Below are 72,089 nucleotides of genomic sequence, written 5' to 3' on the forward strand. Positions count from 1 at the left end.
AGTAATCAGCATACAGGACACAGACAGACCGAAGTGTCCACAGGCGTCTATTATTGACAGCTGAACCATTTGTGACTAACGTAATTCAATATGTGAGCTGTTCGTACATCTACATTAAAGTTGTCCCCAAATACTTTAATTAAAGCATGTTGATACATTTATTAAACACTTTCTGAATAGCTTTCCGTGTCATCTGAAATCTAATAATATGTAACATACGAGACACATACAAATCAAAGTATCCGCGGCCGTTTGTTATTGACAGCTGAGCCACTTGTAATTCAGCGTGATTCAGTATCTAGGTTGTCTGTATACATGCATTAAGGTTATCCTTAAGTACTTTTTGACTAAAGCACATTAGTTTATCATGCCGTCTAGGATCTGATACTAATCAGCATACAGGACACAGACAGATCAAAGTGTCCACGGACATCTATTACTAACAGCTGAGCCGCTTATAATTGGCGTGGTTCAATGTATGAGCGGTCCGTGTGCCCACATTATGATTATCCTCAGATACTTTAACTGGGGCACAAGTATATTGATACATACATTAAAAATGTCCTCAGGTACTTATAGCTAAAAGCACATGGATTTATTATGCTATCTAGGGCCTGATAGCAATCAGCATGCAGGACACAGACAGACCGAAGTGTCCGCGGGCGTCTATTACTGACAGCTGAACTATTTGTAGCTAACGTAATTCAATATGTGGGCTGTCCGTACATCCACATTAAAGTTGTCCTCAGATGCTTTAATTAGAGTATGTTGATACATTTATTAAACACTTTCTGAATAGCTTTCCGTGTCATCTAAAATTTAATAGTATGTAGCATACGAGACACACACAGATCAGTAATTCAACGTAATTCAGTATATAGGCTGTCTGTGTACATAGAGAAAGCACACGGGCAATGGCTGCCCCGTTACATTGAGCGCTAATAGATTGATTAAAGAAAACACCTAATATATATTGGTTGTCTGTATGCATGCATTGAAACTATCCTCAAGTACTTTTTGGCTAAAGCACATTGGTTTATCATGCCATCTGGGATCTAATACTAATCAGCATACAAGACACAGACAGACCAAAGTGTTCACGGGCGTCTGTTGCTAACAGCTGAGCCGCTTGTAGTTAACGTAGTTATATGTATGAGCGGTCCGTGTATCCACATCAGATACTTTAACTAAAACACATCGACACATTAATTAAACATTTTCTAAGTAGCTTTCCATTCTAGTATATTGATCCTGGTCCTATAGTATATATTTTTCTATATTTCTATTTCTTAATTAATTTACAACATTTTTTTCACAGTGAGAGTTTTTACAGCAGGCACATCCGTGCCGCTTTGAAACGACACCCAACGTGCACGTTTCACATCAGCTTAATCAGGGCAAACACGATTGGCCTTCCAAAGGTGGCTATAAGAGAGAGGCTGACCAATCATATTGGGATTATATATCATGTGATCGTATAACACTCCACACTCATCAGGGTTCCTATGACTTCCCTAATGTTGTCTGATTAACAAGGTATAGTTTACCACAGAGCCCGGGTACCAGTATAGATATATACCATATGAAGAAGCGATGACATTTTATAACAGCATAAATGCAGAGTGATCCACAGTAAGCTGATATATTTGTAAACAATAAGAACCATACATATTCTGAACTCCGCAACTGCACGCCACGGTAATAAGAATGTAAATCAGCGTATACATTTAGGGGAATAATGAAACAGTAAAGCTTTTACATTTCATTATATTTCATTTAATGTCCATAATGATCTATTTGTTACTCATGTCCCACAAGTGTGATTGAATAATATAAGTGAAACATATAAATAATAACACTAAAATATAAACGTAGTGTGTGATGTGTGATAAATATGTAATGTGATATATTTGTGTTGACAAAAGACACATAGTGGTAATGTATGATGAGATGAGTAATGTATGGTGTTCAAATTTGCTTTGTGAAAAATAGTATATGTGAGAATAAAAAACATAACACGTGCACATGTAAAAAAACACAAAACGGTGGGTAATAAAAATATGTGGGAAAACAGCACTAAAAAGAGAACATATTGTGTGCAAAACCGTGCATGATGTATAAATTATGTAAATTATCTGTATATTATACATAATTTATACATCATGCACGGTTTTGCACACAATATGTTCTCTTTTTAGTGCTGTTTTCCCACATATTTTTATTACCCACCGTTTTGTGTTTTTTTACATGTGCACGTGTTATGTTTTTTATTCTCACATATACTATTTTTCACAAAGCAAATTTGAACACCATACATTACTCATCTCATCATACATTACCACTATGTGTCTTTTGTCAACACAAATATATCACATTACATATTTATCACACATCACACACTACGTTTATATTTTAGTGTTATTATTTATATGTTTCACTTATATTATTCAATCACACTTGTGGGACATGAGTAACAAATAGATCATTATGGACATTAAATGAAATATAATGAAATGTAAAAGCTTTACTGTTTCATTATTCCCCTAAATGTATACGCTGATTTACATTCTTATTACCGTGGCGTGCAGTTGCGGAGTTCAGAATATGTATGGTTCTTATTGTTTACAAATATATCAGCTTACTGTGGATCACTCTGCATTTATGCGGTTATAAAATGTCATCGCTTCTTCATATGGTATATATCTATACTGGTACCCGGGCTCTGTGGTAAACTATACCTTGTTAATCAGACAACATTAGGGAAGTCATAGGAACCCTGATGAGTGTGGAGTGTTATACGATCACATGATATATAATCCCAATATGATTGGTCAGCCTCTCTCTTATAGCCACCTTTGGAAGGCCAATCGTGTTTGCCCTGATGAAGCTGATGTGAAACGTGCACGTTGGGTGTTTGTTTCAAAGCGGCACGGATGTGCCTGCTGTAAAAACTCTCACTGTGAAAAAAATGTTGTAAATTAATTAAGAAATAGAAATATAGAAAAATATATACTATAGGACCAGGATCAATATACTAGAATGGAAAGCTACTTAGAAAATGTTTAATTAATGTGTCGATGTGTTTTAGTTAAAGTATCTGATGTGGATACACGGACCGCTCATACATATAACTACGTTAACTACAAGTGGCTCAGCTGTTAGCAACAGACGCCCGTGAACACTTTGGTCTGTCTGTGTCTTGTATGCTGATTAGTATTAGATCCCAGATGGCATGATAAACCAATGTGCTTTAGCCAAAAAGTACTTGAGGATAGTTTCAATGCATGCATACAGACAACCAATATATATTAGGTGTTTTCTTTAATCAATCTATTAGCGCTCAATGTAACGGGGCAGCCATTGCCCGTGTGCTTTCTCTATGTACACAGACAGCCTATATACTGAATTACGTTGAATTACTGATCTGTGTGTGTCTCGTATGCTACATACTATTAAATTTTAGATGACACGGAAAGCTATTCAGAAAGTGTTTAATAAATGTATCAACATACTCTAATTAAAGCATCTGAGGACAACTTTAATGTGGATGTACGGACAGCCCACATATTGAATTACGTTAGCTACAAATAGTTCAGCTGTCAGTAATAGACGCCCGCGGACACTTCGGTCTGTCTGTGTCCTGCATGCTGATTGCTATCAGGCCCTAGATAGCATAATAAATCCATGTGCTTTTGGCTATAAGTACCTGAGGACATTTTTAATGTATGTATCAATATACTTGTGCCCCAGTTAAAGTATCTGAGGATAATCATAATGTGGGCACACGGACCGCTCATACATTGAACCACGCCAATTATAAGCGGCTCAGCTGTTAGTAATAGATGTCCGTGGACACTTTGATCTGTCTGTGTCCTGTATGCTGATTAGTATCAGATCCTAGACGGCATGATAAACTAATGTGCTTTAGTCAAAAAGTACTTAAGGATAACCTTAATGCATGTATACAGACAACCTAGATACTGAATCACGCTGAATTACAAGTGGCTCAGCTGTCAATAACAAACGGCCGCGGATACTTTGATTTGTATGTGTCTCGTATGTTACATATTATTAAATTTCAGATAACACGGAAAGCTATTCAGAAAGTGTTTAATAAATGTATCAACATGCTTTAATTAAAGTATTTGGGGACAACTTTAATGTAGATGTACGAACAGCTCACATATTGAATTACGTTAGTCACAAATGGTTCAGCTGTCAATAATAGACGCCTGTGGACGCTTCGGTCTGTCTGTGTCCTGTATGCTGATTACTATCAGACCCTAGACAGCATAACAAATCAATGTGCTGTAGTTATAGGTACCTGAGGACAATTTCAATGTATATATACAGACAGCCCACATACCAAACCACGCCAAATTATAAGTGGTTCAGCTGTCAGTAACAGACGTCCACGGATACTCTGATCTCTGTGTGTGTCCCGCATGTTATATACTACTAGATTTCAGATGACACGGAAAGTCATTCAGAAAGTGTTCATAAATGTACCAATGTGTTCTAATCAAAGCATCTAAACATAATCTCAATGTGGATATACGGATAGCTCACATATTGAATTACGCCAGCTACAAATGGCTCAGCTGTTAATAACAGAAGCATGTGGATACTTAAGTCTGTCTGTGTCCTGTATGCTGCCATTCTAATGTATGCATACTGAACTATGCTAAACTATAAGCGGTTCAGCTCTTAGGAACAGACGTTCGAGGACATTCAGATCTGTGTGTGTCCTGTATGTTGTATACCATTAAAATTCAAATGATACAATAAACTATTATGTTTCAGTTGTAGTATCCGAGGACAATTTTGATATGTGTGTATGGACAGCTTACCAATATCAGGAAACGTGATTAGCGGTCCCCAAACACATTTATTATTTGGGTTATGAGTATATATGCAGGAGACTTATACTCATATGAAATCTGTCCTCAGTAGTTACAATGCAGCGGTGTTAGTCTCCAATAAAAACCGCAACACTGTCAAACCTGACTAGACACAACGTATCTCTTTTTCAAAAGTCTATATACAGTTTTTTCTCAGATGTATGGTGATCCTGGTTCTTATGGATATTCAGTAAAATGACAAACTACACACAGTGAATAGAATTTAATAAATTTTTTATTCCTTATAAAGGTATATTTCATTGGAAAATATTATCTCATATATTTCACATCTCTTTTTTATTTGTTGATAATAAAAGTTATATTTTATATTTATTCAAAATATTTAAAATAAAAAATCAAATCAATATTTCTTCTCTTTGTGCGCCAACCAAGAGACAATCCTTTCTATCCCTTTTTCTCGCCCGTGCTCTCCTCCAGCTGTCCATCCCTCCCACGCTCTCCTTCAGCCCTCCCTCCCACGCTCTTGTCCAGCAGTCCCTCCCATCCACTCACCCGTGTTCTACTCCAGCCCTTCCTCACCCCCGTCCGCCCTTTCTCTCCTGCATCCCTCCCTCCCATCCGCCTGTCCTCTCCTCCCCTCCTGTAAACCCGTCCTTTCCTCCAGCCCTCCCTCCCATCCGCCCGTCCTCTCCTCCAGCCTTCCATCCCATCTGCCCGTCCTTTCCTCCAGCCCTCCCTCCCATCCACACAGCCTATCCTCCTCTCCTCCAGCCTTCCCTCCCATCCGCCCGTTCTTTCCTCCAGCCCTCCCTCCCATCCTATCCTCCTCTCCTCCAGCCTTCCCTTCCATCCGCCCATCCTTTCCTCCAGCCCTCCCTCTTGCCCGTCAATGCTCACCTTCAAATCCCACCCTCCTGCCCGTGCTCTCCTCCAGCCAGCATACCCGCCCGACCGTGCTCTCCTCCAACCCGACCGTGCACTCCTACAAGATCCACCCGCCTGTCCACCCGCCTGTGCTCTCTTCCAGTCCACCTGTGCTCTCAATCCTCATGTGCATCCACGCCACAGGCAGCATTCCTCTCAGGGGTATTTAGAGCCGCCAGATGACACATTCTGCTGAGATGGTTCAACAGAGTCTCTGTCACTGAGACAGACAGTGAGTTACTATTCCTGATACCTTGCGTCCAATTCTGCATTGACCCCATTGTCTACAGAACATAAGAAAGCCCCACTGGGAGACACTGGAGCTTAATTGAAATAATTATTTGAATCATTATTACCCTACTGGTCAGAACTTTATAACTGGCCCCTGGAGGCTGGGTTCCTGGGTTAATCATGGGTGCACTTAAACCTCCTCCCAGCTCCTCCTCTAACTGTGCCATGTGACGTGATTATGTCATGCCCTCACACTGGCCCACACTCTCACTCGGCTATTTGGTTAAGACAGTAGAGCAATTTAAACATGCATGGGATAGACATAAGGATATCCTTACACAGAAATAATGATTAAATAAGGTTTGAGGTAAAAATATGGTAAAAAAAGGAGCAGACTAGATGGGCCTTATCTAGTGGTTCTTATCTGCCGTCACATTCTATGTTTCTCATTTGCTGCGCCAATGCCACATGCAGCATGCTGGAGGAGTACACATTGACTTAATGAATTAGCCAGCAGTTCAGCACTATAGTCTGTAACTGTGAGTGGTATAATGTGAATTCGGCTCATACTGTGTGGCATAACGTGAGTTTCTGTTCACACTGTGTGGCATAATGTGCATTTTGACTCATGCTGTATGGCATCATGTGAATAAGGGGCACTACTGTCAATAGCTAGTGAGCATGGAGTCATATGTGAAAAATGCTGGTGTCCTGCAGAGTAGGGGTCTGACGGACAAGTGTGGCTCTGATGGCATGTGTAAATCTTAAACTTTACTAGTATAAAATCTCCCGTACTTTTCAGAAAGGCCCACTCAGAATCAGGGTGTAGGTGCTGGGGGTGTGTGCAAGGGGTGGGGTTTGTGTATGGTGATTGGGGGGTGGGGATGCATATGGACCTAGGCCCACCACACTCTAGTTCCACCACTGTGTCAGGGATAGGTTGGGAAAGCGTAAGCAGCAATAGGATACAGCGGCTGCTAGGAATCTAGGTTATGCCATAGTGGACATTAAGCACCTCAGTGGTCTCACCATTATATTAATTTTTTTTTTCTTGTGTGTATTATATCTACTTGTAGTATTAGGAACTAGGAAGAAATTAGATTTAGCCATGTGATTTTACTGAGAGAATGTTAGATAGTGTTAGACATGTCCCTGGGCGGTGCTAGATACGCCCAAAAGCCGGTGCACCCCCTAATAAAATTAGCTGCGCACGCCTATGAGCACCCTGAGGGTTGTCAGTGCTTCAATGGTCTTTCCAGCGTTTCTAATATGCAGTTCATTGGGAACTCTCCTGTGGATGTTTCCTGCAGCATAGCCTGACTCCCTGTTGATTTCCCTCTGCGGTGCAGTTCCAGCTCAACCGTGCTAATTCTCTGTGGTGCAACCTGCCTCCCTTGTTCCCACACCCAGCGCCAGCAGAGTGTATTACTCCGGCTTCCCAGCAGCCACTCTCCAGCAGTCCTCTGTTTACCTTCCTGCAGTTCTCATCATTACTGTGGAGTACAAATCCTGTGATCCCTAGTATTATTCACAGCTTTACCTGCGAACCCCAGGTTCATTCACAGCTTTACCTGCGAACCCCAGCTTCATTCACAGCTTTACCTGCGAACCCCAGCTTCAATCACAGCCTTACCTGCGAACCCCAGCTTCAATCACAGCTTCAACTGTGAACCCCAGCTTCACTTTCAGTTTCACCTACGAACCCCAGCTTCATTTAAAGCTTCACCTGCGATCCCTAGCATCACCTTATACCTCACCTGGGTTCCCAAGTATTATACAGCACTTCCACTCATACTCCAGATTACTGGTTGTAACCAGTTGTGTTCTTAATATTCACTTGTGACATTTATTGTTTGGTTGCACATTATTTGACTCATGATATAATAAAAACTCTCAAAGACATCTTCTATTGTTGTGGTCACGCCTTCGGGCATCTGGTACTACTGCCTAGAGCATGTCTAGCAGTCCTCTCTCACCTCCTACATTCCGGTACCCGTCAGCCCCTACAACGGAGGCTTCCAGTTACCGACAACCGCCCTCAGTTGTGACAAGTGGCTGCAACAATCGTCACAGTTGCTACTGCATAGGCCCAGTGTATCTACAGCTACATCTTACATTGCTACTGAATCAGGCACAGTTGCTGCTGCATAGGCCAAGTGTATCTACAGCTACATCCTACATTGTATTTGGGACAAACTCAACTTGTTTGCCACGAATAGTGTGCCAGCAGCTCCTGCTTCCATCGGAATGCATGGTGCGTACGTACGCTACAATAACTTGCTGCAGGGTGCAGATTTTTTGCTGGCGCAATGCAACGCATGCAGCAAGCGAAAATCAACAAGACGAACCTGAACACATCTGTATATAGACAATTTTTATGTGTCATGCATTCGGCGCTATTCAGTGAGAACCAGGAGCGGATCTTGGTGCGGGCAAGCAGTGCCTTCGCCCGGGGTGCTGTGGCCTGGGGGCGCGGTCACAGTCACTCCCCAGGCACCGCCGCCTGCCCGCACCCTTCTTCCCGCTCCATGGCTGCAGCAGACGCCACAAGGTGTAGAACCAGCCCTGGAGAGAACTACTAAATCAGCTGTATCTGCATACAACGTCAGGTGAGTGACGAGAATGGTGCATCTTATGAAGGTAATAACAGTACATTTTTTTTGTACACGTGAATGGACAAAATGTATAGTATTAAACAAAATGAAAGAATTATGACAAGATAAAACAAGATAAATAAACACGTTGCCCAGGTGTGGATTTATCCTCTAGCAGAGGGAATGGAAAAAAATATTCCAACAATGCTGGATCGTATCCCAAGTGGAAGGTGGGAGCCACGGGTGTTTGTAGAATGCAGGATGCCCGGTATAACCTGCATAGGCTCCTATTGCTTTTACCAGGTGAGGTCCAGTCTAGCGCCTGGTGTTGTCTGTTCTGGAAGGTGCAGGCAAGATGGGCCAATGCGTTTCTAGACCCCCAGGGTCTCTTCTTCAAGGCATGTGCTTACCTTTCTGCATGGTGTCCTTTTATTGTGAACTGTGTTTGAAAGGGAGGTGGTTGTGCTTGTTTCCACCCACTTCCGGGTTGGAGGTTGTAAATTATGAAATTATGTGATTTGGTGATCGCATTATTTTACTTTTATTCCCCATCTATACTGGAAGTTGGAGAGTGGCAATCGATGCTGATATGTGTCCGTAGCGGCAGGGATGTATCAAAGAAGAACAGGTGTGAACAGTAGCAGATCTTGCTACGAGAAAAGCAGAATTTTTGCCCAGGGCGCCGCCTTCCGGAGGGCGCCACCGCCGTGGCAAGATCCGTTACTGGTGCCGCCCGGTGCTTTGTAGATGCCAGTGCTGTGCAGTGCGCGATAAAGTCATTGCGCACCGCACTGCATTGTGGGAGCGGCACATAGACGCTAGAGGTCATAATTGACCTCTAGTGTCTATGCGGTGCTATGGGAAAGACGTCATGACGTCTGTCCAATAGATCCGAGGAGCGGCACCGGCAGCGGGAGATGGAGGGCAGCAGGAGCCGGGATTGTATTAATTTTTTTTTGTAAGCGGTGCAACTAGGGGGCACAACTCTACAGGGGGCACAGTACTGGAGGCACAACTACTGAGGGCACACCTACAGGGGGCATAACTGACCATGCCCTTCTCCATGAAGCCACGCCCCTATTTTTCACCATGGATGCCACAAGGTCTAGATCCTGCCCTGGGTGTGAATTCTGTTAAGTGCCGGTGTTCTCCGAACAATGAACGTAAGTACTACGGTGGTGATTTTGTTGTTGATATCTGTCTTCCATTTCAGTCGTTTGCGGCAGACACCTTTATGGAGACCTGTGAACTAATAGCCCCTATATACACTTACTTGAAGTTATTATGAAGTATATACATCTGTTTCTAATGTTAAGAAATTATATTCAATACTAAAGTTCAAAATGGTACTTAATGTAGAGTACTAATAAATAAATAAGATTACAATTACATATAAAAAAAAATCTAAGTGCTACCTGAAAATTTAACCTGGGTCCCTCTGTATACTAAATGGGTGCTTCAAACCACCAAGCTATTTAATCTACTGAGGAAGTATAGTATGTCTTTCCAACCTAATGTTTAAGTTGAATCCAATGTTATGAATTAACAAATTAAAAAGATGAGCTTTATCTAAGGATCCATCCCAGGTCCTTATGACTAACACACTGGTGTCTTAACCAACTAGGCTATCTAGCCTACTGAGGTAATATGTTTCTGGAACTTAATGTTGAAGTTGAATTTTTATATTTGAATGATTTTGTAGCAAAGATATATGTTTTGTTGTATTATTTTATTTGTACAAATAGAGATTCACTGAGTAGTTTCTCAATTATGCCATTGAAAGTGTTATGGTAAACTCTTGATAAATAATACTCTTTAGTAAATGTCGACCTCCCTCCCGCTCCTTACTTCAAAAACTCTTCAATTCCGATCGACTCACCCGCGGCCAACCAAGCTTCATGGAGCAAAAGTGAGTGCACATTCCGGATGGCCAGAGCCGGCCCTAGGCTTAGGCCCACTAGGCAAATGCCTAGGGGCATAAGCAGCTTCTGCTGATTAAAATGATATGCAGCATGAATATATTCTGTGTGTAACTGCGGCTGTATCTGCATACAAAATGCTACGTTACAGCCACAGTCACACACAGCATATACAAAAGTGGCATTAAGTGTGTCATTATGTGTATAAGGGCACTTATAATGTGTGGCATATGCAAAAGGGACATTATGTGTGTCATGTGATCAACCAGACTCCGTCTCCCCTACGGTGGTGGTAGGTTTGAAGTTTTTTTTCCTTCCTCTTGGCACCCCCCCCCCCTTCCCCGAGTATTAAGTACCTAGGGGTTCAATTAAAATCCCGTCAGTCAAAATACCGACAAGGTCAAAATCCTGACATGGTCCAAATACCGACATTTAAAATACAGACAAGGTCAAGATACCAACATTTAAAATGTCGACATGAGTTTTTCATGATTTTTTTTTTTCATTGAAACCGACTTGTTCATACTTTACCATCCCAGTGGACCTGGAGGGGGAATATAATAGTGTGTCGAGCGCAGTACACTTATACGGTGTCCATGTTGATCTATGTCGACATCCACACCAAGAAAACAATGAAAAACTTGTGTTGACTTTTGACCTGTCAACATTTTAAATGTCGGTATTTTGACCTTGTTGGTATTTTAAATGTCGGGATTTTGATCTTGCCGGTGTTTTGACCGTTGGCCAATTGTTGTAGGTATTTTGACCGTCGGGATTTTGATTATAGGTGTTTCATACTAAACGCACTCCGATAACTTCCTACACCTTGTGTCTCAGTAGAGTTCTAGAGTGATCTACACAGAGCTTCCTGTCTGCCTTGGGCTCGCGTCATTAACATTGTATATTAATCTTGATGAAAAGTATGATTTATGAGATTTAAGAAATATTTTATATATTATATTATAAGTTAATTAACTAAATATGAAATTATAAATACCTGTGTGGGAAGTGTAAATACTGCAACATTCATATTGAATAAATAAATATAAGATGGTAAAATATTTTAATTGATTGAATTAAGTGTACATAATAATGACATGGCAGCAAGTAGAATGTTAAGTGGTATTTAATGTAAGTTCAGCTTATTTCTGCTCTTTCCCTTCAGCACATGGCTACCACTGCTTGTAAGGCAAAGAATGAATGGTTACTGAATAGCAAGAGTCCAACAACACAAGACTTTGTGGATCAGAAGCTACAGCTGGAAAGCTCAATGCAGCCCATATTCACAAAGCTGAACACACCACGTGGAGGAATAGAATATAATTATAAAGCTGAACACACCACCAAGAGGAATAGAATATAAAATACTCAGGGGCAGATGTATTAAGCTTGGAGAAGTGATAAATCAGTGATAAATGCACGGTGATAACGCACCAGCCAATCAGCTCCAATATGTAAATTGACTTAGGAGCTGATTGGCTGATGCGTTATCCCCTTGCACTTATCACTGCTTTATCACTTCTCTAGGCTTAATACATCTGCCCCTCAAAGCGCTATGCTGCCTCTCTCTGTAGTCATGTGTCTTTTCTCCCACAGCAGCAACAAGGATTATTTAGTCATCAAATAAAATGATGTTTTACTTTACAGTCAAATATTGTACATTGAAGTAGTCACAAAGCAAATACTATAGCAATGGTAACTAATCTTTACTAAATGTTACCACTGCAGTTCACCAAAGGATTCCCATACTGCGGTGTTCTGATGTATCAGGTACCCCTTCCAAAGGTCCCCGGAAGAAGCACATTTATCTGGTGGTAGGCTTTGCATAAATCTTCCTGATAGCTTAGAAAAAAGAACCAGTGCATTGTACACTGAGAGGTGGAAATTGGAATACTTTCCCTTCTTGAGCATTTAGAATGTAAATGTCCGAGCTTCTGGCTGTGATATGAGGTTGTACCTTTCTTCTAATTAGCTGGATGACTGTCACCACCCATTCCGCACCATTCAGGCAAGGGTGGCTCAAGGCACAAGTTGACAGAAGGAGCGCAGCCCTGCGCCCCTAGCTGCTGGCTGAACCTCTGGCCCGGGCTGTTATAATAGACTCATATTGCTGCTTAGACACCACCTGGGATTCCCCCGGACACTCTAGAATTGTCTGGAGTTTGTCCGATCAAATCCAAAGATGCTGTGCCATTGACGTCATTGCAAGTGCATCACTGCCCTCTTTGCTGCCACCTCCTCTGCATTGCAGCTCTCCACACAAAACAGTGCAAGGACTTGGAGACCGGAGCAGCTGCTGGAGGAGGTATCAGAGCATGGGGCCATAAGGCAATGGAGGCAGTGTAAGTGTGGGGGAAGGGGGCACTAAAATAAATATTAGATTGTCCCTACATCCAGAGGAAAACTCAGTCCCCTAGTATTTACATTTCTTTGCTGACAGGGAGTTTTGTGCATATGCTAATAAGCCATGAGACCTCTTGCATCAATGAGTTCTGGATCATGCTAGAGTGGGAGTGAATGATTGTTCATCTGCTCTTGGGGTCTTCAGATTCACTGAAGAGCCCACTTAGCTGATAGTATACCAGAGAATCGGATTAGTTTAGTAACTTGATTACACCCCACGATCCCCATAGCTACTTATGGGAATGCTGTGAACTCTGATGATGGGACTCTGATGATAATATTACTTATTCTTTATGCAAAGACACTGTAGAAAAATTACTTTCATACTTTCCAGACAGAAACAATCCCACTAATGTTGGGGCTTACCGCGAGACGGCATTGGTTCCACCCTGTTTCCAGATGCGGTTTCTTTCATACTTGCAGCAAAAAAACCCTACAGTATTGCAATCTGCTCAGTGTTCTCAGCTATATTACAGCCGGCCTAGTGCTTTCTATGTGACATGGCACAGTACAGGCTGGCAAATTGAAAACCTTTTCATGGAATAATGCTGCTGTGGGTAGTAATTGATGTACTTAGGCTAGCCTCCTGCACCATGTAAAGGGGCTGTGTTTTGTTTTTTTATATACTTGTCTTTACCTAAGGGAGCAAATCCAGTCTAACGGCTGCCAGGGAGTAATGAAAAACTAGAAATATCTGTATGGTTTAATGTTAAGGTGCCTAAACAAGGCCAGATCCATGGTTGGACATGTTGTAAGAAGAGACATATCCAATGCTGCCATGACTGGATAGGAGACTAGGAAATGTGGCATGGTTGTGGCCTTACCTTTCAATAGCAATTTGATATATGTCTTGACCGGAGTATGAAAATTGTATGTGTGTGTGTGTGTGTGTGTGTGTGTGTGTGTGTGTGTGTGTGTGTGTGTGTGTGTTACTGTCCATCTGTGCATTCAGGTGTAATGGTTGTGTGTGCGTAGTTTCCTTCCCCTCAGTGACACACAACTCGTTACATACAAGCCAATCACATTGCTTATATAAGCACTACTATGTAAATTGCAGGACAAGGAAAAAAAACAAGGCACACATACTGTAACCGTATAAAGGATAAAATTTGACATTTTCCATATATTCTGAATTTTTCAACACACGTTTAGCCAATTATAGCAAAATTGCTGGATCCAATAAGACTTCTGTAATATATATTTTTTTTATCTCTACTATTTTTCAGGGGCAGAGACTGGAAAAGTAAAACACTGACATCGTCGATGCTATTATCAGTTTAAACGTATCTTTAAGTTTAGATTGTATTTGATGCAGTTTTTACATAATGATAAGTTCAGCAAAATGATTTTGTATCAAGTTGGGTGCCGGTTTAAACCTGTCTGACTTGTAACACATCATTAACTAGTTATCCTTGCAAAGATCAAGACCTGATTGTAAGTCACATGCAAATCCAAAAGTGGACGCAGCTGGAGATTTCTATTACATTGTACCATGCATACGCACTTTATCTTGGGCACTGTACTCTACCAGTTCTTTATGTGAAATTATTTCTGGGTGACACAGCACGAGATCCGTTTTGTGGGAGCATAGCCAGACTTCATTCTTGAAGCGTTCAGGTGACAAAAGAACCCCTGTTTCTGACACATCTTTTGCGCATAGCAAGGTTTGGAATTAATGCAGATATATGTTGGCAGTTGCAGACAGAAAAACAGTGAGCAGTGTGACAATACTCATAATGCCTTGTGGATATTTGCATTGGCATAATGTTGTATATCTGGCTGCTTTGGGTGTCTGTACTTGCAGCTTATATTCATGAGAACCGAACCAGGCCCTTTATGAGAAACAGATGGATCGCTGTTCCTGTAATATTTGAATAATACATAGAATTCAACTAAATATTGCAAATTAAGTGTACACTAGTCCCTAGAGTTTTACTTAGTAGCTAGACTGTATATAAAACTACCTAATCCCCAGAACCTACGATCCCTGAGGCTTAGCGCTGGTGCACCAGAGGTAACAGCCGCGTCAGCGACTGCCCAGTAGTCTCCACCCGAGACAGTAAGGCTATATGCGTCTAGAAGCACTAACCGTAAAAAGATGCCTTACCTTCTCCACGTTCTCTGGCCTCTAGTACATCTAACTGGCGCCCACCGAAACAGTAGTGTTTACATGGAGGTATTTGTTGTCGCGACCCGGCGGAGAGTTGGAGGAACGTATCTCTTTTATGCTTTTAAGATGCAAAGAAAGACTGCTAAACAAAAAAAACAACACAGGACAATATAAAAAAAAAAAAGCTTGTGGCTGTAAAAAATAAATAAAAGGACAGCCACAACGCTTACACAGTGGTCTGGCTCCTGCTGCACCAAACAAAAAACTGAATTCCCTGAGCCGGGGTTATAGGGGGCTGGCCCGTTGCATCCTGGGAGTCTAATAGCTTTAGACCGTTTGGTGCCCGTTCCTCTGATGCCACCTAATACCCAAGGTAGCTCCTGTGGATACTACTGTGGACCCTGAAAGAGAAGTACTTGTTTTGGGCTGCAGGTTGTCCCCCAAGATACTAAATAAGGGGTTTGAAATCACCCCATTTATAGTAGACTGATAAAATGTAGAAACTTTGAATGTACGAGAGGGTGCATGGCAGTTCTTATTTATGGATACTGCCTAATGTAGCAGATAGATAACAATGGAGTTTAATTGGCTGTATTGTACAGGTTGAGTCTCCCTTATCCAAAATGCTTGGGACCAGAAGTATTTTGGATATCGGATTTTTCCGTATTTTGGAATAATTGCATACCATAATGAGATATCATAGTGATGGGACCTAAATCTAAGCACAGAATGCATTTATGTTTCATATACACCTTTTACACACAGCCTGAAGGTAATTTTAGCCATTATTTTTAATAAATTTGTGTAATAAACAAAGTGTGTGTACATTCACACAATTCATTTATGTTTCATATACACCTTATACACACAGCCTGAAGGTCATTTAATAAAATATTTTTAATAACTCTGTGTATTAAACAAAGTTTGTGTACATTGAGCCGTCAGAAAACAAAGTTTCACTATCTCACTCTCATTCAAAAAATTCCGTATTTCGGAATATTCCGTATTTCGGAATATATGGATATGGGATACTCAACCTGTAATTAGTGATGTGCACCGGACATTTTTCAGGTTTTGTGTTTTGGTTTTGGATTCGGTTCCGCGGCCCTGTTTTGGATTAGGACGCGTTTTGGCAAAACCTCCCTGAAATTTTTTTGTCGGATTCGGGTGTTTTTTTTTACAAAAAACCTCAAAAACAGCTTAAATCATAGAATTTGTGGGTCATTTTTATCCCATAGTATTATTAACCTCAATAACCATAATTTCCACTCATTTCCAGTCTATTCTGAACACCTCACAATATTATTTTTAGTCCTAAAATTTGCACCGAGGTCGCTGGATGACTAAGCTAAGCGACCCAAGTGGCCGACACAAACACCTGGCCCATCTAGGAGTGGCACTGCAGTGTCAGACAGGATGGCAGATTAAAAAAATAGTCCCCAAACAGCACATGATGCAAAGAAAAAAAGAGGCACAATGAGGTAGCTGTGTGACTAAGCTAAGCGACCCAAGTGGCCGACACAAACACCTGGCCCATCTAGGAGTGGCACTGCAATGTCAGACAGAATGGCACTTCAAAAATAGTCCCCAAACAGCACATGATGCAAAGAAAAATGAAAGAAAAAAGAGGTGCAAGATGGAATTGTCCTTGGGCCCTCCCACCCACCCTTATGTTGTATAAACAGGACATGCACACTTTAACAAACCCATCATTTCAGCCACAGGGCCTGCCACACGACTGTGACTGAAATGACTGGTTGGTTTGGGCCCCACCAAAAAAGAAGCAATCAATCTCTCCTTGCACAAACTGGCTCTACAGAGGCAAGATGTCCACCTCCTCCTCATCCTCCGATTCCTCACCCCTTTCACTGTGTACATCCCCCTCCTCACAGATTATTAATTCGTCTCCACTGGAATCCACCATCTCAGGTCCCTGTGTACTTTCTGGAAGCAATTGCTGGTGAATGTCTCCACGGAGGAATTGATTATATTTAATTGATGAACATCATCTTCTCCACATTTTCTGGAAGTAACCTCGTACGTTATTGCTGACAAGGTGAGCGGCTGCACTAAACACTCTTTCGGAGTACACACTGGAGGGGAGGCAACTTAGGTAAAATAAAGCCAGTTTCTGCAAGGGCCTCCAAATTGCCTCTTTTTCCTGCCAGTATATGTACGGACTGTCTGACGTGCCTATTTGGATGCGGTCACTCATATAATCCTCCACCATTCTTTCAATGGTGACAGAATCATATGCAGTGACAGTAGATGACATGTCAGTAATCGTTGGCAGGTCTTTCAGTCTGGACCAGATGTCAGCACTCGCTCCACACTGCCCTGCATCACCGCCAGCGGGTGGGCTCGGAATTCTTAGCCTTTTCCTCGTAGCCCCAGTTGCGGGAGAATGTGAAGGAGGAGCTGTTGACGGGTCACGTTCTGCTTGACTTGACAAGTGTCTCACCAGCAAAATGTAGTGCTCTGATTTCAACAGATTGACCACCCGTGAATCCTGGTTAAGCGAATTAAGGGCGCCATCCACAAGTCCCACATGCCTAGCGGAATCGCTCTGTTTTAGCTCCTCCTTCAATCTCTCCAGCTTTTTTGCAAAAGCCTGATGAGGGGAATGACCTGACTCAGGCTGGCAGTGTCTGAACTGACTTCACGTGTGGCAAGTTCAAAGGGTTGCAGAACCTTGCACAATGTTGAAATCATTCTCCACTGCGCTTGAGTCAGGTGCATTCCCCCTCCTTTGCCTATATCGTAGGCAGATGTATAGGCTTGAATGGCCTTTTGCTGCTCCTCCATCCTCTGAAGCACATAGAGGGTTGAATTCCACCTCTTTACCACCTCTTGCTTCAGATGATGGCGGGGCAGGTTCAGGAGTGTTTTCTTGTGCTCCAGTCTTCGGCACGCGGTGGCTGAATGACGAAAGTGGCCCGCAATTCTTCGGGCCACTGACAGCATCTCTTGCACGCCCCTGTCGTTTTTTAAATAATTCTGCACCATTAAATTCAATGTATGTGCAAAACATGGGATGTGCTGGAATTTGCCCAGAAGTAATGCACGCACAATATTGGTGGCGTTGTCCGATGTCACAAATCCCTAGGAGAGTCCAATTGGGGTAAGCCATTCTGCGATGATGTTCCTCAGTTTCCGTAAGAGGTTGTCAGTTGTGTGCCTCTTATTGAAAGTGGTGATACAAAGCGTAGCCTGCCTAGGAACGAGTTGGCGTTTGCGAGATGCTGCTACTGGTGCCGCTGCTGTTGTTCTTGCTGCGGGAGGCAATACATCTACCCAGTGGGCTGTCACAGTCATATAGTCCTTAATCTGCCCTGATCCACTTGTCCACATGTCCGTGGTTAAGTGGACATTGGGTACAACTGCATTTTTTAGGACACTGGTGACTCTTTTTCTGAGGTCTGTGTACAATCTCTGTATCGCCTGCCTAGAGAAATGGAATCTAGCTGGTATTTGGTACCGGGGACACAGTACGTCAAGCAATTCTCTAGTTTTCTGTGAATTAATGGTAGATACCGGAAACACGTTTAACACCGCCCAGGCTGCCAAGGCCTGAGTTATCCGCTTTGCAGCAGGATGACTGCTGTGATATTTCATCTTCCTCGCAAAGGACTGTTGGACAGTCAATTGCTTACTGGAAGTAGTACAAGTGGTCTTCCGACTTCCCCTCTGGGATGACGATCGACTCCCAGCTGCAACAACAGCAGTGCCAGCAGCAGTAGGCGTTACACTCAAGGATGCATAGGAGGAATCCCAGGCAGTAGAGGACTCGTACGACTTGACAGTGACATGGCCTGAAGGACTATTGGATTTCCTGTGTAAGGAGGAAATTGACACTGAGGGAGTTGGTGGTGTGGTTTGCAGGAACTTGGTTACAAGAGGAAGGGATTTAGTTGTCAGTGGACTGCTTCCGCTGTCACCCAAAGTTTTTGAACTTGTCAATGACTTGTGATGAATGCGCTGCAGGTGACGTATAAGGGAGGATGTTTCTAGGTGGTTTACGTCCTTACCCCTACTTATTACAGCTTGACAAAGGGAATTCTTAGCCTTTTCCTCGCAGCCCCAGTTGCGGGAGAATGTGAAGGAGGAGCTGTTGACGGGTCACGTTCTGCTTGACTTGACAAGTGTCTCACCAGCAAAATGTAGTGCTCTGATTTCAACAGATTGACCACCCGTGAATCCTGGTTAAGCGAATTAAGGGCGCCATCCACAAGTCCCACATGCCTAGCGGAATCGCTCTGTTTTAGCTCCTCCTTCAATCTCTCCAGCTTTTTTGCAAAAGCCTGATGAGGGGAATGACCTGACTCAGGCTGGCAGTGTCTGAACTGACTTCACGTGTGGCAAGTTCAAAGGGTTGCAGAACCTTGCACAATGTTGAAATCATTCTCCACTGCGCTTGAGTCAGGTGCATTCCCCCTCCTTTGCCTATATCGTAGGCAGATGTATAGGCTTGAATGGCCTTTTGCTGCTCCTCCATCCTCTGAAGCACATAGAGGGTTGAATTCCACCTCTTTACCACCTCTTGCTTCAGATGATGGCGGGGCAGGTTCAGGAGTGTTTTCTTGTGCTCCAGTCTTCGGCACGCGGTGGCTGAATGACGAAAGTGGCCCGCAATTCTTCGGGCCACTGACAGCATCTCTTGCACGCCCCTGTCGTTTTTTAAATAATTCTGCACCATTAAATTCAATGTATGTGCAAAACATGGGATGTGCTGGAATTTGCCCAGAAGTAATGCACGCACAATATTGGTGGCGTTGTCCAATGTCACAAATCCCTAGGAGAGTCCAATTGGGGTAAGCCATTCTGCGATGATGTTCCTCAGTTTCCGTAAGAGGTTGTCAGTTGTGTGCCTCTTATGGAAAGTGGTGATACAAAGCGTAGCCTGCCTAGGAACGAGTTGGCGTTTGTGAGATGCTGCTACTGGTGCCGCTGCTGTTGTTCTTGCTGTGGGAGGCAATACATCTACCCAGTGGGCTGTCACAGTCATATAGTCCTTAATCTGCCCTGATCCACTTGTCCACATGTCCGTGGTTAAGTGGACATTGGGTACAACTGCATTTTTTAGGACACTGGTGACTCTTTTTCTGAGGTCTGTGTACAATCTCTGTATCGCCTGCCTAGAGAAATGGAATCTAGATGGTATTTGGTACCGGGGACACAGTACGTCAAGCAATTCTCTAGTTTTCTGTGAATTAATGGTAGATACCGGAAACACGTTTAACACCGCCCAGGCTGCCAAGGCCTGAGTTATCCGCTTTGCAACAGGATGACTGCTGTGATATTTCATCTTCCTCGCAAAGGACTGTTGGACAGTCAATTGCTTACTGGAAGTAGTACAAGTGGTCTTCCAACTTCCCCTCTGGGATGACGATCGACTCCCAGCTGCAACAACAGCAGTGCCAGCAGCAGTAGGCGTTACACTCAAGGATGCATAGGAGGAATCCCAGGCAGGAGAGGACTCGTACAACTTGACAGTGACATGGCCTGAAGGACTATTGGATTTCCTGTGTAAGGAGGAAATTGACACTGAGGGAGTTGGTGGTGTGGTTTGCAGGAACTTGGTTACAAGAGGAAGGGATTTAGTTGTCAGTGGACTGCTTCCGCAGTCACCCAAAGTTTTTGAACTTGTCAATGACTTGTGATGAATGCGCTGCAGGTGACGTATAAGGGAGGATGTTTCTAGGTGGTTTACGTCCTTACCCCTACTTATTACAGCTTGACAAAGGGAATTCTTAGCCTTTTCCTCGCAGCCCCAGTTGCGGGAGAATGTGAAGGAGGAGCTGTTGACGGGTCACGTTCTGCTTGACTTGACAAGTGTCTCTCCAGCAAAATGTAGTGCTCTGATTTCAACAGATTGACCACCCGTGAATCCTGGTTAAGCGAATTAAGGGCGCCATCCACAAGTCCCACATGCCTAGCGGAATCGCTCTGTTTTAGCTCCTCCTTCAATCTCTCCAGCTTTTTTGCAAAAGCCTGATGAGGGGAATGACCTGACTCAGGCTGGCAGTGTCTGAACTGACTTCACGTGTGGCAAGTTCAAAGGGTTGCAGAACCTTGCACAATGTTGAAATCATTCTCCACTGCGCTTGAGTCAGGTGCATTCCCCCTCCTTTGCCTATATCGTAGGCAGATGTATAGGCTTGAATGGCCTTTTGCTGCTCCTCCATCCTCTGAAGCACATAGAGGGTTGAATTCCACCTCTTTACCACCTCTTGCTTCAGATGATGGCGGGGCAGGTTCAGGAGTGTTTTCTTGTGCTCCAGTCTTCGGCACGCGGTGGCTGAATGATGAAAGTGGCCCGCAATTCTTCGGGCCACTGACAGCATCTCTTGCACGCCCCTGTCGTTTTTTAAATAATTCTGCACCATTAAATTCAATGTATGTGCAAAACATGGGATGTGCTGGAATTTGCCCAGAAGTAATGCACGCACAATATTGGTGGCGTTGTCCGATGTCACAAATCCCTAGGAGAGTCCAATTGGGGTAAGCCATTCTGCGATGATGTTCCTCAGTTTCCGTAAGAGGTTGTCAGTTGTGTGCCTCTTATGGAAAGTGGTGATACAAAGCGTAGCCTGCCTAGGAACGAGTTGGCGTTTGCGAGATGCTGCTACTGGTGCCGCTGCTGTTGTTCTTGCTGCGGGAGGCAATACATCTACCCAGTGGGCTGTCAAAGTCATATAGTCCTTAATCTGCCCTGATCCACTTGTCCACATGTCCGTGGTTAAGTGGACATTGGGTACAACTGCATTTTTTAGGACACTGGTGACTCTTTTTCTGAGGTCTGTGTACAATCTCTGTATCGCCTGCCTAGAGAAATGGAATCTAGATGGTATTTGGTACCGGGGACACAGTACGTCAAGCAATTCTCTAGTTTTCTGTGAATTAATGGTAGATACCGGAAACACGTTTAACACCGCCCAGGCTGCCAAGGCCTGAGTTATCCGCTTTGCAGCAGGATGACTGCTGTGATATTTCATCTTCCTCGCAAAGGACTGTTGGACAGTCAATTGCTTACTGGAAGTAGTACAAGTGGTCTTCCGACTTCCCCTCTGGGATGACGATCGACTCCCAGCTGCAACAACAGCAGCGCCAGCAGCAGTAGGCGTTACACTCAAGGATGCATCGGAGGAATCCCAGGCAGGAGAGGACTCGTACGACTTGACAGTGACATGGCCTGAAGGACTATTGGATTTCCTGTGTAAGGAGGAAATTGACACTGAGGGAGTTGGTGGTGTGGTTTGCAGGAGCTTGGTTACAAGAGGAAGGGATTTAGTTGTCAGTGGACTGCTTCCGCTGTCACCCAAAGTTTTTGAACTTGTCAATGACTTGTGATGAATGCGCTGCAGGTGACGTATAAGGGAGGATGTTTCTAGGTGGTTTACGTCCTTACCCCTACTAATTACAGCTTGACAAAGGGAACACACGGCTTGACAAATGTTGTCCACATTTCTGTTAAAATAATTCCACACCGACGAGGTGATTTTTTTTTGTAATTTGACCAGGCATGTCAATGGCCATATTCGTCCCACGGACAACAAGTGTCTCCCTGGGTGCCTGACTTAAACAAACCACCTCACCATCAGAATCCTCCTTGTCAATTTCCTCCCCAGCGCCAGCAACACCCATATCCTCATCCTGGTGTACTTCAACGGTGACATCTTCAATTTGACTATCAGGAACTGGACTGCGGGTTCTCCTTCCAGCACTTGCAGGGGGTGTGCAAATGGTGTAAGGCGCCACCTCTTCCCGTCCAGTGTTGGGAAGGTCAGGCATCGCAACCGACAAAATTGGACTCTCCTTGGTGATTTAGAAGAACGCACAGTTTTTTGCTGTGCTTTTGCCATCTTAACTCTTTTAAGTTTTCTAGCAGGAGGATGAGTGCTTCCATCCTCATGTGAATCTGAACCACTAGCCAAGAACATAGGACAGGGCCTCAGCCGTTCCTTGCCACTCCGTGTCGTAAATGGCATATTGGCAAGTTTACGCTTCTCATCAGACACTTTTAATTTTGATTTGTGGGTCATTTTACTGAACTTTTGTTTTTTATATTTTACATGCTCTCTACTATGACATTGGGCATCGGCCTTGGTTGATGGCATTTCATCGTCTCGGCCATGACTAGTGGCAGCAGCTTCAGCACGAGGTGGAAGTGGATCTTGATCTTTCCCTATTTTACCCTCCACATTTTTGTTCTCCATCTTTTAATGTGTGGAGTTATATGCCAGTAATAAATCAATAGCAATGGCCTACTACTATATATACTGCGCACAAAAACTTAAATGCACCACAGGTATGGATGGATAGTATACTTGACGACACAGAGGTAGGTAGAGCAGTGGCCTACTGTACCGTACTGCTATATATTATATACTGGTGGTCAGCAAAATTATGCACTGTCCTCTTACTATATATACACCGCACTACTTAATGCACCACAGGGATGGATAGATAGTATACTTGACGACACAGAGGTAAGTAGAGCAGTGGACTACTGTATCGTACTGCTATATATTATATACTGGTGGTCAGCAAAATTCTGCACTGTCCTCCTACTATATATACACCGCACAACAACTAAAATGCACCACAGGTATGGATGGATAGTATACTTGACGACACAGAGGTAGGTAGAGCAGTGGAGTACTGTACCATACTGCTATACTGGTGGTCACTGGTCAGCAAAATTCTGCACTGTCCTGTCCTCCTATACTACAATGCAGCACAGATATGGAGCCTTTTTCAGGCAGAGAACGTAGATATTTTCAGCACACTCAGCACAGATATTTGCAAGCACACTGAGCACAGATACTTGCAGCACTCTGATCACAGATATTTGCAGCACACTGAAAACAACTGAGAGGACGCTGCACGTCCTCTCCCTATCATCTCCAATGCACGAGTGAAAGTGGCGGTGACGCGCGGCTCCTTATATAGAATACGAATCTCGCGAGAATCCGACAGCGGGATGATGACGTTCGGGCGCGCTCAGGTTAACCGAGCAAGGCGGGAAGATCTGAGTCTGCCTCGGAACCGTGTAAAATGGGTGAAGTTCGGGGGGGTTCGGATTCCGAGGAACCGAACCCGTTCATCTCTAATTGTAATTACTATGTATTGATGTCTGCTGTGGATAGGGTCATGTTCTTGAGCTCTATGCAATGTGACATTCAAGCAATTGTTTTTTTTATTACATTTTATGGATATCGAAAACCAAATGTTTTAGGAAAATGTAACTGTGAGAATAACATAGATATGAATGTAGGTTTTATTTATCTATGAAAATTGCATCCCAAAATATTTTTTTTCTTGATTAGAAGATTTATAATCAGATTTGCTACTCAGTAATATGTGAATATAACAGGGATAGAGATTACGCCTTAGTTCTAGGAGTCGGGATTTATTCTAATCTCATACTTGCCTTCCTGACCCTCTCCATGAGGGAGAAAATGCTCTGTTCCTGGACTTTCCTGGTAATGTATGATTGCCATCACCTGTGGTATAACACCTTTCTTATCAATTAACTAGTTCACCACAGGTGATGGCAATCATACATTACCAGAAAAGTAAAGGAACAGAGCATTTTCTCCCTCATGGAGAGGGTCAGGTAGGCAAGTATGCTGCAGAGAGGGGCCCTCCGTTCATTATGGCGGCATAAAGGTACCAGCGCAGCGCGGGACGCTGCACAGAAACATGTCTCTCAGCACAGGTTGCAGGATGCACGCGTGGGGGGGCGTGCTCTGAGGGACATTATAAATCCTTACACTCAATGTCAAAATGTACATACATGTGAGCCGCTGATGTTTACCTCCCCCTGCCAGTATAAATATTACTGTGGCTGAACCGCGCAATTACAGGGGGCAGGGCTTCACCTCACAATTGCTTGTAATACTCATTTGGCGCCATTTTCTCCTCACAGAGACGCCGGAGCGCTGATCCTACAGGCTGCTTCTCCTCACACATTGCTGCTACAAGTACCAGGGTGTTATAGAAGGGGAGGGGAGCACATAATTTATTGAAGTCTGTGGGCTTCACATTGGATATAAAGCGCTGTTTTGTTATATATGTATATTCATTGCATGTAATACATATAGGGCGCGTGGTATGGACTGGCAATTTCCTCTGGGTCCCTCTGACAGACATTAGTGTAGGTCTGTCCCCATCAGCTTCCGTGTGTGTGAGTGGTGTGACTGTACACGCGTGTATCATGTCTACAGTAAGTAGTTCCCCAGAGGAACCCATTTTGGAGGCACACCTGTGTGGGTGAGAAAGCTGTAGAGTAATATGGCTAAACTAGCAAGGAAATTCTCTGAGTCTGAAGAACAGACAAAGCATTGGAGACAGTCTCTGGAAGATGCTTTATTTGCTGATTCACCTACAACATCCAGTCGGGACCCCTCCAGTTCCCAGAAAAGGTCCCTGGCCCAAATTATGCAAAGGGACACTGACACAGATTCTGACACTGATGTCGACACTGGGGATTTGAGGGGGGTAGATCCCAAACTGGCTAAGAGTATTCAATGTATGATAGTCGCCATAAAAGAGGTGTTGGAATTTCCTGACACAACACCTCCACCTGAGGAAATAGATTATTTTAAATTAAATAAAAAACAGGTGGTGACTTTTCCTCTGTCTAAGGACTTAAATACCTTTTCTCATACGTCCTAGAGGATGCTGGGATCCATTTCAGTACAATGGGGTATAGACGGTTCCGCAGGAGCTATGGGCACTCTAAGACATTTTTAGGGTGTGAACTGGCTCCTCCCTCTATGCCCCTCCTCCAGACCTCAGTTTAGAAAATGTGCCCAGGCAGACTGGTCGCACTCTAGTGGAGCTCTACTAAGTTTCACTAAAAGACTTTGTTAGGTTTTTTATTTTCAGGGAGACTGCTGGCAAGTCTCCCTGCTTCGTGGGACTTAGGGGGAAGAAGTAGGAACCAACTTCCTGAATAGTTTTATGGCTCTGCTTCTTGCTGACAGAACACCATTAGCTCCTGAAGGGTACTGAACACTAGCTGCGGCTATGCGCTCACTCCCACAGCAAGCCGTCACCCCCCTAACAGAGCCAGAAGTCAGAAGACAGGTGAGTGTATTACCGGAGTTCTGCAGAAGAGAGGATCTCCGGTCATCGTGATGGCAAAAGGTACCGCGCAGTGGGCGGAACGCTGCGCGAGCATGCTATCCATAACACAGGCACTGCAGGGTGCAGGGCACGGGGGGGGGGGGGGCTCCCTGGGCAGTATGAAACCTACTCTAAACTGGCTAAAGGTAGCATATAAGGCCGAGGCACAGTTCTACGCCCCCGTCAGTATAATAAATATTGTGAACATTTCTGAGGAGAAATGCGCCATTACAGGGGGCGGGGCTTCCTTCTCTGTCAGCCGGCACACTGCTCAGCACCATTTTCTCCAGGCAGGCTGCAGAGGAAGAACGCTGGTCCTCCTCTACTTCTGAAGCAAGTATCAGGGTGAAAATAAGACGGCGCAGAGTGTATATTGGTGCTCAATTTATACAATTTGGCAGTGTAAAAGTGCTAAGGGTCTCTGTAGACATTTTATATGCACAGGGATTTTAGTAACTGGTGCTGAGTTGTGAACTGGCAAGTTCTTCTGTGTCCTTCTGACAGATTTTACTGTGGGTCTGTCCCCTTTAAGCCCCGGAGTGTCTGTAGTGTATTTGTGCATGTCTGAGGCAGGGAGCTCTTCCCCTGAGGGAGCCATTTTAGGGACACAGAGTTGTAATGTAGTGGAGCTGCCGGCACACCATGAGCCTGAATGGGTGAAAGAATTACGTGATAGTGTGAATCATATCAGTAAGAGATTGGATAAGTCTGAATCTCATGCAGAAACCTGGAGAAAATCCGTGGAAGATGTGATTTCTAGTAGTTCTGCTTTTTCATCCACAGGGGATCCCTCTGGGTCACATAAAAGGCCATTTGCACAAATAGTACAAACAGATACCGACACAGACTCTGATTCCTATGTCGACACTAGTGATTGCAGGGGAATAGATCCAAAATTAGCAAAAAACATTCAATACATGATTGTGGCTATAAAGGAGGTGTTAGAACTTAGTTACGGAGCCCCCTCCTTTACCACAGGAGAAGGCCTACATTTATAAAGAAAATAAACTTTAATGTAACTTTTCCTCCATCTCATGAGCTGAACAGTTTATTTGAGGGAGTCTAGGCAATCCCTGAAAAGAAGTTTCAGATTCCTAAAAGAATTCAGGTAGCGTACCCTTTCCCTGCAGAGGACAGGAAAAGGTTGGAGTCACCCCCTGTTTTAGACAGTGCTCTGGGACGGTAAACAAAATAGATGATTCTCCCTGTGCCTGGGATGGCTTCACTAAAGGAGCCGGCGGACCGCAAGTTAGAGAATACGTTAAAATCTATTTATGTGGCCAATGGGACATTACTCAGGCCTACCATTGCCTGTGCGTGGGTGAGCAATGCTATTGAAAAGTCGTCAGAGAACTTGTCATCAGAAATTGACACAATAGATAGAGACGAGATACTCCTAACTTTAGGTCATATCAAAGACGCTGCTGCTTATATGCTAGAGGCCATGAAAGATATTGGTAACATAGTACCATAGTAACATAGTATCTGAGGTTGAAAAAAGACAATTGTCCATCGAGTTCAACCTATTTGTGGTCTCCTATGCATGATGATTTAACTAAAATTTCTGACTGATGCTGATGTCAGCCTTTGCATTTTATCCCTATTTATAGTAACTATAATGCATGACTATGCACCATACCCCAGGATATCCTTATCCATTAGGAATTTATCTAACCCATATACTTAAAGGTGTTGACAGATTCCGCCATTACAACTCCCTCAGGCAGGGAATTCCAAACATGTATTGTCCTTACCTTGAAAAAGCCTTTACGCCGTATTGTGCGGAATCTCCTCTCCTCTAACCTGAGCGAGTGTCCACGAGTTCTCTGTGTTGATCTAACCAAAAACAGGTCCCGCGCAAGCTCTGTGTATTGTCCCCTTACATATTTGTAGATGTTGATCATATCCCCTCTTAGTCTCCGCTTTTCCAATGTAAACATGCCTAGTCTTTCAAGCCTTTCCTTGTATTCCATCGTCTCCATGCCCTTAATTAGTTTAATCGCCCTCCTCTGAACCTTTTCTAGCTCCAGGATATCCTTTTTGTAGTACGGTGCCCAGAATTGTACACGGTATTCAAGGTGTGGCCTCACTAGTGATTTATATGACGGGAGTATAATACTCTCGTCCCTAGCATCAATACCCCGTTTTATGCATGCTAATATCTTATTAGCCTTGTTTGCTGCAGTCCTACTTTGGGTACTACTGCTTAGTTTGCTATCTATGAGGACACCTAAGTCCTTTTCCAGTACAGAATCCCCTAATTTTACCCCATTTAGTAGGTAGGTGTAATTTTTGTTCTTGTTACCACAGTGCATTACCTTACACTTGTCTGTGTTGAAGCGCATTCTCCATTTGGCTGCCCATGCTTCTAATTTAACTAAGTCATTCTGAAGAGACTCGGCATCCTCCTCTGTATTTATAGCCTTACACAATTTGATATCATCTGCAAAAATTGACACCATGCTCTCTAGACCTTCTGTTAGGTCGTTAATGAAAATATTGAACAATAGCGGTCCTAATACTGAGCCTTGCGGCACACCACTTAGCACTTCAGTCCAAGTTGAAAAAGATCCATTAACCAGAACGCGCTGCTCCCTATTATCTAACCAGTTTTTGACCCAAGTGCATATTGTGCTTCCTAGCCCTGATTCTTGTAGCTTGTAGATAAGTCTCATATTTGGTACAGTATCGAACGCTTTGGCAAAGTCTAAAAAGATTACATCCTTGTCTTTACCCTGATCTAGGTTTGCGCTTACTGTTTCATAAAAGCCAAGTAAGTTGGTTTGACAGGATCTGTCCTTCATAAACCCATGTTGATTCCTTTTAATTACCTTATTGACTTCAAGGAACTTCTGAATACTATCTCTTAGAATACCTTCCAATACTTTCCCCACTATAGATGTAAGACTAACTAGTCTATAATTACCTGGTTCAGCTTTACTTCCCTTTTTGAATGTAGGCACTACTTCCGCTATACGCCAGTCTTTGGGAACCATACCTGATATGGTCTCTTGGGATCGAAAGCTGCTACCATGGCAATCTCAGCACGGAGGGCGTTGTGGATTCACCAATGGAATGCTGCAGCAGATTCCAAAAGGAATATGGAGGCTCTCCCGTACAAAGGTGAGGCCTTGTTTGTTGATGGGTTAGATGCTTTCGTTTCTGCGGCTACCGCAGGTAAGTCCACATTCTTGCCTTATGCTCCTGCACCGGCAAAAAAGACACATCACTCTCAGATGCAGTCCTTTCGGCCTAATTGATATAAAAAGGGTAAAGGTTCCCCTTTCTTTGCGGGTAGAGGAAGGGGAAAAGGAAAAAATAGGATTTGAATACCTACCGGTAAATCCTTTTCTCTTATTCCGTAGAGCAGGGGTGGGGAACCTCTGGCCCGCGGGTCGTATAAGGCCCGCAAAGCCGTTTGCTCCGGCCCACCCGCTTCTCTCAGTGAGACACGCCGCCGCTCAGTCCGGTGGCAGCGTGTCTCAGCTGTCAGTGTCAGGACAGGTAGGAGAGCGCGGCGGCGGTGTGTAGAACTTGAAACCAGCCGCCGGTTCGAGAGCCAATCAGAGCTCGCGGACCGGCAGCCGCGGCTCCTGATTGGCTGCCGGTCCGCGAGCTCTGATTGGCTCTCGAACCGGTGGTGGTTTCAAGTCCTACACGCCGCCGCCCAACATAGCCGCGCTCTCCTCCGTGTCCCGCCGAATGGAGCGGTAAGCAGCACGGGGGGGGGGGGGGGGGCACTGTGGGGACATCTGTATACCTGGCACTGTGGGTGCATCTGTATACCTGGCACTGTGGGGGCATCTGTATACCTGGCACTGTGGGGGGCATTTGTACACCTGGCACTGTGGGGGGGCACTTGTACACCTGGCACTGTGAGGGGCATTTGTATACCTGGCATTGTGAGGGGCATTTGTATACCTGGCACTGTGAGGGGCATTTGTATACCTGGCACTGTGGGGGGGCATTTGTACACCTGGCACTGTGAGGGGCATTTGTATACCTGGCACTGTGAGGGGCATTTGTATACCTGGCACTGTGGGGGGGCATATGTATACCTGGCACTGTGGGGGCATCTGTATACCTGGCACTGTGGGGGGGGGGCATTTGTACACCTGGCACTGTGGGGGGGCATTTCTACACCTGGTACTGTGAGGGGCATTTGTATACCTGGCACTGTGAGGGGCATTTGTATACCTGGCACTGTGAGGGGCATTTGTATACCTGGCACTGTGGGGGCATCTGTATACCTGGCACTGTGGGGGCATCTGTATACCTGGTACTGTGGGGGGGCATTTGTACACCTGGCACTGTGGGGGGGCATTTCTACACCTGGTACTGTGAGGGGCATTTGTATACCTGGCACTGTGAGGGGCATTTGTATAACTGGCACTGTGAGGGGCATTTGTATACCTGGCACTGTGGGGGCAATTGTGGATCTGGCACTGCACTATTGGGGGCATATGTGTATCACGTCCCATTTTAACTGGACACACCCATTTTTTGGGCACACGCGCCACCGGCGCGCACACACAGTACCTCTAAGGGGCAGACCTACTGGGGGGCAGGGTAATTTTTTAAGTTGAGAATTTTTGTATGGCCCCCGAAGGATTTTATAAACATCCAAATGGCCCTCGTTAGAAAAAAGGTTCCCCACCCCTGCCGTAGGTGGATGCTGGGGTAACATCAAGAACCGTGGGGTATAGATGGGATCCGCAGGAAACATGGGCACTTTAAGACTTTCAAAGTGGTGTGACCTGGCTCCTCCCTCTATGCCCCTCCTCCAGACTCCAGTTTAAGGAACTGTGCCCAGGGAGACGGACATTTCGAGGAAAGGATTTATTGTTAAACCACGGTGAGCATCTACCAGCTCACACCTCAAGTATGCCGCAGAACGTGGCATTCAATAGAACCCAAGCCAATGGAATGAAGAATTTGCAGCATATGCTGACACAAAAACCCTAACACAACCCGTGTGTAACCATAGTCAATATCTGCAGATACAGTACGCACCGGGACGGGCGCCCAGCATCCTCTACGGACTAAGAGAAAAGGATTTACCGGTAGGTGTTAAAATCCTATTTTCTCATACGTCCTAGGCGATGCTGGGGTAACATCAAGAACGATGGGGTTATACCAAAGCTCTAGAACGAGCGGGAGAGTTCAGTGACTCTGCAGAACCGATTGACCAAAGTTGAGGTCATCATCGGCCAAGGTGGCAAACCCATAAAGAAATAGCCAAACAGTTTGCTAAACAGCTGCTCGGCTAGGTTGCTATGCCGAGATCCCCCAGTTCACCGGCTCGGATGAGCCCAACTGTCCATCATAATGGGCCATCACGTATTTCGGTAATGGCAATCATGCCGTGGGATGAGCAAGCTGAATCATACCGCAGATCCAACGCGTATTGGTCTGCATGGAAGCAGAGCACCCAATCTTGTTGGGAGCCAACCGGACAACAGAGCCTGTGTTCCTAGATGGAGCCGTCTTGGCGTTTCAGAACTCTGACCTCCTGCAGAGACTTTTGACTCAGCAAAGGCATCAGTAGCCACAGGCACCACAATAGGTTGGTACATGTGGAAGAAAACCACCGTCGGTAGGAAGTGTTAACGAGTTTCCAACTCTGCTCACTCTTCATGAGAGATCAAATAAAGTCTCCCGTGAGACCAGGTCTCTAAGTCAGACAATGGAGAAAAAAGTTGCTGCGCCTGTGTCAATCACTTATATATTATTCCAGACTAATGTCTTAATTCTCGAATTTTACAGTGCAAAAAATGTATACGTTCGCCTCTATAGGGAGTTATGTGTTACTCTCAAAATTAATAGAACAGAAAAGGAAAAATAGAGGCGCTCATTTCATTTCAACACTGCAAAAATCTAAATTCATCACAACCAAGGGGTAATAAAAATTGAATATTTATTCTTAAATTAAATGAATAAAAATATATGTACAAAACCACTTTGTTATGCACAGAATATATATAAAAATCTCAGTTAATAATCCCTATTCTCACAAATTTGCCACATATACAATAAAGTGCTCATATAAATTGCTTGTGCTACTATAACAAACAATTAAGAAAGTGATACACACTGATCAGTTATCGGCAGTCTCAGTGTATCAGCTGTTGTAACACTGTAGCCAAGACTGTTATAAACCACCAGTCAGGTAGAGCACAATTAATGAAAGAGAGTGCATATATTGAAGACAATGAATTGCGTCTTGTGAATGTTTGGATGTATGATACAATGTCTCAATGTTCCAGGAACCAATTAAATGGAAATATTTGTTGAATTACCTCTCCAGTTGGGCTAGAAGACCCGAGCGTCCTCAGGTCGATGCAAATTGCCCAATAAGCAGTGGAACGGAGGGTCTGTCCATACACTTCAGAATCCCGCAGTTGTCTAATTCTTCCCCTGGGCGTGCACCGCCCGCTGCAGTGTGTGGGGAGAGACAGGTGTGCGGCTGATTAATTCGAAGCCGCTATGGGAATCCGGCAATCTGTAATGCTTCTCTGATGCTCTCTGGACTTGTGCTGTCCGTGAGTGGTGAGAGGGAGAGAAGTTGACGTCCGGCCGCTGCCCGTATGCTGAGCTGATGCTGCGGTTACGTCCACCGTTCACCGTTCGCTCCTATAACCAGTAAATTGGAGCTGTAGACGGTATCCCAAAGCGTGCGGCAAGTGGTGAGAAAGGGGGAGGAGTCCTGACGCGTTTCGTCACGCAACACGTGACTTTTTCAAAGATCTTTGAAAAAGTCACGTGTTGCGTGACGAAACGCGTCAGGACTCCTCCCCCTTTCTCACCACTTGCCGCACGCTTTGGGATACCGTCTACAGCTCCAATTTACTGGTTATAGGAGCGAACGGTGAACGGTGGACGTAACCGCAGCATCAGCTCAGCATACGGGCAGCGGCCGGACGTCAACTTCTCTCCCTCTCACCACTCACGGACAGCACAAGTCCAGAGAGCATCAGAGAAGCATTACAGATTGCCGGATTCCCATAGCGGCTTCGAATTAATCAGCCGCACACCTGTCTCTCCCCACACACTGCAGCGGGCGGTGCACGCCCAGGGGAAGAATTAGACAACTGCGGGATTCTGAAGTGTATGGACAGACCCTCCGTTCCACTGCTTATTGGGCAATTTGCATCGACCTGAGGACGCTCGGGTCTTCTAGCCCAACTGGAGAGGTAATTCAACAAATATTTCCATTTAATTGGTTCCTGGAACATTGAGACATTGTATCATACATCCAAACATTCACAAGACGCAATTCATTGTCTTCAATATATGCACTCTCTTTCATTAATTGTGCTCTACCTGACTGGTGGTTTATAACAGTCTTGGCTACAGTGTTACAACAGCTGATACACTGAGACTGCCGATAACTGATCAGTGTGTATCACTTTCTTAATTGTTTGTTATAGTAGCACAAGCAATTTATATGAGCACTTTATTGTATATGTGGCAAATTTGTGAGAATAGGGATTATTAACTGAGATTTTTATATATATTCTGTGCATAACAAAGTGGTTTTGTACATATATTTTTATTCATTTAATTTAAGAATAAATATTCAATTTTTATTACCCCTTGGTTGTGATGAATTTAGATTTTTGCAGTGTTGAAATGAAATGAGCGCCTCTATTTTTCCTTTTCTGCTCTAAGTCAGACACTCGCCTTACGCATGCCAAGGCCAACTTGACGACCACTTTCCAAGTGATGAATGCCAACTCCACCTTCTGTAAAGGTACAAACCAATGTGATAGAAGGAACGGCAACACCACGCTAAGATTCCACGGTGCCACTGGGGCACAAATGGAGGTTTCACGAAAGCCTGAACTTCTGGAAAGGAGGACAATTTTTTAAATTTGTACTTTTAATTGATCCCAACTTTAGGCCGTCATCCACACTAGCTTGTAGAAAATGGAGAAACCGTCCTAGCTGAAATTCTTCCATAGAAGGCTTCTTGGATTCACATCAAGACTCATATATTCTCCAAACTCTGTGGTAACGTTTAGACTTTACTCATTTCCTAGACTGAAGAAGTGTGGGAAAGACTTTACTGGGAACACTCTTTAGGGCTAGGAATCCGGCATTCAACCGCCAATCCTTCAAACTCAGCCGCAGTAAAACTTGATACACGCACTGCTTTTGCTGCAACAGATCCTCTCGTAGATGAGGAGGCCCGGGATCTCCTATGAGTAATTCCCGAAGATCTGGATACCAAGCCCTCCTTGGCCAGTCTGGAACAAGGGGAAAATTGCGCACCTTAATTAGGTAGTGAGGTGCTACTCTGCTTGAGACTTAGTAAAGTGTACAAAGAGGAAAAGTAGCAGGTGCACAATCTCACATTAGCTCTACCTGTAGTAACCAGAGGCATTTAGCATATTCCTGGCCAGGGCTATGAGCTTACCCACCACATCAAGGTAGCCTCTCATTGGGTAAGTCCCTAACACTAACTATGGGGGTTCAGGTCCATAATGGGGGGAATTCTCTGGGGTGCGGGGCTCCCTGTGCCTGCCGTAGCTGGGTGTCCCTGGGGCATCGCAATTGAACATTATTTCATCACTCCATGGCACTTAGTTTGTTTTATATATATGTAACACCAAGCCAAAAAATATATACATGTATAAAATTTATAAAAAAGGTTTTTTAATATATATGAGAGTAAAACAAGTTCTTTTGCAAAAAAGCATAAAAAGCATAAAAACATACAAACAAAAAAGTCAGGACCAAGTATTACAAGGATAAGGAGTTTAACTTAACTCAAAAACAGCAAGGGATTAGTGCAGGAAACCCAACGCGTTTCGTCTCATCAGACTTCTTCAAAGGGTAGGGGTAGAAGTCTGATGAGACGAAACGCGTTGGGTTTCCTGCACTAATCCCTTGCTGTTTTTGAGTTAAGTTAAACTCCTTATCCTTGTAATACTTGGTCCTGACTTTTATGTTTGTATGCTTTTATGCTTTTTATGCTTTTTTGCAAAAGAACTTGTTTTACTCTCATATATATTAAAAAAACTTTTTTATAAATTTTATACATGTATATAGTTTTTGGCTTTTAAATTTATCATTTTTTAGCAACACTGAGCGCCGAACCCTATCTCTCCATTTCTCCATACGCCCAGCAGTGCGATACCGGCACTGCATACTTAGGGCTCGGCAGACACCTTTAATGAGGTTATGTGTATTTTATTATGGTAATGTTTAAACAATTGTAATCTTATTTTAGATTATTTTACTGAGATCATACTTCACAAGTGGCGCTATACCTCCCCCCTTGTTTATATATGTAACACCTTCACATAATTTTCTTTTACTGCTCACATTATTCACACATGCAGCAACAGCTGCTCCTATCACTTTAACCCTATAATTTTATCACTCCTGCGATGCCCTGGGGTTGTCTGGCTGGGTGGCTCTGGGGTGTCCTGCCCCCCGGACCTGAACCCCCATAGTTAGTGTTAGGGACTTACCCAATGAGAGGCTACCTTGATGCGGTGGGTAAGCTCATAGCCCTGGCCAGGAATATGCTAAATGCCTCTGGTTACTACAGGTAGAACTAATGTGAGATTGTGCACCTGCTACTTTTCCTCTTTGTACACCAGTCTGGAACAATGAGGATCACCTGAACCTTTGTTCTTCCTATGATCTTCAGCCCTTTTGGAAAGAGTGAAAGCGGAGGGAATACATACACCGACTGAAACACCCATGGTGTCATTAGTGCGTCCACTGCTATTGCTTGGGGTTCTTTCGACCTGGAACCATATCTCTGAAGTTTCTTGTTGAGGCAAGACACCATCATGTCTATTTGAGGAATTCCTCAAAGACTTGTCCCTTCTGCAAAGACCTCTTGAAGCAGACTGCACTCTGCTGAATGAAGATCGTGTCTGCCGAGGAAGTCTGCTTCCCAGTATTCCACTGTTGGAACGAACATTTTTGACAGAGCGCTTGTATGTTTTGCCGCCCAGCGGAAAATCCCTCTGGCTTCTGCCATTTTTCCTCCATTTTTCATTTGTAGAAAATCGCTGTAAATGGCCCTTAAATCTAGACCGTTATTGTGGTGACAAGTTTTCTAACTTGACCCTCTTTCTTGGAAGTTTTCCCCCTGTGTAACTGCTTCCCAGCCTCTGAGGCATGCAGCCGTGGTCACTAGGATCCAGGCCTGGATCCCGACCTTGTGCCCTTTAGGAAGTGAGAGCTGTGCAGCCATCACAGGAGTGATATTCTGGTCTTGAAAGCCAGGATTATCCTAGGTGGGAACCGGACCACTTGTCCAACTGGATCAGAACACCCTGGCATGGAACCTGCCAAACGAATGTCCACGTAGACCGCAACCATCTTTTCAAGCCACCGAATGTATTGATGGATTGACACTGTTGTAGGTCCGACCCGACTCTGGATCCACAGAGCCTTTTCCACCGAAAGAAAACCCAAACTATCATTAGTTCTGTACCTAGTGTTATCCCCAAAGCCGACAACCGTGCTGGTGGGACCAACAGGGATGTTTGAAGAACTGTCAGAGAGAATGCAACGTTTGCACCACTTTGTTACTTGAACTCGCCGTAATCAGGAGATCAGCCCAGTATGGAATAAATGTGACTCCTTACTATCCGAGGAGAACCATCATTACCGCCATCACCCTGGTGACATTGGCAATGACAATCCTGAATTGCAAACCTCAGGTAAGCCTAATGCAGAAGAAAACCGTAATTAGACCTCCTTTATCCTTTTTCCAGATTGGAAATCACTGCCCTGAGTGACTCCATCTTGGATTTGAATTTCTTTAAGAAGAAATCTAGAAATTTCAGATATAGGACATGTATGACCGAGCCGTCCGGCCTCAGGAGCATGAAGAGGCTTGCCTAACAGCTTTTTTCCCATTGAGACAGGGACACCAGGACAATGACCTGATCCTGACCCTTGCATTGCATCGCATACTACCTTCCCGTCCTGAGGAGAGTCGGTAAGGTCGATCTGACAAATCGGCGAGGGGAACTGTCTGGAAACTCCAGTATGCCCACTTAAGAAATTATTCTTAAAAACCATGGGTCCCAGTCCGTTCCAGGACTGACTGAAGAGTTTTTAGACGTGGATCCACCGGCAAGGGCTACCGCAAGAGAGACCCAGCGTCCTGCTGTGGACGTGGCAGAAACAGAGGATGATAACTGGTCCTGTGATCTTGAAGAGGTTGCTGACCTCTTCCCTCTTCTCCTTCCTCAACTTGCAAAGAAAGGGGGTGTCAGGAATCGACTTACCAGGCTGACATCCGTCCGCCGCTGCGGACTCCGTCCTGGCTCCCTGCGGTCACCTGTCGCCTATGCCCCTGCCATGGGACATCATCAAGGTCCTGGGAACACTCCTGAGACAGCGGGCGTGTAGCGCGCCGCGTCCTCGCTAGGCCGCGGCGTGGGCGCCGCCATGACAGTCTGCAAACAGCCAGTATACTGCGGCCAATCCGGTGCTTGGCCGCACCCACTTTTCCTTCACTCACCCAATCCCTGTGCACCATGGGGTACATAAGAGGCTACAGGTTCAGTCTACAGGCATCCTGGACTTTGTGTCTTTCCAGCGACCTATGTGAAAGGATCGGTTCCTGTTTCTCCTGAGTTCCTGGTTCTCTGCTAAGAACTTGTACTCCTGGTTACTCTGCACTCTTCCGTGGAACTTCAAGGCCCAGCAATACCTGCAACCTGCATAAGGCCTCACACTCATCACCACCTTGTGTGCTTCAGCCTGCAGTTGAAGACTGACTCCAGGTGTGTTCATTCCTCCACCTGTGACACAGCTTGCTGCTGCCAGTGCCTCATCACCTGCACTGTGAAGTCAGACTCCTGCTTATGCTCAGGTTTGCCATTTCCATCTACTGCCTAAGTTTCCTGTTTTAAAACCCTGCACTGGTTTCCAAGCCAGAATCATTTCATAAACATTTGTTCTTCTGATTATATATTTCCGGATATTATTTCTCAATTCATCTGTCATCCATTGCCATAGACTTTCAGCTACCATACTGAGTGATTGACTTTTCATCTGTTATTATTGTTTCTGCTTCAATATTGTTATTATCATCTGCCTAATAAAATACCATTGCGCTCATGCGCAGGAACGTTATCCAACCTCCTCGTTTCCTTCCTTCTACCTCCACTGACCCACTAGCGCCCCCTCCGGGAACACAGACCAAACACAATCTGACAGTAAGTCCAGGATCGATGGACTCGGATGGTGGACGGAGTGTGGGGTCAGAGGCCTTGCAAGATCTGGTCTCCCGTCTGGATGGTCAAGAGGTTGCGCAGCAGCAGATGCTTCACTTCCTGCAAGGGATGTCCTCCCGATTGGATACACTGCAGCAATCCCTGCCTAGTGTACTCTCACCTACTGTTCCTGTTACTCCAGCACCTGCCAGTGCTGTAAATTCTTCTATGTCGGCTGCATCAGCTCCAGTGTCACGTCTGCACCTGCCCGTGCCGAGCAAATATGATGGCAGTCCTAAATTATGTCGCGGGTTTCTCAATCAGTGTGAAATACAGTTTGAGTTATTGCCACATAACTTTCCCACGCCAAGGTCCAAGGTTGCCTACATCATTTCCTTGCTCTCTGGATCTGCTCTGAGTTGGGTGTCTCCCCTGTGGGAACGTGCTGACCCTCTGATTAACAACTACTCAGACTTCGTGTCAACCTTTAGACGGATCTTTGACGAGCCTGGTCGTGCAACATCAGCTTCGGCAGACCTGATCCAACTTCGTCAAGGTAACCGAAGCATGGGACAATATGTCATCCAGTTCCAGACGTTGGCTGCAGAGATTCAGTGGAACAACCAAGCTCTGGTAGCAGCCTTCTGGCACGGACTCTCGGATCGGATCAAGGACGAACTGGCAACTCGTGACATTCCTGTTCAACTGTCTGATTTAATCTCCCTGTGCATTAAGTTGGACTCTCGCATCCGCGAACGCAATAATGAACGCGCTCGGAGTGAGCCTCGCAGATCAAGGTTCATACCTTCTGTACAGTTCCAGTCTCCCTCTTCTGACGAGCCTATGCAGATAAATAGGTCCCGCCTAACTCCTGAAGAGCGGGCAAGAAGAATACGTGAGAGACTCTGCCTATACTGTGCTGCTGCGGGCCATCAAATTAACTCCTGCACGATGCGTTCGGGAAACGCCAGATCCTGACTTGTAAGGGAGGAGTCAAGTTAGGATCTTTCAGTCAAGCTCCTTCTCAACAAGATCTCATTCTTCCAGTGACGCTAGAGACTTCCGTTGGGCTCCAGTCTGCGTCAGCATTAGTGGACTGCGGTGCTGCAGGAAATTTTATCACCCAAGCTGCGGTAAATAAATTTTGCCTATCTACCTGTGAACTTTCTTGTCCAGTGTACATTACTGCTGTGGATGGTAGTAGAATCTCCAAGGGGAACATTTTACATCAAACTACCCCAGTGGTTCTGGGAGTTGGATTTCTCCATTCAGAACTGATCAAGTTCCTGGTCATCCCTCAAGCCACCCAGGAGATTGTCTTGGGCATGCCTTGGCTCCAGCTACATAACCCGCAGTTTGACTGGACAACGTTGCAGCTTACCTCATGGGGTTCACACTGTCATCTATCCTGCTTAGCCCAAGTGTGTCCTATTAAGTCTACCGAAGTAAAGACACAGTTAAGTCTCCCAGCAGCTTATCAAGACTTCGCAGACGTCTTCTGTGAAAAGGCTGCTGATATTCTGCCGCCCCATAGGGAATGGGATTGTCCCATCGATCTCCTTCCTGGCAAGAAGCCACCTAGGGGGCGCACCTACCCTTTGTCTGTTCCTGAAACTGAGGCGATGAGTAATTACATCAGAGAGAATCTTCAGAAAGGATTCATCCGTCCGTCATCATCACCCGCTGGTGCAGGTTTCTTCTTTGTCAAAAAGAAGGATGGAGGACTGCGTCCATGCATTGACTATCGGGGTCTCAATGACATTACCATCAAGAATAGTTATCCTTTACCACTCATTACCGAACTTTTTGATAGAGTTAAGGGGGCCCGCATCTTCACCAAGTTAGATCTCCGCGGTGCCTATAATCTCATCAGAATCCGGAGTGGTGACGAGTGGAAGACAGCTTTCAACACTCGAGATGGCCATTATGAATACCTGGTAATGCCATTTGGGTTGAGTAATGCTCCAGCGGTATTTCAACACTTTGTGAACGAAATTTTTCGTGATGTCCTGTATAAATACCTCGTTGTTTACTTAGATGATATTCTTATCTTTTCCCAAGACCTTCCATCTCATCGCCTACAAGTCTGTGAAGTTCTCCGACGTCTTCGTGAGAACCGTCTCTACGGGAAACTATCTAAATGCACCTTTGAAGTTCCCTCTATACCCTTCCTGGGTTATATAATTTCCGGATCGGATCTTCAGATGGACCCGACAAAATTGGAAGCTATTGCCAATTGGTCCATTCCAAATTCCCTCAAGTCTATCCAGCGGTTCCTGGGTTTCGCCAACTACTATAGAAAATTTATTCGAGGATTCTCCACTCTCATCGCTCCTATTACCAACCTGACTCGGAAAGGGGCAGACCATTCCAACTGGTCAGAAGAAGCCTTGGCAGCCTTCCGGAAGATCAAGCTAGCCTTTATGTCTGCTCCAGTGCTGTCGCAGCCAGATGTCAACAGACCGTTCGAGTTGGAGGTAGATGCCTCTACAGTTGGGGTTGGAGCTGTTCTCTCCCAGAAGGGATCTGATGGGAAAGTCCACCCTTGTGGATTCTATTCTCGCAAGTTTCTTCCTGCAGAAGCTAACTACTCCGTGGGAGATCAAGAGTTACTGGCAATTAAGCTGGCTCTCGAGGAATGGAGATATCTCCTAGAAGGGGCCAAACATCCGTTTAACATCTTCACGGATCATAAAAACCTGCTATATTTAAAAGCAGCTCAGTGCCTTAACCCTCGCCAGTCCAGGTGGGCTATGTTTTTCTCACGTTTTAATTTTAAGCTTCATTTCCGCCCAGGTTCACAGAATGTGAAAGCCGACGCATTATCCCGATCCATGGAATCTGAAGAGGGAACATCTGACTCTGTGCCACATTCCATCCTGAGTCCCGTGGTTTTCGCTGCCTCTCAAGTCTCCCCAGCTCCTCCTCCTGGTAAGACTTTTGTTTCCCCAGAACTCCGTCCCAAGTTGCTATCTTGGGCCCATCAATCCAAGTTCACTGGTCATCCTGGTGTCCTGAAGACATTCAAGTTCCTTTCTGCGTCATATTGGTGGCCAAAGATGAAAATGGACATCCAGGATTTCGTGGCATCCTGTCCTAAATGTGTGCAGCACAAGACTCCTCGTCAGTCTCCAGCAGGTCAGTTACAACCCTTGTCTGTCCCTAGTCGTCCTTGGTCTCACCTGTCCATGGATTTTATCACTGACCTTCCTCCTTCTCAGGGACATAATACCATTTGGGTTGTAGTGGACAGATTCACCAAGATGGCTCATTTCGTTCCTCTCCAGGGTCTCCCTTCTGCCCCGAAACTTGCCCAAATCTTCCTACAGGAGATTTTCCGCTTACATGGTTTACCCTCTGAAATAATATCTGATCGGGGGGTACAGTTTGTAGCGAGGTTTTGGAGGGCCCTCTGTTCTGCCATGCAGGTTAAATTGAAATTCTCGTCATCATACCATCCTCAGACGAATGGGCAGACAGAGAGAGTCAATCAAGAACTTGAGACTTTTTTAAGGTTATATGTGTCATCTTCCCAGGATGATTGGTTCAATCTGCTCCCATGGGCCGAGTTTGCCCATAACTTTCGATACCATACTGTTACTGAAACGACACCATTCTTTGCAGTATATGGGCAACATCCCCGTGTACCTGAATTCCAAGAACTCCCTCATATGGATGTTCCTGCTGCCACTACTGCTCTGACTCAGTTTTCATCCATTTGGAAAAAAAATCATATTTCCCTCAAAAAGGCCTCCAGTCGATACAAGATCTTCGCCGACCGCAAGAGACGTGCGGTTCCCCATTTGAAACCTGGGGACAAGGTTTGGTTATCAACCCGCAACCTTCGTCTCAGGGTCCCATCCATGAAGTTTGCACCACGCTTCATTGGTCCTTACCCTATCGAGAGTGTCATCAACCCAGTGGCTTACAAGTTGAAATTACCATCTTTCCTTCGTATACCTAACGCTTTTCACATTTCTCTCCTCAGACCTCTAGTCCTAAACCGCTTTCAGAATACTCTTCCAGTAGGTCCCAAGGTTCGAACTCAGCGGGGCGTGGAATTCGAGATCAACAAGATTCTGGACTCCCGTTGCCGGTATGGACGTCTCCAGTACCTGGTCGATTGGTTCGGTTATGGCCCAGAGGAGAGAAGCTGGGTGAATTCATCTGATGTCCATGCTCCTAGGTTGGTCCGTGTCTTCCACAGCACTCATCCCTCCAAGCCACGTGGGTGTTCGGTGTCCACCCCTAAAGGAGGGGGTACTGTCAGGAATCGACTTACCAGGCTGACATCCGTCCGCCGCTGCGGACTCCGTCCTGGCTCCCTGCGGTCACCTGTCGCCTATGCCCCTGCCATGGGACATCATCAAGGTCCTGGGAACACTCCTGAGACAGCGGGCGTGTAGCGCGCCGCGTCCTCGCTAGGCCGCGGCGTGGGCGCCGCCATGACAGTCTGCAAACAGCCAGTATACTGCGGCCAATCCGGTGCTTGGCCGCACCCACTTTTCCTTCACTCACCCAATCCCTGTGCACCATGGGGTACATAAGAGGCTACAGGTTCAGTCTACAGGCATCCTGGACTTTGTGTCTTTCCAGCGACCTATGTGAAAGGATCGGTTCCTGTTTCTCCTGAGTTCCTGGTTCTCTGCTAAGAACTTGTACTCCTGGTTACTCTGCACTCTTCCGTGGAACTTCAAGGCCCAGCAATACCTGCAACCTGCATAAGGCCTCACACTCATCACCACCTTGTGTGCTTCAGCCTGCAGTTGAAGACTGACTCCAGGTGTGTTCATTCCTCCACCTGTGACACAGCTTGCTGCTGCCAGTGCCTCATCACCTGCACTGTGAAGTCAGACTCCTGCTTATGCTCAGGTTTGCCATTTCCATCTACTGCCTAAGTTTCCTGTTTTAAAACCCTGCACTGGTTTCCAAGCCAGAATCATTTCATAAACATTTGTTCTTCTGATTATATATTTCCGGATATTATTTCTCAATTCATCTGTCATCCATTGCCATAGACTTTCAGCTACCATACTGAGTGATTGACTTTTCATCTGTTATTATTGTTTCTGCTTCAATATTGTTATTATCATCTGCCTAATAAAATACCATTGCGCTCATGCGCAGGAACGTTATCCAACCTCCTCGTTTCCTTCCTTCTACCTCCACTGACCCACTAGCGCCCCCTCCGGGAACACAGACCAAACACAATCTGACAGGGGGGCCTGTACCTATTATGCCGAAATGACTGCATCCGACAATGATGCGTCATCATCCGTTGTTAAGGAACATAGGGCAAGAAAAGGTAGACTTACCAGCGGCATCCACCGAGATCAAACTAACTCGGCCGTCACCAAACCAGGATTTACCTTCATAGGGAAGAAAACTCAATTTTCTTCTCGGAGTCAGCATCAGCATTCCATTGGTGACTCCATCACGGCCTCCTAGCCGAGACCGCCAAGGAACTAGCCCGCGAACTCCCTTGTAGTCGCTTAGCAGTAAGTTGCAGTGTCCCAGATATGACCCAACTTAAGGAATATCCCATCTTTCCCCAAGGTATCTACGTCGGATGACAAGGTAACCGACCATTTCTGAATACTACCACTCCCCCATGCGCATGTAATGGCAGGTATAATTTACGCACGCGTGGACACCTAACTAGAATATAACGTAGAAAAGAATAAACACTTGGAATCCTCTTGAGGATTTGAAAACATCTTGTCAGGGCTGACCCAGACTTTTTTCCCACAGAGTGCTCAGCACATGAAAAAGGAGGAGCTTTACCTCAGCATTCATCATAAATGTCTATATATATAAATATATATATATATATATATATATATCCATACACATACACACCTATACATATATCTATATCCATATATATCACATATATATATATCTCCTTTTGTCAGGACCAGCAGGGTCCCTAGTGACGTTAGTACGTTCTTAATGTGTATGAACACGTACTGAATGCTGTACATTATATTGTGGATCAAAACAGGAAACATTACGGTCGACATAGGAAACAGTATTCGTGTCAACATCAGGGAGTAGTAATTGGGCAAAATAACCATTTTTGCGACCCCGAGGGGTCTGAGGGAAATATATTCTATGAACATGATCCCTTCCATAAATATTACCATGTCTGTGTCTGGGCCAAAGATTTTTGCAATCACATTATCATGCAAAATATATATATATTTTTTTTTTACCCAGTCAGATATTGTTGGTGCCGACATGGTCACCCACACGTCTGTGTCCCCCATATAGTTTTCGCTTGAGAAAAACATACATCTACCGACATGTTGACACTCTTTGCATGTACCAAGTACCATCGGGAGTCGGCGGTGCCGACAGGGTCATTCCCACAGCCGTTTGTGGCAGAGCACTCAGCCTCAGACATGCCGACACACGTGTACCAAACACCCACTGACATTACACTTGCTATAAGAGATAGACCCCAGTAAATTCTGTCAGTAAGTTTTGCAGCTCAACACCCAGCGCCCATTCTGTATATTTTGTGCTTTTTCATTAACTTATATTGCACCAATAAACTGTGCCCTCCCCCCCCCCCCCCCTCTTTTTAACCCTGTTATGAACAGTAGTGTGTTTTTGGAAGGACCAGCGTCTCTGTGTAGAGAAAATTGCTCTGATGTGAGCTGTGAGGGCTAAGCCCTGCCCCCTTTATTGGCGCGCTTCAGCCCGCTATTTTTTAGAATATAAATATTTTTTAGAATATTTATACTGGCAGGGGTTCGGATTTAGTGCATTGGCCTTTAAAAAACACAATGCCAGTCTTATATGAGGTTTTTCATGCTGCCCAGTGCCCCCCCCCCCACCCCCGTGCCCTGCACCATGTGGTGCCACTGTGTGTGGGAGCATGGCGTGCAGCGCGGCCGCTGTGCGGTACCTCAAAGTCGTCACTGAAGTCTTCTGATCTTCTTCTACTCACCTGTCTTCTGACTTCTGGCTCTGCAAGGGGGGTGACGGCGTGATCTGGGAACGAGCATCTAGGCGTACCTAACATTCAAACCCTCAGGAGCTAATGGTATCCTGTAGCCAAAGAAGCAGAGCCTTGAAACTCACAATAGTAGGTCTGCTTCTCTCCCCTCAGTCCCACAAAGCAGGGAGAGTGTTGCCAGCAGTTCTCCCTGAAAATAATAAACCTATCAAAAGTCTTTTTCTGAGAAACTCTGGAGAGCGCCTCAGTGTGCATCCAGTCTCACTGGGCACAGATTCTAAACTGGAGTCTGGAAGAGGGGCATAGAGGGAGGAGCCAGGTCACAACACTTTGAAAGTCTTAAAGTGCCCATGTCTCCTGCGGATCCCGTCTATACCCCATAGTTCTTGATGTTACCCCAGCATCCTCTAGGACGTATGAGAAAAGCCCACAGTGTCTCCAGGATCACAGGAGCAGAAATCAACCTCTTCTTCTGCCAAACCTGCAGCATGACGCTGGGGCTCCCTTACGGGAGTCCGCTCAGGTGGTGGCATGTCTGAAACTTTTCAGTCACTTCTGGGTTCAATCGGGCCTAGACCCGTGGGTCGTACAACTAGTGTTCCAAGGGTACAAACTGGAGATTCAAGACGTCCCCCCCCATGCCGGTTTTTCAAATCTTCCTTACCAGCTTCTGTCCTGGACAGGGAAGTGGTAGCAAAAAATTGTCAGGATCAGGTCATTGTCCTGGTTCCCTTGTTACAACAAGGAGAGGGGTTCTATTCAAGCCTATGTGTAGTTCCGAAGCCGGACGGCTTGGTCAGACCAATTCTAAACCTGAAAAATCTGAATCTCTACCTGCAAAGGTTCAAATTCAAGATGGAATCTCTGGGGCAGTGATTTCCAGTCTGGAGGAATGGGAATTCATGGTGTCAGTGGACATAAAAGATGCCTACTTACATGTTCCCATTTATCCTCCGCATCAAGCTTATCTGAGATTCGCAGTGCAGGATTGTCATTACCAGTTTCAGACATTGCCATTCGGACTCTCCATGGCACCGAGGGTGTTCACCAAGGTGATGGCGGAGATGATGGTCCTCCTTCGACAGCAAGGAGTCAATATAATTCCTTACCTGGACGATCTCCTGATAAAAGCGAGGTCCAGGGAAAAATTGGTGCAGAACATTGCACTCTCCCTAACAGTACTACAACATCACGGTTGGATCATAAATTTTCCAAAGTCACAATTGGAACTGACGACAAGATTGTCCTTTCTCGGGATGATACTGGACACAGAAGTACAGAGGGTATTTCTTCCAGTAGAAAAGGCTCTGGAAATCCAGAGAATGGTCAAACAAATTCTAAAACCAACAAGAGTGTTGATTCATCAATGCATTCGGTTGTTGGGAACGATGGTAGGGGCCTACGAGGCCATACATTTTGGCCGATTCCATGCCAGAGTATTCCAGTGAGACCTATTGGAAAAGTGGTCCGGATCCCATTTACACATGCATCAGAGGATAATCCTGTCTTCCAAAGCCAGAATTTTGCTCATGTCGTGGCTACACAGTTCTCACCTCCTAGAGCAGTGGTGGCCAACGCGTGGCTCTTGAGCCACATGCGGCTCTTTCTTTATTAAAATGTGGCTCCCAACACTCAAAGTCACGTGACCACAAGAGATCTGTAAACCACTGCACACCAGCCAGACATGCAGCAGCACTACGTAGACTAAGAACTGAGGGAGCCAAATACACATGGGAGAGCTGGCTGGAGTGATACAGGCTGGTGCTGGCTGGAGTGACACAGGAGGGTGCTGGCTGGAGTGACACATGGGGGAACTGAAGTGTATTATGTGAATCTGGCTTTTCAATATATTTTATGCGGATCTGGCTTTTTACATTTTTTGATGTGGAAGTGGCTTTTTCATTGTATTTTATGTTGGATCTAGCTTTTTCAATGGATTTTTATACCAGGGGGCGTGGCCTAGCAGGCACAAGGTCACACCCCATTTTTGCAAGTGCGCCTTCGGCTCGAAGTCGGCTCTTTGATGTACCTAACAAGATTTCTTGGCTCTTTGTCTCCGACTGGTTGGCCACCCCTGTCCTAGAGGGACGCAGGTTCGGGATTCAAGACTGGATCCTGGTGACCACAGATGCAAGTCTCCGAGGCTGGGGAGCAGTCACACAAGGGGAAAGCTTCCAAGGAAGATGGTCAAGGCAAGAAACCTGTCTTCACATAAACGTTATGGAGTTGAAAGCCATTTACAACGGCCTTCTACAAGCGGTACATCTTCTTCAAGATCAACCCGTACAGATCCTGTCGGACAACGTAACAGCAGTTGCATACATAAACCGTCAGGTTGGAACGAAAAGCAGAGCGGCAAGGACAGAGGTGTCAAAGATCCTCCTCTGGGCAGAAAGACATGCAAAAGCTCTGTCGGCAATTTTCATTCCGGGCGTGGACAACTGGGAAGCAGACTTCCTCAGCAGACACGATCTCCATCCGGGAGAATGGGGTCTCCACCAAGAAGTCTTCGCAGAGTTGACGGGCCTTTGGAGAATTCCTCAAATAGACATGATGGCGTCTTGTCGCAACAAGAAGCTTCAGAGATAATGTTCCAGGTCAAGAGACCCTCAAGCAATAGCAAAGGATGTACTGGTGACCCCGTTGGTGTTCCGGTCGGTATATGTCTTCCCTCCACTTCCACTGATACCAAAAGTTCTCAAAATCATAAGAAGAACAGGAGTTTGAGCGATCCTCATTGTCCCAGACTGGCCAAGGAGGGCTTGGTATCCAGATATTCAAGAGTTGCTCATAGAAGATCCTCAGCCTCTGCCTCTCTGCGAGGACCTGCTGCAGCAGGGGCCGTGCGTGTATCAAGACTTACCGTGGCTACGTTTGACGGCATGGCTGTTAAGCGCCAAATCCTAGCCCAAAAGGGAATTCCCAAAGAAGTAATTCCCACTCTTACTCAGGCCAGGAAAGGAGAAACGTCTAAACATTACCACCGTATTTGGAGAAAATATGTGTCTTGGTGTGAAACCAAGAAGGCTCCAATGGAAGAGTTTCAGTTAGGACATTTTCTCCATTTTCTCCAGGCGGGTGTGGATGCAGGCCTACGATTGGGTTCCATCAAGGTCCAGATTTCGGCCTTGTCCGTTTTCTTTCAGAAACAATTGGCCTCCCTTTCAGAAGTTCAGACTTTCGTGAAAGGGGTTCTGCACATCCAACCTCCATTTGTGCCCCCTGTGGTACCATGGGATATTAACGTGGTGTTGCAGTTCCTTAAATCAGACTGGTTTGAACCTCTCCAAGAGGTCGAGTTAAAGTTTCTCACTTGGAAAGTGGTCCTGCTGTTGGCCTTAGCATCTGCAAGGCGGGTGTCTGAGTTAGGGTCCTTGTCTCACAAGAGCCCTTATTTGATCTTCCATGAAGATAGGGCTGAGCTAAGAACTCATCAGCAATTTCTTCCAAAGATGGTTTATTCTTTCCATATAAACCAACCTATTGTGGTGTCAGTGGCTACTGACACCTTTGCTGCTTCAAAGTCTCTAGATGTGGTCAGAGCTTTGAGGATCTATGTCGCAAGAACAGCTCGGATAAGGAAAACAGAGGCTTTGTTTGTCCTGTATGCTCCCAACAAGATTGGGTGTCCTGCTTCTAAGCAGACTACTGTGCGCTGGATCAGAGGTACGATTCAGCACGCTCATTCTACGGCAGGATTGACGATGCCGAATTCGGTGAATGCCCATTCTACTAGGAAGGTGGGCTCATCTTGGGTGGCTGCCTGGGGGGGTCTTTGCATTACAGCTTTGCCGAGCAGCTACTTGGTCAGGGGCAAACACGTTTGCTAAGCTTTACAAGTTTGACACCTTGGCCGATGAGGACCTACAGTTTGGTCAATCGGTGCTGCAGGGTCATCCGCACTCTCCCTCCCGTACTGGAACTTTGGTATAACCCCATGGTACTGAAGTGGACCCCAGCATCCTCTAGGACTTATGAGAAAACAGGATTTTAATACCTACCGGTAAATCCTTTTCTCCTAGTCCGTAGAGGATGCTGGCCACCCAGCCCAGTGCGTACTTTAGCTGCAGTTGTTAATTTTGTTGAAAATGTTTTCAGCACGTTTGCGGTTATGTTTCATGCCTGTTGGCATGTGGTTTGTCGAATGCCATGTTGTGCGGCATGGTTGAGGTGTGAGTTGGTATGAATCTCACCATTAACTTAAAAGTAAATCCTTTCCTCGAAATGTCCGTCTCCCTGGTCACAGTTCCTATACTGAGGTCTGGAGGAGGGGCATAGAGGGAGAAGCCAGTTCACACTCTAAAAAAGTCTTAAAGTGCCCATGGCTCCTGCGGAACTGTCTATACCCCATGGTACTGAAGTGGACCCCAGCATCCTCTATGGACTAGGAGAAAAGGATTTATCAGTAGGGATTAAAATCCTGTTTTTTGAGGAATCCTGGGCTAACCCGGAAAATAAATTTGCTATCCCTAAAAGGTTGCGGGTAGCATAACCTTTCCCTGAAGAGTATAGGCGTAAGTGGGAGTCACCCCCAATGATAGACACCTCAGTCTCTAGGTTGTCAAAGAAAATAATTTTACCTGCCCCGGGGTCAGCTTCATTAAAAGAACCTGCTGACCGCAAATTAGAGACGACTGTAAAGTCCATCTATGTTGCTACGGGTACATTACTCAGGCCCACAATTGCTTCTGCATGGGTAGGTAACGCAGTTGAAAAGTGGGCAGATAACTTGATTGTTAATATTGACACAGTCGATAAAGATGACATGCTGCAAATTCTAGATCATATCAAAGACTCTGCAGGTTACTTGGTTGAGGCTATGAAGGATGTAGGCTAACTGGGCTCACGGGCCTCTGCTATGGCGATTTCAGCCCTCAGGGCACTCTGGATCTGACAATGGAATGCTGATGCAGAATCCAAAAGAAATATTGAGGCGCTCCCTTACAATGGTGAGGCCCTCTTTGGAGAGAAACTAGATGCCATGATATCAACTACTACATCTGGCAAGTCAGCATTTCTGCCGTGGGCGGCTGCACCAGCTAAAAAAGTATATCATTCTCATACTATGCAGTCCTTTCGGCCCAACAAGTACAAAAAGGCTAAAACTACCCCTTTTTTCACAGGAAAGGGAAGAGGAAAAGATAGAAAACCTACAACACCCTCAGGCTCCCAGGAGCAGAAGTCAGCAACTACTTCTGCAAAAGCCACAGCATGACGCTGGGGCTCCCCAGCGGGAGTGCGATTGGGTGGGGGCACGTCTACTATTTTTCAGCCACATCTGGCTTCGCTCAGATCTGGATCCTTGGATTTTACAGATAATATCCCAAGGTTACAAGTTGGAATTTCAGGACCTTCCCCATGCCGATTTTTCAAATCAGCCTTGCCAGTTTCTGCTCAAGACCGCACAAATGTCCTGAACACAATACACAAATTATGTCAAGACAAAGTCATTGCCTTGGTTCCTGCCGAACAAAGGAACCAAGGCTTTTATTCAAGCCTGTTTGTGGTACCGAAGCCGGATGGCTCGGTCAGACTGATTTTAAACCTAAAATCTCTGAATCTTTTTTTGAAAAGATTCAAATTCAAGATGGAATCCTTGAGAACAGTGATTTCCAGCTTGGAAGAAAATAAATTTCTGGTGTCAGTGGACATCAAGGATGCTTACTTGCATGTCCCCATTTACCCGCCACATCAAGCATACCTGAGGTTTGCGGTTCAGTATTGCCACTACCAATTCCAGACATTACCGTTCGGGCTCTCCACGGCTCCGAGAATATTCACCAAGGTGATGGCGGAGATGAAACAAGGAGTCAAACAAGGAGTCAACATAATTCCATACTTGGACGATCTCATAAAAGCGAGATCTAGGAACAAGCTACTCCAGAACATAGCATTATCCCTGAAGGTGCTTCAACAGCACGGTTGGATCGTCAACTTTCCAAAATCCCAGTTGGAACCAACAATTAGATTATCATTTTTGGGAATGATACTGGACACTGAGGAACAGAGAATATTTCTACCGGTGGAAAAGGCTCAGGAGATCCAGAGCATGGTCAAACAACTTTCGCCTGTTGGGGAAAATGGTAGCGGCTTACGAGGCGCTACAATATGGCCGATTCCATGCCAGGGTCTTCCAGTGGGTCCTACTGGACAAGTGGTCAGGGTCGCATCTCCACATGCATCAAAGGATAATCTTGTCAGCAAAAGCCAGAATTTCGCTCCTGTGGTGGCTACAAATTTCTCACCTCCTGGAGGGACGCAGGTTCGGGATTCAGGCCTGGATCCTGGTGACCACGGATGCAAGGTTCCGAGGATTGGGAGCAGTCACGCAAGGAGAAAGCTTCTAAGGAAGATGGTCAAGTAGAGAAACTTGCCTTCACATAAACATTCTGGAGTTGAGAGCTGTGTACAACAGCCTTCATCAAGCGGTACACCTTCTTCAAGGTCGTCCCATACAGATCCAGTCAGACAATGTAACGGAAGTAGCTTACATAATCCGTCAAGGCAGAACAAAAAGCAGGGCGGCAATGGCAGAGGTGACAAAGATACTCCTCTGGACAGAAAGACATGCAAAAGCTCTGCTGGCAACTTTCTTTCCGGGAATGGAAAACTGGGAAGCAGACTTCCTCAGCAGACACGATCTCCATCCAGGAGAATGGGGCCTCCACCCAGGAGTGTTTGCGGAGGTAGCAAGTCGTTGGGGCGTTCCTCAAGTGGACATGATGGCATCTCGTCTCAACAAGAAGCTTCAGACATATTGTTCCAGGTCGAGAGACCCACAAGCAATAGCAGTGGATGCACTGGTGACCCAGTGGGTGTTTCAGTCAGTGTATCTGTTCCCTCCACTTCCACTTGTTCCAAAGGTTCTCAAGATCATCAGAAGAACAAGAGTTCGAGCGATTCTCATTGCTCCAGACTGGCCAAGGTAGGTCTGGTATCCAGATCTTCAAGAGTTATTACTGGAAGATCCTCTGCCTCTTCCTTTTCGCAAAGACCTGCTTCAGCAGGGGCCGTTAGTTTATCCGGACTTACCGCTGCTGCGTTTGACGGCATGGCTGTTGAGCGCCAGATCCTAGCCCATAAGGGTATTCCCAATGAAGTCATTCCCACACTTATTCTGGCCAGGAAAGGGGTAACGTCCAAACATTACCATCGTATTTGGAGAAAATATGTATCTTGGTGTGAATCCAAGAAGTCTCCTGCAGTGGAGTTTCAATTAGGACGTCTTCTCTTTTTTTCTACAGGCGGGTGTGGATGCTGGATTGAGATTAGGATCTATCAAGTTTCAGATTTTGGCCTTGTCAATTTTCTTTCAAAAACAATTGGCTGCTCTTCCTGAGGTCCAGACGTTCGTAAAGGGGGTTCTGCGCATCCAACCTCCCTTTGTGCCTCCTGCGGCGCCATGGGATCTTAATGTGGTATTGCAGTTCCTTAAACCGGACTGGTTTGAGCCTCTACAAGACGTAGAGTTGAAGTTTCTCACTTGGAAAGTGGTCATGCTATTGGCCTTGGCCTCAGGCAGACGGGTTTCTGAGGTAGGAGCTCTCTCACACAAGAGTCCTTTCTTAATATTTCATGAAGATAGGGCTGAACTGAGAACACGACCGCACTTTCTTCCGAAGGTTGTGTCTTCTTTTCATATCAACCAACCAGTTTTGGTGCCAGTGGCTTCTGACACCTCAGCCATCTCAAAATCCTTGGATGTCGTCAGAGCGTTGAGGATTTAAGTTGCAAGAACGGCTAGGATAAGGAAAACAGAATCTTTGTGTGTCCTCTATGACCCCAACAACACTGGGGGTCCTTCTTCTAAGCAGACTATTGCATGCTGGATCAGGGGTACCATTCAGCATGCTCACTCCACAGTAGGATTGCCGTTACCGACTTCGGTAAAAGCCCACTCTACAAGGAAAGTGGGTTCGCCCTGGGTGGCTGCCCGGGGTGTCTCGGCTTTGCAAATCTGCCGAGCTGCTACTTGGTCAGGTGCAAACACATTTGCTAAGTTTTATAAGTTTGACACCTTGGCTGCTGACGACCTAAGATTTAGTCAGTCAGTTCTGCAGGAACATTAGCACTTTCCTGCCCATACTGGGAGCTTTGGTACATCCCCATGGAACTAAAATGGACCACAGCATCCTCTAGGACGTAAGAGAAAATAGGATTGTAATTACCTGCCTGTAAATCCTTTTCTCGTAGTCTGTAGAGGATGCTGGGCGCCCGCCCAGTGCTAATTTTTCCGGCTGATTACGTTTATCTTTTTGCACATTTTTCATGTGTTATAATGTTAACAGCTGTTGCTGTTGCGTTATGCATGCTGGATGGCATGACTTATGTTAAAGGCCATGTTAGCCGACATGTTGTTTATGGATGGTGTGAGCTGGTGTGAATCTCGCCACAAGTTTATTAGTAATTCCTCTCTCGAGAGTGTCTGTCTCCTCGGGCATAGTTCCTATACTGAGGTCTGGAGGAGGGGCACAGAGGGAGGAGCCAGTTCAAACTGTTAAAAAGTCTTAAAGTGCCAAAGTTCTCCTGCGGAACCGTCTATACCCCCATGGTACCAAAATGGACCCCAGCATCCTCTATGGACTACGAGAAAAGAATTTACCGGCAAGTAATTAAAATCCTATTTTTGGTTTGTGAACCGAAGGAAACCCACACAAGTATGGGAAGAATATACAAACTCCACACAGGGCCATGGTGGTAATTGAACCCATGACCTCAGTGCTGTGAGGCAGCAAGGTAAGACACTGACATTATGTCTAATAGAGTTAGATATCAGAAAAATACATGTAATTTTTTTTCTCTTACGCTACTTCATAGCAGCCATTACTTCTGGGATTGTATCCCATTCCTAACTTTAGACAGGGAGTTTTCAATGAATAGGAACTGCCCACTCTGGGTACATAGCACCGCCCCTTCCCTTTCCCCATTAGTCTTTTTTTTCTGTGTCCTAGCTTGACAGGGTAGGAGTTTGTTATTTTATGTTCTGGGCTTACCTCTATATTCCCAGCAAATACGCCTCTTTGCAGCCGTGCTGGAAGAGGGTGGCTCCCTGGGGAATTTTGGCAAAGTGTGCTTGGGGTGGTCAAGTAAGTCCCCGTTTTATCAGCTTAACGTTTTCTGCCTGCTAAGTGAGGTGACAGGACTCTCACCCTTCCTTACCGCTGCCTGTAGCCATCGCCCCGTGCAGATGCCGCTCCGTTAGCCGCATCGCTCTGTGCTCCTGCTTCCATGCTGGGACTGGAAGTAGGGGCTGGCAGCCGGAAGGTCTGTGGAGAGAAGGGGATGTGCGGCTAGCGGGTGGAAGCACTGGGGGAGGTCAGGATGCAGAGGCTGGCGGGCGGAAGTGCTGGATAGCGGCCGTCCCAGTTTTGCTGTGTGGGACGGTCTGCTCAAGCACCCGTCTTTTTCTATGGTATCGGGGTTTTTTTTTAAACGAAAGGCGCGGGGGTGTGACTTGGCTGTTGGAGTGATCAGTCACGTTTGAGTTGAGCTCCGGTTCTCCCTGATTATAAATCACTGTATGTCCTGCACTGATTGTCTTTTCTCTCCCCCTGACCGTCTGTGACTTGCCTGAGCTCCCTTGTGAGATCAGGTACATGCCACAGAATCGGGGAGCACGTCCCGGAGCTCCCGTGGATTGTGGCCTACCTGAGACTCCCAGGCCGGGACCTCAATTTCCAGCTTGGTCCACCGGAGCCGCGGCCGCTGCTTCCTGACTGATCCTGCATCTGGCGGTGACCTAGCTGCCGCGGTGCGGGCGCTTCCTCTAGCTCCCTAGCTCTGCTTCTTCTGCTGGGAGCCGGAGGCACACGCTGGGAAGATTTGGCCGGGTGCACAGACGGAACTGCGGGACGCCCTGAGGCCATCTTCATTCCTCCTTTTACAAACAGCGGCGGCAGCAGCTATCATTAGAGCCAAAAAGCTCATAGCAGACCATCTGTGTTCTCCTTCTCCCAAGGCCTCATAGACGGACAGCTGCAATCCTCTTTGTGCTTCACAGGGTGCCAGTGTGCGGCAGCGTTGGAGTCTGATCCTCTGCACGGCGGCCATCTTCCCTCCTCACTTCATCAGGGCAGGTGGAATACCATGAGGAGGGATATACAGGATTATGTTAGTTCTTGTCCTCAGTGCACACAGCACAAAATTCCTCGTCTGCCTCCTGCCGGATTGCTTCTTCCTTTGTCCATTCCAAGGAAACCCTGGACCCATATTTCTATGGACTTCATTACCGAGTTGCCCCACTCCAAAGGTTACAATACCATCTGGGTGATGGTTGACTGTTTTTCAAAGATGGCATACTTTGTTCCGTTGACAGGTCTACCAACAGCTCCCAAACTGGCTCTGCTATTTATCCGGGAGCACTTTCGGTTACATGGTTTACCTCTGGAGGTGGTCTCAGATCGAGGGGTTCAGTTCACCGCCAGATTTTGGAGAGCTCTCTGTTCTGCCTTATGAATTAAACTCAAATTCTCGTCTGCCTATCATCCCCAGACAAATGGGCAAACCAAACGAGTCAACCAGGATTTGGAGACTTTTCTCCGCGTTTATCTCTCTCCTTCACAGGACGACTGGGTGGAACTGTTGCCCTGGGCAGAGTTTGCCCAAACGAGTCAACCAGGATTTGGAGACTTTTCTCTGCGTTTATCTCTCTCCTTCACAGGACGACTGGGTGGAACTGTTGCCCTGGGCAGAGTTTGCCCATAACCATTTGTTTCATACCTCCACTGGCGAATCTCCGTTCTTCATCAATTACGGGTTCCATCAACGGGTTCCGGAATTACCAATCCTTCCGTCGGAGGAAGTTCCAGCGGTAACCTCCACGTTACAACACTTCAGTCAAATTTGGAGTAGGGTTCATGCTAGTCTCAAGAAATTCTCAATCCGATACAAATTCTTTGCTGACAGGAAACGGCGGGCCGCTCCTCAATACAAAGTTGGCCATAGGGTATGGCTTTCCACCCGCAACCTTCGTCTAAAAGTTCCCACTATGAAGTTTGCTCCAAGGTTCATCTGCCCTTACCCTGTTTTACAAGTCCTGAATCCTGTGGTCTGCAAATTGGGTTTGCCTCCTCACTTTCGTATACCAAATTCTTTCCATGCCTTTCTCCTTTGTCCCCTCATACTAAATCGCTTCCATTCAGAGCCTTCTAGTTCAACCTCAGTAGAGACTGAAACTGGGACAGAATTTGAGATCAAAACTATTCTGGACTCTCGTTACTATCACAAGAATTTACAATATTTGGTGGAATGGAAGGGTTATGGACCTGAAGAAAGAAGTTGGATAAAGGCTTCTGAGGTCACCGCTCCCCGACTAATTCGGATCTTTCATTCCAGACACCCAACTAAACCAGGAAAGTGTTCTGAGGCCACTCCTAGAGGAGGGGGTACTGTCATGCTGCCGCGGCCACCGCGCTTTCCCCTCCGGGTGCGCTGGGCATCCTGGCGGCCATCCCCGCTGGTGGTCCCCGGCTCCTGGTGCTGCGTTGGCACTGGTCCTGGCGGATGTCCGGGGGATGGGCGCCGCGGGTGCGCCCGGCATCCACGGGGGTCCAATGGGCGGGTGACGTCATCGGCGCTCTCCGCCAATCGGAGACAAGCGGGAAGGTTAAATTCAGACGCCGGGCAGAGCTCCGGCGCCTGAGTATCATCAATTCTGCTGATAGAAGCTGTGATCTCCAGAGCTCCCGCGTTCCTGCGGTTTCCAAGCATCTCCGTGCCTCCAAGCATCTCCGTGCCTCCAATCACTTCCGTGAATCCAAGCACTTCCGTGCCTCCAAGTACTTCCGTGCCTCCAAGCATCTCCGTGCCTCCAAGCATCTCCGTGCCTCCAAGCACTTCCGTGCCTCCAAGCATCTCCGTGCCTCCAAGCACCTCTGTACCTCTAAACACCTCTGTACCTCCAAGCACATCGGTGCCTCCAAGCACCTCGGTGCCTCCAAGCGCCTCCAAGCACCTCAGTGTCTCCAAGCACCTCAGTGTCTCCAAGCACCTAAGTGTCTCCAAGTGCCTCCAAGCATCCATGTTCCTCTAAACACCCATGTACCTCCAAGCACCTCGGTGCCTCCAAGCACCTCAGTGCCTCCATGTGCCTCCGTGCCTCCAAGCACCTCAGTGTCTCCAAGCACCTCAGTGTCTCCAAGCACCTCAGCGTCTCCAAGCACCTCAGTGTCTCCAAGCACCCAGTGCACTTTAGCGCAGTTTGTGCCTCCAGCACCGGGTATTCTTCACTGATTTATCAGCGTCTTTCAAGTTTTGTCTTTCAGGAGACCTTCAACGTCCACACGTGCCTCCTGTCTGCCGATCTAATCCTGCATGAGGAAAACTTACATTTGGCCATCCCTGCTGCGGCCCAGTTGCGGTTCCTCTTCCCGGTCACTGGAAGAAACCCCGAGTCCACAACACTCCCAAACCAGGTCAGTGATAGTCTTCAGTAGAGGACGGGATGAGACTTCTTCAAAAGTGGAATCTAGGGGGGTCATGGGTCTGGCTCTCCTGATCGCCAACTCCAGCAGGACTGGTCGACAGTTGAGATATAGAGACCTACATGTGCTATGCTTGTTTGCCAAAACCGGCCTTGGTTAGGCTGGTGGTGCCTTGATAAGATATTCCGCTACGAAGTTTGCTATGGATACTGTGTGTGTTGACTAATGTCATTGAGTTATATATTTTTTATATTTCTGTTTGTCCTTTTTCTCCAGTTTTGATCATTTACGGGTTATTTAGAGTTTTGTTTCAGGAGTTATAGACGCGCAGTAGGTCTTACCCTGCTATTCCTGCTGTTGCCATTAGGTCAACCTGTTTATTCTAGAACTTAGAGATTCGCTTAAGATAGCATGTGTATGTAAACTTGCATTTATATGCTCTATATGCCGCATGGACATGTGAGTACCGAGATTCACAATTCTCTGTGGTCTGATTGCGGGGAGGTTGGTCACCAACCCCTCTACCTAGTATTGTGAGGCGCTGGATGTTTTGGTGCCTTACTATAACTCTGTATCTTTACTTAGTCTGTTTCTATCTTTTCTTTCTGTTGTCTTATCTACTTTTTTCCCATTTGTTTCACTTGTGTGTCTTGTCTCCCCTATGATTTTGAATTTGCTATGTCGAAGATCTCAGGTTACGGTATTCTCCTTGGTTACATTTGTCAGTTTAAGTGGTCAATCTGCCTCCCGATTACTCCATTATGGTTACACTAGTGTCACTGAATGTTAAGGGATTGACCTCTCCACAGAAGCGTAAACTGGCTCTGTCCTCCTTTTATAAAATGAAGGCGGATGTTGTCTCAATTCAGGAAACTCACTTTAGGAAATTAGACCCCCCTAGATTTCATGATAACCGATCCCTACCTGTTACATGGCTAATGGCCCCACAAAAAAGGCCGGTGTAGCGATACTGTTCTCCCTGAACTGCTCTTTCACCTTAGAATCACAAATTGTAGACCCTGAAGGCCGGTACCTCATACTATTAGGACCACTTGAAAACACTATGGTCACTTTAGTCTCATGCTATGCTCCGAACTCTGGTCAACTTGCGTTCTGCAAGAAATGATGCTCTCTAGTACAGAAACATGCTAAAGGGGCCGTTATGATTTTGGGGGATTTCAGTCTGGTTGTTGATCCTCTTCTGGATAGATCTCACTCTACTAGATGCACCTTACCCAGGAATCAAAGCACCCCAGATAGGAAGGCTGGCCTCCGCCACCTACTTGGAGAATATGATCTTTATGATGCGTGGAGGACTAAACATCCCACGGTAAGGGACTATACATTTTACTCTCATGTCCATTCCTCGTATTCTAGAATTGACCTTGTTTTAACTAATAAAGAGACATTACTGACTATTAGGGAAATACTGATATTACCAATGACTTGGTCCGATCATTCCCCACTACTTGTAGTATGGGACCCGGAGGCCTGTAAATTCTCACCAGGGCCCTGGAGATTGTGAAATTTCCTATTTAGTCACTCTGAAGCTTCCCTCGCCATACGACGTTCTATACAGCTTTATTTGGATACTAATAAGCCGGAGGACACCTCAATATTTAATAACTGGTGCTCCCTTAAGGCGGTAGTTCGGGGATCGGCCATTCAAACAGCCTCTCGGCTTAAACGTTCTCAACAAACTGAGCGCTTGCTGGCTGAAAGTGAAGTTGCCAAATTGGAATTGACGCATAAAGCTGACCCCCAAAATTAATCTGTTTTTAAGCTTTTGCTAGTCACTAGGGAAAGGGTGAATGTTTTCTCTCTTCGGGACGTGCAACGTAATATTGCACGACTGAACCAGAGATTTTATGTGCTTGGTAATAAGGTGGGTCGCCTCTTGGCTCGGAAATTACGAGGCAGGCGAGCTAGGGCTTATGTTTGTTCCTCCACGAGATCCAGAGTTTCTGACCCCTATGATATTGCGAACACCTTTGCAGAGTATTATTCCCAACTCTATAGTTTACAGTCTGACCCGGCTACCCCCCAGCCCGTGGGGGCTGAAATTCAGTCTTTTCTGAGGAATACCTCTCTCCCGATGCTGGAACATAAAGGAATTGGAAGCGGCTATTGACGATCTTCCGAGAGAAAAAGCCCCTTGCCCTGACGGTTTCCCATCTAACTTCTATAAAACATATAAGGCGGACTTGGCCCCAGTGCTGTTGTCAGCTTTTAATGAGGCATCAGATGTAGGGCGGGTTCCGAGGGAAATGCTCGAAGTGCAAATACTTGCTATTCCTAAACCCGGTAAACCCCCCACATCTGTTCAAAATTACCGTTCGATAGCTCTGTTGAACACAGACATTAAGCTTTTTGCAAAATTTATCGCCAATCGCCTCTGTCCACTACTGCCATCCCTCATAGCTGCTGACTAGGTTGGTTTTGTCCCGGGCAGGCAGGCCCCAAACAACACCCGGAGAGTCTATAACATTATAGAATATTGCAATGCACATAAAACGTCCCTTTTAATTCTTTCGTTGGATGCAGAGAAGGCGTTCGACAGACTCCATTGGGGATATCTGAGGGCTGTTCCGAGTAAGTTTGGATTTATTGGGAGGTTTTTTAGATTCTATATTTGCTTTGTATTCCACTCCCTCTGCAAGGGTGTTTGTTAATGGATGTCTGTCGGGGAGATTTGATATATTGAATGGCACTAGACAGGGCTGGCCCCTGTCGCCCCTCATATTTGCATTAGCTATCGAACCTCTAGCTGAGACCATTAAGGCTGAGAAGGCAATTACGGGTCCTGAGATAGGAGGTTTGACTCGCAAGATCAGCTTATTTGCTCATTACATTTTGCTCTGTTTGACCCACCCTGACACCTCCCTCCCTGCCCTCCATCATATCCTGAATCGCTTTACCGCTCCACATTCCACCACGCACTATAGCTTTACTTAAAGTCAGACATAGGTATGCTTGGCATGGGAGATCCATCAAGTATCTGGGTATTCATCTCTCTCTTGATAGCGATTTATATGACTGTACTTATATACCCTTATTAAGCGCATTTGAAGATTTAATTTAAGAAAGGTCTTTTCATGAAATCTCCTGGCTAGGACGTATTTCTGCAACCAAAATAATCTTACTCCCTAAACTCTTATACCTGCTAAGGCTATCCCTCGCAGCTTTCCCAAACCTCTTAATGTATGGGCTAACAAACTCATTTCTCAGTTTATTTGGAAGGGGTCTAGGCCCCGCATTACTAAGCAAGTCTTGGTTTTGTCCAAGAATGTCGGAGATGTTGCTTACCCTAATCTTGAGGCGTACCACTCCGCCTGTCTTCTCAGTCAGGCCCGAGACTGGTTTACTATGCACAATCCCAAGCCATGGGTTCTTATTGAACGGTCTTTCTTGGGGTCGCTTGATATAAGAGATCTCTTCTTACTTCCCATCCATAGCGTCCCAAAATGGCAGGGCTCGGGGGAAGCGATTAGAAGTACCTTGAAGCTTTGGCATTCGGTGGTTGCTTCTGATCCGACTATTTCGCTGCCGTCGGCTGACTTACCAGTTAGAACTATTGCTTGTATTATACCTAATCTGGCGCTGGATGCTTGGGTGGATGCTGGGATTGTGCATTTGAAGGACATCTGCTCGGAAGGAGGCTTAGTGACCTTCTCTAGCTTAAAAACCCACTCAAATATACCAAAACATTACTTCTTTAAATACTTACAAATACACCACTGGCTTTATTCCTGTGCTGGGGAGATGAGAGGTCCCGTTCCCTCCCCTGCTGCTATATACACTAGGTTATCCTTCCCTGCACATAGAGGTGGGTGTTCAAATTGGTATCAGTACATTGTCCTTTTGACCAAAAGGGGTAAGACTCCTTTGCAGTTGAAATGGGAAAGAGATCTTTCTATTGTTCTTAGAGAGGAGGAGTGGGACACCATTTCCTCGACGTGCTTCAGCGGCTTCATAGTATTTGGCCCTCGGTTTCCCAGCTATGCTGGAGAAATTGCGGTTGTGTAGGCAATATTTTACATATCTTCTGTGAGTGCCCAACCCTGAGGCCGCTGTGGCCTGAGGTGTTCTCTCTCATACGAGAGGTGCTGGGTGTGGAGGTGCCTGTGAATCCCATGTTTGCTTTGTTTCATTACTCCACATATGATCTACTACAATCAGACAGATATGTCCTCATATCCACTAAGGCAGCAATCGGACAGATGTGGAAATCGCAGTCAATTCCCTCTATTCACACTATTGTCAATAATACCCACAAGCATTTCTTATTTGAGACAGCAGGAGGAGTGTACTCTATATCGCCTACCTCATTGCAAAGAAAATGGCTGAAATGGAAGGAATTTCGGGAGCGGCGGGGACTTCTCCTGGTTGTTAATGATTCTACTGCTTTGTCGCAATTATACTCCACACATTCTGATACTACCTGTTATAACTGACGTTTCACACTTACTTTCCTATACCACTACTTGATTTTGCCATTTCTGGGAACTCAGTTATAGTAGAGCTCTACCTTTGTTTTTCTGTCCCCCTGTGTGTCACGGTCTTGTCTCTCTCCTTCTTTCACTTTCCTATCTGCACTATTTGTTCTGAATCTGTTGTGTATTTTATTTGTATGTTACCAAGGTTCGTAATGCACGTTTGGTGAATTGAGCACTTTGTGCAAATTTCTGCTGTATGCTCATTTCCGCTATCTTTTATTGACATTTCATGTAATGTATACTATTGCTATTGATTTTCTGTTTCTGAAAAATGTAATAAAAAACTATTATATAAATAAAAACTAAAGGCGCTACACACTAGGAGTGGAAAAAATCTCCTATGGTGGCTAGGCAGGTTGTTCTGTGCTTACCAACATTATGGAAAGAGAGCCTTCTCCGCAAAAGCCTGTCAGTGCCCAAAAGAGGTAAGTCCTCATAGAGGGCATGTTATTTTTTAAAGGAGCTTGGTCAGGGTAGGTTTTAAATATTATTATTATTATTATTATTGTTATTAATATTATTATTATTATTATAGTGTGTCTCCATCTAAGAAGAGGTTATGTAAGAAGAGGCATAAAGACATGCAGTGTGCAGCCTGTGATAAGATTTTTTTCTTCTGCTGAAAATGTGAAGTTCTGTGAGGACTGTACACAAAGTGATTCTCAGCATGCAATCTAAGCAGATACAGAATTTGATGGATTTGATGAAAAGGTCTTTCGTTACCAAAGAACAGCTGGCTGAGTTGCAGGGAAATAAAGAGAACTAGATCGCTGGCTAGTATTGACTCTTTGGATGAATCAGTCTCACATGATTGCAGTTATGATAATTAATTATCAGGCCCTCTCTAGTGCGGAGTCATAGGAGATACAAGAAGATGATAGAAAGTTTAATCTGGCACTTATGGACAGGTCTTCTGAAAAATATATTTAAGACTATGAATTATAAAGAGGCTGAAGTTTTAGATTTTGCTGCAAAGTCTATGGCAGCAGGTGTGATGGCAAGAAGGGCATTGTGGCTTCGGTCATGCACTCCAAAAATAGACTGGTGTCCTTGCCATATGAGGGTTCTCTGTTATTTGTCAATAAATTGGAGGCCATTATACAAAAATAAGAAAAAAAGCAATTGTTTCCCCAGCACACTGAATGGATAACAGTAACCAGATATAAATCCCACATGATAATAGAATTCAGAGATCTTCGTTACACATATTTGCGCAAATGTGTGGTTAAGCCCCAAAGCCGCATCAAGGCCTCTCTGTATATTTGGGGTCCCTAGCGCTATATCTAGGTGCAGGGTGCCACACCCTGCACCTAGATATAGCGCTAGGGACCCCAAATATACAGAGAGGCCTTGATGCGGCTTTGGGGCTTAACCACACATTTGCGCAAATATGTGTAACGAAGATCTCTGAATTCTATTATCATGTGGGATTTATATCTGGTTACTGTTATCCATTCAGTGTGCTGGGGAAACAATTGCTTTTTTTCTTGCTCAGAAATACCCCTTCCTTTCGAGCACCTGAATGATATCACTAAGCTAATTGAGCATTTACCAATCTATATGTCTGTTGTGAGAGGCAGAGAGGTTTCTACATTAGGAGGAGGTGCAGGCCCTGACATGCCACATGGAGCATTATGGGGTTGCTCCAAGGTAAGTAGCTCTTAGCTTAGACATATTTTAGTAAGGAGCCATTATCATGTGACTCCTTGCTGGTTAATATTAGACCCAGATTGGGGTAATGGAGGTGTGAGGTGTGGTGCCTCTGGACTGGCTGAGCTGGATGGCTTTAGTGTGGCATACCTTTACATTCTATTAACACTTTTCACTTATTAATTTTCTAACACTATTTCTCTATTTTAATTACATTTCATGTTTGTATCACCCCCTCTATAGCTTCGGCTTCCTAAATACTAATTTATTAACACTATAGTTTTTTACACTGGTATGTCACGCTGTGCTTTCTGGCTCATTCTGGTGTTTTGGGGTGCCACACCCTGCACCTAGATATAGCGCTAGGGACCCCAAATATACAGAGAGGCCTTGATGCGGCTTTGGGGCTTAACCACACATTTGCCCAAATATGTGTAACGAAGATCTCTGAATTCTATTATCATGTGGGATTTATATCTGGTTACTGTTATCCATTCAGTGTGCTGGGGAAACAATTGCTTTTTTTCTTGCTCAGAAATACCCCTTCCTTTCGAGCACCTGAATGATATCACTAAGCTAATTGAGCATTTACCAATCTATATGTCTGTTGTGAGAGGCAGAGAGGTTTCTGCATTAGGAGGAGGTGCAGGCCCTGACATGCCACATGGAGCATTATGGGGTTGCTCCAAGGTAAGTAGCTCTTAGCTTAGACATATTTTAGTAAGGAGCCATTATCATGTGACTCCTTGCTGGTTAATATTAGACCCAGATTGGGGTAATGGAGGTGTGAGGTGTGGTGCCTCTGGACTGGCTGAGCTGGATGGCTTTAGTGTGGCATACCTTTACATTCTATTAACACTTTTCACTTATTAATTTTCTAACACTATTTCTCTATTTTAATTACATTTCATGTTTGTATCACCCCCTCTATAGCTTCGGCTTCCTAAATAATAATTTATTAACACTATAGTTTTTTACACTGGTATGTCACGCTGTGCTTTCTGGCTCATTCTGGTGTTTTGGGGTGCCACACCCTGCACCTAGATATAGCGCTAGGGACCCCAAATATACAGAGAGGCCTTGATGCGGCTTTGGGGCTTAACCACACATTTGCGCAAATATGTGTAACGAAGATCTCTGAATTCTATTATCATGTGGGATTTATATCTGGTTACTGTTATCCATTCAGTGTGCTGGGGAAACAATTGCTTTTTTTCTTGCTCAGAAATACCCCTTCCTTTCGAGCACCTGAATGATATCACTAAGCTAATTGAGCATTTACCAATCTATATGTCTGTTGTGAGAGGCAGAGAGGTTTCTGCATTAGGAGGAGGTGCAGGCCCTGACATGCCACATGGAGCATTATGGGGTTGCTCCAAGGTAAGTAGCTCTTAGCTTAGACATATTTTAGTAAGGAGCCATTATCATGTGACTCCTTGCTGGTTAATATTAGACCCAGATTGGGGTAATGGAGGTGTGAGGTGTGGTGCCTCTGGACTGGCTGAGCTGGATGGCTTTAGTGTGGCATACCTTTACATTCTATTAACACTTTTCACTTATTAATTTTCTAACACTATTTCTCTATTTTAATTACATTTCATGTTTGTATCACCCCCTCTATAGCTTCGGCTTCCTAAATACTAATTTATTAACACTATAGTTTTTTACACTGGTATGTCACGCTGTGCTTTCTGGCTCATTCTGGTGTTTTGGGGTGCCACACCCTGCACCTAGATATAGCGCTAGGGACCCCAAATATACAGAGAGGCCTTGATGCGGCTTTGGGGCTTAACCACACATTTGCGCAAATATGTGTAACGAAGATCTCTGAATTCTATTATCATGTGGGATTTATATCTGGTTACTGTTATCCATTCAGTGTGCTGGGGAAACAATTCCTTTTTTTCTTGCTCAGAAATACCCCTTCCTTTCGAGCACCTGAATGATATCACTAAGCTAATTGAGCATTTACCAATCTATATGTCTGTTGTGAGAGGCAGAGAGGTTTCTGCATTAGGAGGAGGTGCAGGCCCTGACATGCCACATGGAGCATTATGGGGTTGCTCCAAGGTAAGTAGCTCTTAGCTTAGACATATTTTAGTAAGGAGCCATTATCATGTGACTCCTTGCTGGTTAATATTAGACCCAGATTGGGGTAATTGAGGTGTGAGGTGTGGTGCCTCTGGACTGGCTGAGCTGGATGGCTTTAGTGTGGCATACCTTTACATTCTATTAACACTTTTCACTTATTAATTTTCTAACACTATTTCTCTATTTTAATTACATTTCATGTTTGTATCACCCCCTCTATAGCTTCGGCTTCCTAAATACTAATTTATTAACACTATAGTTTTTTACACTGGTATGTCACGCTGTGCTTTCTGGCTCATTCTGGTGTTTTGGGGTGCCACACCCTGCACCTAGATATAGCGCTAGGGACCCCAAATATACAGAGAGGCCTTGATGCGGCTTTGGGGCTTAACCACACATTTGCGCAAATATGTGTAACGAAGATCTCTGAATTCTATTATCATGTGGGATTTATATCTGGTTACTGTTATCCATTCAGTGTGCTGGGGAAACAATTGCTTTTTTTCTTGCTCAGAAATACCCCTTCCTTTCGAGCACCTGAATGATATCACTAAGCTAATTGAGCATTTACCAATCTATATGTCTGTTGTGAGAGGCAGAGAGGTTTCTGCATTAGGAGGAGGTGCAGGCCCTGACATGCCACATGGAGCATTATGGGGTTGCTCCAAGGTAAGTAGCTCTTAGCGTAGACATATTTTAGTAAGGAGCCATTATCATGTGACTCCTTGCTGGTTAATATTAGACCCAGATTGGGGTAATGGAGGTGTGAGGTGTGGTGCCTCTGGACTGGCTGAGCTGGATGGCTTTAGTGTGGCATACCTTTACATTCTATTAACACTTTTCACTTATTAATTTTCTAACACTATTTCTCTATTTTAATTACATTTCATGTTTGTATCACCCCCTCTATAGCTTCGGCTTCCTAAATACTAATTTATTAACACTATAGTTTTTTACACTGGTATGTCACGCTGTGCTTTCTGGCTCATTCTGGTGTTTTGGGGTGCCACACCCTGCACCTAGATATAGCGCTAGGGACCCCAAATATACAGAGAGGCCTTGATGCGGCTTTGGGGCTTAACCACACATTTGCGCAAATATGTGTAACGAAGATCTCTGAATTCTATTATCATGTGGGATTTATATCTGGTTACTGTTATCCATTCAGTGTGCTGGGGAAACAATTCCTTTTTTTCTTGCTCAGAAATACCCCTTCCTTTCGAGCACCTGAATGATATCACTAAGCTAATTGAGCATTTACCAATCTATATGTCCATTATACAAAAATGTCAGGAGGTAAGTCAGCAAAGTTACCTCAAGACAAAAGTAATAGATTTCCAATTCTTTCTTCCAAGCAGCAGTTTAAGGAGGCAAGAGGATATTGACCAGACCGGGCTCATACAGGAAGATACTCCTCAGGGATAAATAGACAGTCCTTTCGTCAGTCCAACAGAAGAGGTGGACTAAGACAATGACTATTACAGGGTTCGAGTATCCTTTCCAGTAGGTAGCAGACTTCGGAGGTTCATCAGTCATTGGCAAATTTCAACTCAAAATACATGGGACTAGACGTGATATCTCGGGGATACCAGAGTTTTCAGAAGTCCCAGAATGGGACAAAATTTCTAATTTCAGAGACACCAACTATGTGTCTAGAGTTAAAAGCTCTGGAAGACAATTTAAGGAAACTCGTGAAAGCAAGAGCAGTAGAGGCAGTCACCTTCTCAGAAATGAGGAGCGGATTCTATTCCAGAATATTCCTAGTAAAGAAAGCTTCTGGAGACTTCAGAACTATCTTAGATCTCAGACAGCTCAACAAATATACAAAAACAAGAATATTTTGTATGGAGACTCCGAAATCCATTCTGTCGGGTGTAAGGAAAGAAGATTTTATGGCATCCATAGACCTAAAGGATGCTTATTCCCATGTACCAGTAGACAGGTGGCACAGAAAGTACCTAAGATTCCGCGTCCTCGGCAAGCATTTTCAGTTTACGTGCCTTCCGTTCGGTCTGAAGACGTCTCCAAGGGTATTTACCAAGGTCCTGACGGCACTTGTAACTCTGATAATAGGACGACAAGTAGCAAATTGGTCATATCTAGACGACCTGCTAGTATGGAAGTGATGCTGCAGATCCTACAGAGTCATGGCTGGTTGATAAACTGGGGGAAGAAAAGAAAAAAAGCCAGTTGGTACCAAGGCAAAACATCCAGTTTCTGGGGGTACAGGTGGATACCCTCAGTTATGTGATAAGTCTCTCGGAAGGAAGGTGCACAAGAATTCGACACCTAGCTACTCTGGTAAGGGGGTGCAGCAGTGTAATACTGCGTCAGGGAATGTGTCTTTTAGATGGAGTCCTTTGGGTGAGATGGAGGATGAAAGATCTTCAGTTAGATATCCTGACTTTACTTCTGATGAGGGATCTGTTGCATCAGGGTCCGTTGTTGCACCCGAATCTGCTGCAGCTTCATTTGACGGTGTGTTACTGAGAAGAAAGAGTCTATCTGAACAAGTCATTAATTTGCTGATTCAGGCGAAGAAAAAAAAAACCCAAAATATGTATCCTCTAATATTTATTATAGGATCTGGAAAAACTTTCATTTCTTGGTCCGATTCAATATTTGACCCACAGAAAGCAGAGACGTCTCAAGTTTTAAAATTTCAGTTTGATGGCTTTGAAAAGGGACTGGCAGTATCCACTATCAAGGTGCAGATAGTAGCTTTGAGTGTCCTGTTGGAGTGAAGATTGTCTGATGAAGACCTGGTGAAGAAGTTCTGTCAGGCAATTAAAAAGGATAAGACCTCAAGTTAGGTCAGTTCTCGCTCCGTGGGAATTGAATTTAGTTTTGAATTCTTTGATGTTGTATCCATTTGAACAGTTACAAGATATTTTGGTGAAATTATTAACTTGGAAAGTAGTGTTTTTAATAGCAATCACCTAAGCCAGAAGAGTTGGTGAATTACAGGCTCTGTGGTCGGAGGAGCCTTATCTTAATTTCTTTCCGGATAGAGTGGTTCTGCGAACCAATCCAGATTTTCTTCCTAAAGTGGTGTCAGAGTTTCAATTGAATCAAGACGTGTTACCTTCTTTCTATCCACAGAATGAGGAGGAGAAGGAAAGGATGCATAATCTAATAAGAGCAATCTCAATCTACTTTGAAAGCGTTAAAGAGTTTCGGAAGACAAAGCATCTTTTTTGTGTTACATTCAGGAGCGAAGAAGGGTGAGAAACCTACAAAAACATTTCCAGATGAATTAGGGAACTCTTAACGTTTCTTTACGAAGAAAGTGGTCGTAGAGTTCCAGAAGAATTAAAGGCACACTCTACCAGGGCTGTGGCAGCTTCTTGGGCTGAGAAGGCTCGAGTGTCTGCAAAAGACATATGTGCAGCAGCTACATGGTCATCCATCCATACTTTCTCTAGTCATTATGCAGTGGATGGTGTAGACGCCCACTTTGGGAAGCATGTCCTTGATGTGGCATTAGCATAAATAATTATTACTAATCAGTATTGAAACATTGGGGCAGATGTATCAACCTGTAGACGGCATAAGGAAGTGATAAACCAGTGATATGTTCAAGGTGATAAAGGCACCAGCCAATCAGATCCTTACTGTTAATTTACATATTGGAGCTGATTGGCTGTTGTGTTTGTCACCTTGCACATATCACTGGTTTATCACTTCCTTATGCCTTCTCCAGGTTAACACATCTGCCCCAAGGTCTCTTGTGCGTTTATATTGCCCTCCCTATATTGAGCGTTGGTATATCCCAGAAGTAATGGCTGCCATGAAGTAGCGTAGGAGAAAAGAAAAAAAAGCAAATTATACTTACTGATAATTTTGTTTCTTCAAGTTACTTCATGGCAGCCTACAATATACCCTCCCTTAGTAAGTTTTTTCATAGGGACCGGTCGTAGGAGACACTCCAATGACTAATAGAGGGTGGGGGTGAAGGGGAGGAGCGGTGCTATATACCCAGAGTTGGCGGTCCCTATTCATTGAAAAAAAAAACTCCCCATCTAAATTTAGGAATGGGATAGAATCCCAGAAGTAATGGCTGCCATGAAGTATCTTGAAGAAACAAAAATTGTCGGGAAGCAGAATTTGCTTTTTTTGTGGCTATTAAAGCCCATTTTTAAATAGGAAGAGCAAAAATAAATAAGTTTATTATTTAAAGTGATAATAGATAATTGTTTGATCTAGAACAGTGACTATTGGGAAGCGGTTCTGGTTTTACTGTTTGTTCCCGTTTAAGTATAATTGCACTAATTATTGTAGAATTGCTGATAAAAAGGACTTTGTGTCACGAAGGCCAGCCCTCTAACAAAATGTTAGGTCACAATGCTCTGCCCTAACTATTCCCTAGTGTCTCCTGCACTACATCGTGGCTGGCGTGATCCGACCACACTGCAGCTTCTGATAGCAGCTAGTGGCGGGTGTGTTACTAGCCATGTGGCACTCAGCCCACACTTACAGATATAGGGTAACAGTTTCTCTACAGACCATTTTTAGTATGAGTTGTAGGTTATGCACTATGTTGTGCCCCCTTGTTATTAATTATATACACACACACACACACACACACACACACACACACACAAACACACAAATATGGTTTTAAGCAACCACTAGGTCATGCAGTATGGTTGTAACTGAGATTGAGGACCTCTGATGACTCTGTGACCATAAGGAGCTGTGTCCATGAAGTCTTTCTCCTACTCCGCAGTGAAAGAGCTCTGTCAGTCACTCAGTACAGTTCTGCGTGTGGTATTAGGCAACATAGTGCAAGGAGGATTATCCCAAGGAGTACTTCGTTCTTACTAGTTATTTTATACATACCATATATTGGTTTCTTTTTTAGCACAGACTAATGAACACACCTATACAATTTGAATCCACTTGTAAAATTTATTCAGAAATAATCCCACATTATGTCCAAAAGTTTCAAAAATTAAAGGTTCATGGAACAAAGCAAAAATAGTAAAGGATGTTTGAGTATCAATGCATTGATTTTTGTCAGAAAGGCAGTATTGCTACTATATATTATGGCTACCAGTATCCAGACATCAGGTAATCTTCCAGTCCCAATGCCAGCACAATAACTCAAGATAAACTACAGATCTGATGAGAGAGTTAAAGTCATATTTAAAGCATCAGTAAGGAAGTTAGCTGTAATCTTGAGAAGACCAAAGGTTTCAAGGATCCACTGTTCATATTACATTCTTCTACTTACTCAGTAACAGAACTAGATATGTGACTAATCAGATTTAGCATGCAAAAACCAGGTACTGTAGGATCATTTCTTCCTCGCCATCAAGCAGAAAGAGCTCTGATGTAGCATTATTTTGGCTGTGCGGTATATCGCAGGTATTTTTTACCAGAAGGCAGCTCTATGGTGAAGACGCCGGAAGGAAACATTTTGCTAGCCTCTGCCTCAGGAACAGTCGGTGGGACCATAACTCTGTCACCAAGCTAGATAAAATAAATAAATATAGGAGTATTCAGTACACAGCGGATTACCTTGCAAAATATTGAAGCTGTAAACAAGGGAACCCTGTGCAATGGTAATGCTTTCAACAAGTCTAGTGAATACTTTGGTACACCAGACCAGTTTAAAATGATGTATATCCAAGTGTCTTCCTCACCTCAAACACACATAGGACTTTATAGATGTAACCAGCAAGTCTATAGATTGGATTCAAACTCCAATAGTGTACACCTGTAATTTCTTGCGGTGAACGTTCCGTAAAACAGCACACGGCACTTTGTTCCCTTACAGCCTCCCCTCCTCCTCCCAAGTACTTCGCTCAGGAAGCAGAGTTTCGCAGAATGACGCAGTTGTGTTATGAGTTCTGCAAAACTCCACCACCCGAACGGAGTACTTGGGAACTGAGTAATTACTCCCAACCAGTAATGCCCTCTTCAGTTTAGCCATAATCCCTGGCATCTCACCTTCCAGTCCACAGGAGTTGCAACATTGTGGTTTGAGGTTAATTGAAGCGAGTCCACTACTCTCAAGATCTCATCAAAATTTCTACCAGTGGTTGCTGGATACAGTATTGACAGCTTCATTTTCTTATCTGGGCCAATAAT

At 45.1% G+C, this 72,089-nt stretch overlaps 1 protein-coding gene across 1 annotated transcript in view; it reads right to left on the bottom strand.

The window, feature by feature from the left end:
* Positions 1-70,890: 70,890 nt before the first annotated feature.
* LOC134956862 (peroxiredoxin-6-like) overlaps positions 70,891-72,089 on the bottom strand; it is a 36,196-nt gene continuing 34,997 nt past the window's right edge. The window contains exons 4-5 of the mRNA XM_063938755.1: positions 71,949-72,089; positions 70,891-71,468 (exon numbers count right to left, since the gene is read on the bottom strand). The exon at positions 71,949-72,089 is cut by the window's right edge and continues 6 nt beyond it. Of these exons, the coding sequence (XP_063794825.1) occupies positions 71,337-71,468; positions 71,949-72,089 (273 nt within the window). The 3' untranslated portion in view covers positions 70,891-71,336. The remainder of the gene's footprint in view (positions 71,469-71,948) is intronic.

The sequence above is a fragment of the Pseudophryne corroboree genome, chromosome 9 (genome assembly GCF_028390025.1).
Source record: "Pseudophryne corroboree isolate aPseCor3 chromosome 9, aPseCor3.hap2, whole genome shotgun sequence".
In the NCBI taxonomy this organism is placed as follows: Eukaryota; Metazoa; Chordata; class Amphibia; order Anura; family Myobatrachidae; genus Pseudophryne; species Pseudophryne corroboree.